Raw genomic sequence first — 72,089 nt, 5'->3', positions numbered from 1 at the left:
GAATACACCTTTTTTCTACGAATCCATTTTGGTAAATGTCCCCCTTAATGTTTTATGCATGTACCGGAGTGGAGTTTGTATATTCTCCCAGTATTGCATGGGTTTCCTCCGGGTACTCCGGTTTCCTCCCACAGTCCAATAATATACTGTTAGGTTAATTGGCTCCTAACAAAAATTAACCCTAGAATGTCTGTGTGTGCGTGTAAATGTTGTAGGGAATATAGAATGTAAGCTCCACTGGGGGCAGGGACTGATGTGAATGTTTGAATTTTCTCTGTAATTTTCTCTGTAAAGCGCTGCGTAATATGTATGCACTATATAAGAAACTGTTAATACAAATTTACAGTTAATTTACCACTTCTATGAAATAAGGCATGCATTGGTGCATTTTAGCATTTCTTAGCCTTAATAATTGTTTGGGGACAACATTTGATCTTTTGTAGTAGGGGTCTGCACCGGGCACTTTTTCGTGTTTTGGGTCTGTTTTGGATCTGGATCTGTTTCAAAACACCACACTTTTCGTGTTTCTTGTTTCGTGTTTTGGGTCTGGATTTAAGGAAAAAAAACTGCTCGTACGCTACTATTAATCTCAATAACTTTAATTTCAACTCATTTCCAGTCTATCCTGAACACCTCACAATGTTGTTTTTTAGGACAAAATATTGCACCGAGGTAGCTGGATGACTATGCTAAGCGACACAAGTGGGTGGCACAAACACGTGGCCCATCTAGGAGTGGCACTACAGCGGCAGACAGGATGACAGTTTGAAAAACTGTGCCCCAAAGAGCACATAATGCCAAAAAAAAGAAGGGGGAGGAGGAGAGCTTAGATCGTCATGTGAAGCTGAACCACTAGTCATGAAGCTTAGCCGTTCCTTGCCACTCTGTGTCATAAATGGAATATTTGCAAGCTAACGTTTCTCCTCAAACGATTAACATTTATTATTTTCTTTGTGTTACTGAACGTTGGCATTTTGGCTATTAAATGCCCTTTACGAAGACATTGGGCATCAGCCTTGGCAGACGACATTAATGGCATTTCATGTTCTATGTCATGAAAAGTGACAGTAGCTTCAGCACTAGGAGGAAGTGGTTCTTGTTCTTTCACTATTTTAGCCTCCAAATTTTGGTTCTCAATTATCTTTCTGGAGTATCACTGGACTGGACTTATATAGCACTATCACTGGACTGGAACTGCAGCAGTATCACTGGACTTTAAAGCAGTATCACTGGACTTTAACGGCAGTACCAGTGGACTTTAATGGCAGTACCACTGGACTGGACTTATGCAGCAGTATCACTGGACTAGATTTTAATTGCAGTATCACTGGACTTTAACGGCAGTATCACTGGACATTTTAACTGCAGAACCACTGGACTTTAACGGCAGTACCACTGAACTTTAACGGCAGTACCACTGGACTTTAACTGCAGTATCACTGGACTTTATGGCAGTACCAATGGACTTTAAAGGCAGTACCACTGGACTTTAACGGCAGTCCCACTGGACTGGACTTATGCAGCAGTATCACTGGACTGGCATTTATTGGCATTACTACTGGACTTTAATGGCAGTATCACTGGACTGGACTTATGCAGCAGTATCACTGGACTGGACTTTAATAGCAGTACCACTGGACTGGATGTATAAAGCACTATTACTGGACTGGAACTGCTTCAGTATCACTGGACTTAAACAGCGGTATCACTGGACTTTAACGGCAGTACCACTGGACTGGACTTATATAGCACTATCTCTGGACTGGTACTACAGGAGTATCTCTGGACTGGACTTTAACAGCAATATCACTGGAAGAGTGTTGAGGTCACTGCGTATATGGTTGCTACTGAATATGTATGTATACTAAATGATACCTTGTGTGGTTCTGATGTAGAAAAGGGGTATATTCTGCGAAAACCATATAGTTAATCAAAGCAGATACAGAGACTGAGATTTTTTGAATAAAAATAGAGTTTTTATGGTTTCTATGATTTTTAAAAATAGGATAAATGATAATACAAAAAGTGCAAAAATGCTAGTTTCGCCTGGGATGGCTTCTTCAGCATCCTACAGCATCCTGGTAAGCACCACATGTGTGGATAAAGCTATGGACTGACAACCACCTGACTCTGAAGAGTAACATTACTTAAGAGTCATTACAGACATTGATACTTCTTTGCGAAACTAGTGATCTCATATAAACTGACCCTCATTGAGATCCAAAGGGATTCCATATAAAGAAACCAAAGCACAAGAGCACACCCAAAAGGGAAATCAGGAACCCCTATACATACTATAGAATATGTTATTTGTATGTCTGTTTTGTATATCTAACCATCCCCTGTGTGTATACCGGTTTTAGCATTTTTGCACTTTTTGTATTATCATTTACCCTTGAGTTTTACCTGAATTATTTAAAAAAAATCATAGAAACAATAAAAACAATTTTTATTAAAAAAATCTCAAAGTCTCTGTATCTGCTTTGATTAACTATATGGTTTTGTGCAGAACATACCCCTTCTTTTTCTACAGCAATATCACTGGACTGGATTTATACAGCACTATTACTGGACTGGAACTGCAGCGGTATCACTGGATTTTAAAGGCAATATATCTGGACTGGACTTATGCAGCAGTATCACTGGACTGAACTCAGCAGGACATGACACCACACCACAGCTCACCCTTCCTCTCCCCTCTCCTAAACTGGATTGAGAAATGTCACCGGCCGCCCGCATATATATAGGGATCCCGCCATCGTATCTAGCGAGGTCCCGAGACCCACACTCCGAGCCTGGGTGGGAAATCCTGAACAGAAAGCGCGTTCAGATTAGGGGTGTCCAGATTCCCCTAATCTGAACTCATTCATACCTAATTTATAGTAATACAAAGCTTCCATTCAATAATTGAACATGAATATAGACTGAGTATGGCGGTTTAGATTAAGTAAATATATGATATATATGTTCTCCAAGGAAGTGACATCATAGGTACTGGTGGTTGCAGACATTGTGCCTGATTCAGGTTTCTTAGCAAAGCAAAAAAGCACATAACTGGTCTAACCCATGAAGCACTGCAGGTGGGGCTGATGTAACATGTGCAGAGAGAGTTAGATTTGGGTGGAGTGTGTTCTAACTGATTTCTAAATTGCAGTGTATAAATAAAGTAACCAGTATTTACACTGCACTAAAAATATATATAACCCAACAAAAAAGTAAATATCTAGGGTAGACATCAGCCCCCCTTGCAGTACTACATGATTTTCCCAGTTGTGTGCTTTTTTTTTTTTCTAAAAACCTGAATCAGGCCCTGAGTTTGTAACATATGTTATTTACATGATACTAAGAAAACCTGTAAAGAATTTCACAATGGACCTTATTGAGGTCCATTCATTCGGCGTCTGTGCATGTGCAGATGCTGGGTGCAAACAAACTGTTCTCTGGGCACTTTCGGGCAGGGGGCTGGCCAATTAGCATATGGGAACGCCCAGAAACAATGATGTGGGTGTTCCCCCGCATTCTGTGACTGGATGTTTATGTAAAACATCCATTCGCATGCCGTGCAAACTTACGATTCGTGCGAATGGTGGGCCGGCGTACCACCATTGGGTTCTGGTTGACTCGCAAGGATGCAAATTTGAATCCGAGCAAATCAACCAGAATAACCGCCAATGTACAAGCATATTTTCAAAATCACCAACCAAACAATTAATGAAAGAATACAGATATATGCGCCCACGCTCAGACTGCTAGCAAGTAATGTGACTTTGGTGCCATTATTAATGAGCTTATTAGTGGCAGAATTGTCTGTGGTATGATAAATGTTGCAGCCATAGGGTTAACTCTCAAGAGGGCAATTAAAAACTGCATGCTTAATGGAAACTCAGAAAGGAGAACTAAACATATGCACTACTATACGCCAACCCCTGTCTGCACAAGGTAAGAACTGTCCTAAATACCACCATCCACAATGGCAGAAAGTTTTGGTTTTAACTAGCAACAATGTAATGAATGTAATAAGTGAAACTACTTTGCAAAATTGCTTAAAGGTCTATGTATGCATCAATTGCTAGTCTGCAATCTGACACACTAAGGGCACTATCCTATTCGTTTCAATGCTTCATCGCTGCTAATAGGTTCAGCTGGAGCTATCCTATTCGCCCCGATGCCGGTATCCCTTTCGCCCGATAGCCGCTGTTATCGGACATTATGCTTTGCTAATCTCCGAAAACCAGCTGCTGGACTAGTGGGGACTTCTCCCGGATCCCATATGTTTTCGCCATTTTCGGATGCTAATTGGATACCAAAATCATGGCCATCAGTCATTAATTGTGATATCCCTTGACTTTAATCAGCTGAAAATACATCAGGGCTAATGGATAGCTGCCTATAGGACAGCTGAGAGGTATGCCGGGCCCCGGTAAAATTTTGGAGACGTGGCCTAATTGCAGGAGGTGACTGCCTCCCATGATTAGACCACACCCCCAAAAATGTCTAAGGTGGGTGAATGTCGAAAAATGTCAAAGGGGGGAGTTTTATTGCCCTCCTTCACCTCCGCAGCAGCACATACCTACAGCATGCTCAGCATGAGCTCTCACGCTGTTGTGCTGTGTACACACGGGGGAGATATATTGCTCTGCCATATATTGCTGAGCAATATATGGCTGAGCAATATATTGCTCAGTTTCTACTTTACATCAGCGACTAGAGATGGTCGCTGATGAAAAAGAAACTGCCGGGAGGAGCCCGGCAGTGGTAATCAGCTGGTCGCAGGAGCATGTTCCTGCGACCAGCGATCACCACAGGGGCAAAAACGGGAGCGCGCACCCGGCGATATATCGCCGGTGCACACTCCCATTGCGGGCAATATGGTCGCTCAGCGACCATATTTCCCGCGATTTTGCACTAAATCGCCCCCGTGTGTACGCACTTTAAGTGAGATGCTCATGCTGAGCCTGCTGTCAGCACAGCACATGCTGCTGTAGGTGTGTGCTGCTGCTGCCCGGTAGGGACAGAGGGGGAAGGTACGGCGGGGTTGGACCACGGGCCCGGGTAATTAGTACACCCCCCCCCCCTCTCGGCTGCCCTGGCTGCCTATAGTGTGACAACTGCACATTGTCTATCAGGTAGATGCGGAGTCAGAGCAAGATCACAACATAGTGTTGTACAGTGAGAGTATGGGCTCTGTAACTGACTGTCATAAAGATAGAAATCAATACTGGTGATACAGCACTCTACTAAAACTTCTCATGCAGAGGTGGCTGCAGTAGGAGGGGCTGCAACAGTCAGTGGTGCCGAGAGGGAGGGAGGGAATGAGCACTGATTTCATGGAAGTGGTATTGTGAAGGGGCCCGGGTCTGCTGCCTTTCCTTCCTCAGAGTATACCTATGGCTGGCGCCATCTTCCTGGTGATATCTCTGGGAAGATGTCATCTCTCTAGTGGCCAGTGTCATTTTCCCAAATATCAGTAGGAAGGTGGCGTTGGCCAGGGAGGAAGGACCTGCTTCCGTAACAAGTAAGGTAGGAAGAAAGTAACTCAGCCTCGTGTGTAGCATGTATGCATTTATTTTATTTTTCATTATTTTATTTTTAAATTAGTTAATATTAATGAGTGTCATAATGCCCACTTTTTTAGGTCATTTCCCCCTCTTTACTGGGGCCCGGCATGGCTCTCTACGCTCCTGCACACAATCTAATATTCAAATAGGGAAGCCACACCAACTGCAACTTCAACTGCTGCCATCACTGGCCAGGACTTGGTAGTAGTTGGTGTGGCTTCTGGTAATATGGCAGCCTGCGGCCCCACGCCCCTCTCTGCCCCCTGCCCACAAGGTTTCTTGCGTGCACCCGGTGAACAATCTGTTCGCCGTGGCCGCACGCAACAAGCGCATGCACATAGAAGAAACATTGTCCCTGTGCGAAGGAGCGCCACTTGCAAACGGACCTGAATAAGGTCCTTAGAGTAGAACTCTGAAGTATGCCTTTGATATTATACACATAGGACCAGTGGTGCATGTACCCTAGTACACAGGTTTTTAAAGTCACAGAATCAAGTGAAATAATTAGCTCCACCTGTGGAGTGCACCTGTTGGTTGAGCTGGAAAACGTGATCTGGTTGGGATCCTGAGGGCCGAGTTTAAGAACCACTGCACTAGTACAACAAGACAATAGGGAACTGAATTAATTACATGATCTATTTGATTTTACACTTAGATGTGACAGTCACTCAAAGCATCTGTGCAATGAGAACAGTGGACGTGAAAGTTAATGTTGCTGAGCCTGACTGCATGACCAAATTGCAGATCATAGCCCCCGTGGTGGAAGTGAGCCATGAGACTCAGCAATGCTGGTCGCAGTTAAAAAAGATGACAAGGTCAAAATACACGTCAGTCTAGTTCACCTCACCAAGGCAGCTTTGTAAGCCTATCAGGACCTTTGAATGAGTAAATATCGGCATGCATTTTCATAAGTGTTCGTGAACGAGAGGCGAATTGCAAGATTTTGAATGAGGAACACTTTTATGTATTTTATATGTGTTGTTTTTTAGTCATAAAACATAGCTTTTATTTCTTTAAAATTAGTTTGCTGTAAGGATAATTTCATGAATACTATTTTAAGTTTGGATCAGCAAATAGATAATTAAACAACAATCAATTTGAGGATAATTGTGGCGTTAATTAACAATGTATACAATCTGACAGGGACTCCAGCAAAGTATCTTTCCTCAGTGGGGGGTGATTGTGGTTGATTTGCTAAAGCAAACACCTCCTTTAATGACCAAAACTATGGCCTTTATTTAGATCTGATCGCAGAACAAATTTGTTTGGAAAATGGGCAAAACCATGTGCATTGCAGGTGGGGCTGATGTGCAGAGAGTTACAAGCACTAGGTTACTCTAGAGGGCGGGCGCGAATATAAGTAAGCTTATTATTCTAATTGTTCAAAAATTCAAATAATAAAAAGAAAAAAGCTGCAGGTTTCAAAGATGCGTACACACGGGGCAATATGATCGCTGGCAATATATTGCTCAGCAATCATATTGCTCAGTGTCCCGTTTTCATCTGCAACCAGAGATGGTCACAGATGAAAATGTCACATTGCCGGGAGAAGAGGCAGGGGAAGTCGCTGGTCGGAGGAGCATGCCTCCTCACCCTGCATTATGACACACTGATGCAATCCCTCAGCCTGCGCTCTATCACACTGATGCACTCCCTCACCCTGCGGCCTGCATTACTGAATGTCACACTGATGCAATCCCTCACCCTGCACTCTATCACACTGATGCACTCCCTTACTCTACAGTCTGCATTATGTCACACTGACGCAATCATAAACCTTACGAACTTTTGGGTTCTGATTCCCTTGAGGTTTTAATCGGTTTTGCCAAAACACGCCTTCCGAGTTTTGGGTTCTGATTAAAAAAAAAAAAAAAAAACAGCTAAAATCACAGAATTCGTTTTTTTTTTTTGCTCCTGCGCTATTATTAACCTCAATAACATTCCTTTCAACTATTTTTAAATTAATTCTAAAAACCTCACAATATTGTTTTTAGGCCAAAAGGTTGCACTGAGGTCGCTGAATGGCTATGCAAAGCCTCACAAGTTGGTGGCACAAACAAGTGGCCCATTTAGGAGTGACACTGCAGCGGCAGACAGGATAGTAGTTTGAAAAACTAGGCCCCAAAGAGCACATAATGCCAAAAAAAGAGGTGCAAGATGGAATTGTCCTTGGGCCCTCCCACCCACCCTTATGTTGCGTAAAAAGGACATGCACACTTTAACAAAACAGCAGACTGGTATTATTTATATGGCAGTAAATGCACCAGCAGACTGGTATTATTTATACAGCAGTAGATGTACCAGCAGAGAGGTATTTTATATACGGTAGTAGAGTAGATGCACCAGCAGACTGGTATTAGTTATACGGTAGTAAATGCACCAGCAGACAGGTATTATACATATGGCAGTAAATGCACCAGCAGACTGGTATTATTTATACGGCAGTACAGTAGATGCACCCTGCAGACAGGTATTATATATACTGCAGTAGATGCACCAGCAGACAGGTAATATATATACAACAGTAGATGCACGAGTAAACAGGTATTATAAATACGGCAGTAGATGCACCAGCAGACTGGTATTATTATACTGCAGTAGATGCACCAGCAGACTGGTATTATTATACGGCAGTAGATGCACCAGTAGACAGGTATTATATACACGCCACTAGATGCACCAGCAGACAGGTATTATATATACGGCAGTAGATGCACCAGCAGACTGGAATTATTTATACGGCAGTTCAGTAGATGCACCAGCAGACTGGTATTATATATACGGCACTAGATGCTTCAGCAGACTGGTATTATATATACGGCAGTAGATGCACCAGCAGACTGGTATTATTTATACGGCAGTAAATGCACAAGCAGAGAGGTATTATATATATATATATATATATATATATATATATATATATATATATACGGCAGTAGATGCCCCAGCAGACAGGTATTATTTATATATGGCAGTAGATGCACCAGCAGATAGGTATTAATACAGCAAAAGATGCACCAGCAGACTGGTATACAATCAGTCAGTTACATAGGGAAGTGGCCAGGTACTACTGGGCTGGCAGCCACTGGCAGTGCAGCCACCAGCATAGTGGCACTAGGCACTGGCCCCAGCAGCAAAAGAGAGACAGCTCCTTCCTAACCTAACTAACCTAACAAAGCTCCGCACACAGCACACAGTCCTAACTCCTATCCCTACTCCTAACAACTCACGGAGTGATGATGTCGCCGGATTCTCACGATTTATATAGAGATCTGGATCTTGCGAGAATCTGGCGCCGGGCAATGATGTTTTGCCCAGGAGCCCGGATCCGAGTCCAGCAGGAACAGCCGAACGCCGCTCTGATCGGGGCTCGGATCTGGGCAATCTGAGCCCGCACATCTCTAATCAATACATTACAGCAGGCATGTCTAAATTATGGCCCTCCAGCTGTTGTAAAACTACAAGTCCCAACATTCCTTGCCACAGTTTTGTTATTAGGGAATGCTAAAACTATGCAAGGCATGCTGGGATGTGTAGTTTCACAACAGCTGGAGGGCCAGAGTTTGGACATGCCTGCATTAGAGACTGTACAAACAAGCACAACTAAAATGTTGAAAGGTCTACACAATGAAACTTACAAGGAAAGATTACAATATCTTAATATGTATAGTTTGGAGCAGAGAAGGGAAAGGGAGAAAATTTTATAAATTTTCAAAGGTTTTTAACTACAAGAGGGAGAATTTCTTCAAAGGAAAATAAGTAATAGAACACAAGGACACATGCTGACAGAGGAAGGAGGTAGGATCAAAGAAAACTTGAGGAAATATGACTTTAGAGAGGGTAGTGGAATAGCCATAGACATAGAATAGAATAGTTGGTGTATGGTGATGGTAATCAGACATTTTCTGGGAGTTTCAGGGAAAACGCATTTTCGGGAAAGGCACATGATATCAGCTTCGGTCCTGATCAGCCTGTTTCTATCGCAGCTACTAAAACCTGGGCTACGTACAGAATGCCAACACTGGAAAAATCATTCAATGGAGAGTGGCTTGTGAATGGATTTGCATCTACTCATTAATCAGCTATTTTTCACAAGACCTGCTAAGCAAATCACAGACTTACACGGGCAAACTTTCACACTGGCGGTGTGGTGTATACCTGATCGCAGGACTCCAAAAATTAGTAACTCAGTGATCAGGTCTGAATTAGTTGTGATGTGAGAAATAGACAACTGGGCGCTCCCTTTTTGGACACACCCCGAGGGGAAAAAGGAAAAGCGGGGGGGGGGGGGGGGGGGGGAATGAATGACTTTCCTTCTTCTTATGCTGTTTGTTGGCCGTGTGGATTTCTCCTGTTCATAAATTATTTTCCTCCAGACGATATAGAAGAAAACAGATGTACAGCAAGTATGAGGGACAGTTTTTCTTAAAAATTACAATTTCTGTGAAGGAACGTTGTGTAAGTTTGGAATAGGACAGCGTACCAAACTCACACATTCAATATCAGCAAAACACACATAAAGGTATCTTTTGTTCGATTGCAGTTGCGTACCAGTACTCACGGTGTAATGCAGGAAAACACTCTCATCAAGGTATCTTTTCTCTGATAAAATGTATTCGAAGTGGAAGTGCAATTTAATGGGACATAACAATCTTAAAAACTGTGGGGTAGAAGAGGCAGTGGGTATACAGCGCTCCAAGTGTTTCTCATATGTGGGTTCTATCCAGATATTGCCCACCACAAGTAGACTAGATTGCCGATAGCCTTACCAACCTTTCTCCTCCTGGATCACACTAAGTCTGGATCAACATGTTTTGAGAGTGTGTCTCTCTTCCTCAGGATGCCAGACTAGTGTGATGAGGCCGGTCTTTTATTCATGCTCCTCCTTCTAGTTCCGGGTAACCTCACCCGGAAGTAGATAGCTCCCGTTCATGTTAACTTTAAAAAACCTCCTTAATTAAGTTAAAAATCCATAAGAGTACAATATGTACATAGCGTATCATATATTGCACGTGAAGGGAAAATTCTCCTGGTTTCCTCTGTCTCTGAAAATATCGCCGTTGCCGCGCTAACCGGAAGTAGAATCTCCGCTATCAGAATCACAAATGGAGCCGCAGCGGATGTTGTCACCGGAAGAGGGGTGAATGTTACTTGGCCGGATGTTGACGTTTGTAAAGGTGTACTCGTCTGTGGCTTCAACAGGGGGCGGAAGTGATCTCAATCTAAGCTGCATGGATCTACGTTGAGATGAAATAGCAGTGAATTCATATTCTATGATGGTATATCTAGAAGTGGGAGAAATATGAGAATTAGGTATGTATGATTTTCCTGGACACATAAGTTTACATCATTAATCACAGGAACCACTTTATCTTGAAATCTTGGTTTAATCCCATCGGGTTAAGGGTTTTGAGTTTGTATATTAATCTCATCTCAGCTTTAGCAAGATTTTTCTCCATATTCCGATCTTTCCAGGTGTTTGAGATTTTTTGAATGCATAAATATTTTTTTATATGGATAACTGAACAATTGTGTGTTGTTCTGAAATGATTGGAGAGGTTGTGGCTTACAAGTCCCTTTTTGACGTTCCTTAGGTGTTCTGCAATCCGAATTTTTAAAGGTCGTGAGAACCTACCTATATAGCATAGTCCACAGCTACATTCTACCATGTAAATAACATTAGATGTTTCGCATGTGATGAAATCATCAATTTTGATGGTGATTTGGTTAACTGTCAATTCAACTGTTTTGGATGCACCTCCCTTAATGTGTCTGCATCCTATGCACATCCCGCAGCGATGGAAGCCTTTGGTGCGGATGTTTGTTCTTCTCTCTTCCGGTAAGGCACTTTTGACAAGATGATCTTTGAGATTTTTGGACTTCCGGTATATGAACCTGGGTTTGGATGGAATTATGTCTTTAAGAATGGGATCTTGTTGGAGAAGATGCCAGTTTTTTTTGAAGATATGTTCCATTTTTCTGTGGTTTTCATCAAATTTAGTGAAAAATGTGAATTTGAAGTCTTTTTTGTTTTCTTTTTTTTCTTTTGTTGTCTTGTAATATGACTTCTCTACCCTTTTTATTTATTTCTTCTATGACTTGATCCAAAGTGTTTTCTTCATAACCCTTAATCATGAATTCTTCTTTCATTTTCTTTGCTTGTATCTGGTATATTTGATTGCTACTGCAGTTTCTTTTTAATCGTAAAAATTGACTCTTAGGTACGCCTTTGAGCCATTGAGTGTGATGCTGACTGTCCACAGCTATGAAGGTATTTACATCTGTTGCTTTCTGATACGTTTTAGTTTGTATGTTATTGTTATCGATGTATATGGTTAGATCCAAGAAATTGATTTCTACTTTACTGAAGCAAAAAGTGAATTTTATATGAAGATTGTTCGAGTTGAGTTGTTCTGTGAACTGTTGTAGGTCTGATTCTTGGCCTTCCCAAACAAGGAGAACGTCGTCTATATAGCGTTTCCATTTGACAAGTTTCGTGCCCCAAGTTATGCTACTGTAGATATTTTCTTCTTTTCAAAGGGACATGAATAAATTAGCATAACTTGGGGCAAATTTGGTCCCCATCGCGGTGCCTCTGATTTGCATATAATACTTCCCTTCAAAGTAAAAGAAGTTGTTGTTTAATATGAATGCAATTGCTTCCAAGAGAAATGTTTTTTTTGGCAGACGTGAAGTCAGTTTTTTCCAGATAATGCTTGACCGCTTTAAGGCCATCTTCATGTGCGATGCACGTGTAGAGCGAAGTTACATCTCCTGTTCCTAATGTTTTTAGCTCATTCCATTCTTCTCTTTGGCGTTGTCTTAATATATCACTGGTGTCCTTTATATATGATGGGTTCTTTATTACCAAGGGTTGAAGGTTGGAATCCATAAGTGCAGAAAGGTTTGATGTTAGGGAGTTACTCCCTGCTATTATGGGTCTCCCAGAGGGATTTACTCTGTCCTTGTGTAGTTTGGGTAGGATATCGATCATTGTAGTTGTATCATCTTCGATGTTTATGAACTCATATTCCGTTTTGTTTATTCCGCCATCTTTGAAATGTTTGTCTATAAGTTTTTTTAAATCTCCTTTGATTTTTAGGGTGGAGTTATGATTAAGCTTTTTGTATGTGCTTTGATCATTCAGTTGTTTATTAATTTCTGCAGTATACTGTGATTTGTTCATGATGGTAATGTCTCCGACCTTGTCGCATGGTTTAATTACGATGTCTATTTCTTTTCACAGTTTTTTCACGGCTGTCATTTCCTTTCTGCTCAAGTTCTGTTTGTTTTTCCTTTGTTTAGTGGTACTGATTTTTTCCATTTCACTAATTACAACTTTGCTAAAGGTTTCTATGAAGTTACCTTTAATGAATGTTGGATAAAACTTTGATTTCTTCTTCAGAGTGGATGGAATTGGTTCTTCTTCCGTTGTTGATTCTATATTGGGGATTTTCTTCCTGTGGTATGTTGTTGGCGTTATCAAGAGTTCCGCTATTTTCCAGTTCTTTCTTCGCAAAATTTTTTTTTAGCGTGATTTGTCTAATGAACTTGTGTATGTCGATAAATTTTTCGAAAGGGTCTGTCGTAGAAGATGGTGCATATTTTAGACCTTTAGAGAGAATATTTTCTTCAATGGTTGTAAGTGGACGGTCGCTTAAGTTAAAAACTGTTGATTGTACTGTAGGAGCAGTAGTTCTCATTAGATTCCTTTTGAGCATCCTTTTCTTCTTGGTGTAGGTCTTTTTTGCCACTTTACCCCCTCTTTCCCCCCCCCGAGTTGTGGGGTGTCTTGTTTTGTTTTTTGTTACGATTAAAAAGAAACTGCAGTAGCAATCAAATATACCAGATACAAGCAAAGAAAATGAAAGAAGAATTCATGATTAAGGGTTATGAAGAAAACACTTTGGATCAAGTCATAGAAGAAATAAATAAAAAGGATAGAGAAGTCATATAACAAGACAACAAAAGAAAAAAAGAAAACAAAAAAGACTTCAAATTCGCATTTTTCACTAAATTTGATGAAAACCACAGAAAAATGGAACATATCTTCAAAAAAAACTGGCATCTTCTCCAACAAGATCCCATTCTTAGAGACATAATTCCATCCAAACCCAGGTTCATATACCGGAAGTCCAAAAATCTTAAAGATCATCTTGTCAAAAGTGCCTTACCGGAAGAGAGAAGAACAAACATCCGCACCAAAGGCTTCCATCGCTGCGGGATGTGCATAGGATGCAGACACATTAAGGGAGGTGCATCCAAAACAGTTGAATTGACAGTTAACCAAATCACCATCAAAATTGATGATTTCATCACATGCGAAACATCTAATGTTATTTACATGGTAGAATGTAGCTGTGGACTATGCTATATAGGTAGGACCTCACGACCTTTAAAAATTCGGATTGCAGAACACCTAAGGAACGTCAAAAAGGGACTTGTAAGCCACAACCTCTCCAATCATTTCAGAACAACACACAATTGTTCAGTTAACCATATAAAAAAATATTTAGGCATTCAAAAAATCTCAAACACCTGGAAAGATCGGAATATGGAGAAAAATCTTGCTAAAGCTGAGATGAGATTAATATATAAACTCAAAACCCTTAACCCAACGGGATTAAACCAAGATTTCGAGATAAAGTGGTTCCTGTGATTAATGATGTAAACTTATGTGTCCAGGAAAATCATACATACCTAATTCTCATATTTCTCCCACTTCTAGATATACCATCATAGAATATGAATTCACCGCTATTTCATCTCAACGTAGATCCATGCATCTTAGATTGAGATCACTTCCGCCCCCTGTTGAAGCCACAGACGAGTACACCTTTACAAACGTCAACATCCGGCCAAGTAACATTCACCCCTCTTCCGGTGACAACATTCGCTGCGGCTCCATTTGTGATTCTGATAGCGGAGATTCTACTTCCGGTTAGCGCGGCAACGGCGATATTTTCAGAGACAGAGGAAACCAGGAGACTTTTCCCTTCACGTGGAATATATGATACGCTATGTACATATTGTACTCTTATGGATTTTTAACTTAATTAAGGAGGTTTTTTAAAGTTAACACAAACGGGAGCTATCTACTTCCGGGTGAGGTTACCCGGAACTAGAAGGAGGAGCATGAATAAAAGACCGGCCTCATCACACTAGTCTGGCATCCTGAGGAAGAGAGACACACTCTCGAAACATGTTGATCCAGACTTAGGCCCTTATTCTGATCGGTGCGTACTTTCCCGAATTCCTACGGAGCGGTCCGCACGCCACGCTGTGCGGACATCGTCCGTAGAAACGCCCACCGGTCCTCCGCATGCTGACGGACTAACTCTTTAAGAACAGGGCGTGTTCACGGACGACATACAAACCATGCGTGTGCGGGGGAAACAATCAGATTTTGCACGGTCTTACAGCGTATGCATGGTCTGACCGCGTATACACGGCCTTACCACGTCAGAACGGATGGGAACCTGCCAGTACGCACCGATGCGGTGTATTTACGCACAAATCACCACGACTCTTATCTGAATTCCCAAATGGATCACATGACACACTTAGGCAATTAGCAAACCTCATTGAAAAGGGATTGTTTATCCTGGTCATCTATTATTTATCTAATTGATCATTAAACACTTACAACCACTTTACATTAACCCTAACATTCCCTATGCAATAAAAACAGCTATCTACCCTTTTGCAGCTTCTATTTTCCTTAGATTTATACTTATACTGTAAAATACTAAAATAACACACAGACAACTTCGTACTTAAACGTTAACATTTATTTACATTACATAGAAAAAAAAAAAAGTCAATCAAGCAGGAGGTCGCAGAGGTCCTGCACATGGCCAGCCATTCTCATGAGGTCCTCCCGCAGCCTCATTAGGGCCCCTCTCACACCCTGGGCTTCTTCCGGGTCATCTGTGGGCATGAGAAAGGGGGTTCAACATTAATTATGCTACTCAGGTACACCTTGTACAGTCAATCCTAAGTGATTCACCATGAGAAATCATACATACAAACAATTACTTAGCCAATCCTGTTTCTAATGGCAGCAAATATATGATCATGATGCTGCCACCACACACAAACACACACACACACACACACACACACACAAACACACACACATACAACTGACCTCATGTAATCTTATTATTCAATAATGTGAAAATGATAACATTCACTGGGCTGGATGCACTAAGCTTCAAAAGTGATACAATGCAGAGTGATAAACAGGCAGCCAATCAGCTCATACCTGCCATGTCACAGACTGTATTTGAAAAATGTCAGGTAGGAGCTGATTGGCTGGCTGTTTATCACTCTCCATTTTATCACTTTATGAAGCTTGATACATCTGGCCCTTAATGTTAATGATGAATAAATTGCGAAAAAACGTACAGCGTTCAATTCTGCGTCTGAGCTGCTGTAGCAGCTCTGGCTGCCGCCTCCTTAGGTCGGACCATCGCCGCTCTAATTGGGCGACGGTCCTCCGCACATTGGTGCGGGCGAATATCTTGCGCCGGGCAGCAAGGTACGCCCGGCGCTTATCACGATTGGTGATGAAGGGGCCTGCCCGCCCCAGCCTCCTCTCCATCACAGCCACAAGTGACAGCAGCTCCGCGGTGCTGAAAGGCTGTGCTCTCTGGTAAGCTGCCATTTTATCAATGGCGCATGAGAAATTATCATGTCCTGTGATTGGTTGGTAAGGTCACTATTTGGTATTAACTTTATTATCCATATTGACATGAACATTGTGTATGCGCCCAACCATCGGCGATAACATCGCACCGCCAAGCAACGCGTGCTATAGCTTGGCATCGCTTAGCTGTACTTCGCATTACTTACTGTATGCATTTATGTGTATGCGTACATTTATGAGAAAAAACACATACACATACTAGCACTTCTCCTGATTAAACCATTATATTGGACACCTGCCTGCCTGCCTACCTCCTACTGCTTATATATTTTGAACTAAACCCCCCAAATAAACATATATATATATATATATATATATATATATGTGATCCTAAAAATTACATCTCCAAATAAAATAATCACACCCACATCCCACACATACATGGTGAAAAAAGTAAGAAAATCAATGTACTCACCAGACACGGATGATAAGCTCAGCTAAAAAAATGAATACATAAAATATGTTTTCAAATCTATGGACAATACGTGCAATATTGTCCTTAAACCAATACACCTCAAAACGAATACGTAGTGCTATTGCTATTGCCATTAAGAGGCCATGCTGCCTAATGTTTAATTAGGAGGACACTAAATTTAAATCATTGTCAACCTTGATGTGGATAATAGATCGGAATGAGGTTTGGTCTGGACAACATTCAGAAATGTACCTGAAGTATCTCATGGCCACAGAGTCCCGCAGCTGGTATCCACGTCTGCTTTCAGGGGAGCGGGATGGGCGCATAGGCGGGTCTTGCGGCTCAGATGGAACCTCCCACTCATCAAAGGGTATCTCACGCCGCACAGCTATGTTGTGAAAGCAAACACACAGGCCCACAATCCTCTACACCATTTCAGGCGCATACTGTAAGTCACCACCAGTGCAGTGGAGCACTCTAAATCGACCCTTCAACAGGCCAATTGAGCGCTCCACCACTTGCCTGGTGGCAACATGCGCCCTATTGTATGCCTCCTGTGGGCCTGGTTCTGGGGAGCTGTACGGCGTAAGTAGCCAGGGCGTACATGGGTAACCGGAGTCACCCAGAACCCACGCATCACGGCCTTCAAGCTCTTGGAGTCTTTGCCAAATCCCGGTTTGTTGGATAACATGAGAGTCATGGGCACTTCCGGGAAACTTCGAGTTGAAGGCGAGAATTTCCATGGATGGGCCACATACCACCATCACGTTCAGTGAGTGGAACAATTTTCGGTTCCTATAGATCTTCTCACTTCTTGATGGAGGCACAAATGGTACATGGGTGCCATCCACAGCCCCTATCACATTAGGGAAGCCAGCAATTTGATGGAATGCCTGCTGGCTTTGGTGAAGGGTCTCTTGTGCAAAAGACATGGCCATGAAGTGCCCCTTGCGCCTAAACATGGCTGACGTCACACGCCTCAGGATTCGACTGAAAGCCGGCTGAGATATTCCAGCAAGTACTGCCACTTCTTGTCGGAAGGATCCCGAGGCGCAGAAATGCAACACCGCCAGCAGCTGAGTGTGAGGCGGAATTGCTGTCGTGAGCCCATGAAGAGGTTCTAGATCACTCTCAATTAAAGAGAGTATATCTAGAATGACATGTGTGGGTAACCTGTACCTAGTAAGTACCTCATCATCGGGCATCCCAAAGAGTGTCACCCGTGTGCGGAAGATTCTAGCACGTCCTGGCCTCCTTGGCCGACGAGTGGGGTGAGCCGCAAGTGCCCTTAGCCTATCACCCATATACTGCATCACTGCTTCAGCAACCTACAACAAAAGGTTTATAAATAAGGAGACACCTATGCAAAGATTGGTCATGGTCAAAAATTTGTCACATTTGATGCAACTATACGTACAATAGAGGGGCGCCCAGTGTAGTCCCACAGATCCATAGTAATCTATAATGAAGTTACAATAATATTACCTCACCACACACCTTCTTAAAGACAAATGTATTTCAAACATGTAACAACTAAACACTAAGTAAGTATTACAGGTGCGATCAACTGATCAATAACTAAAATGAAACTTTTCAAAAAATGCTGGGACATGTAGTTCACCATTATATGGTGCCACACCGGTTTAACATCTGTCAGTTAAATGGTTGGCAGGTAACATGTTTCTGTAATGCTAACAAGACTTTGCTGTACCAACAATCTGGACCATGCGAGTGCTTACCTTAGAACCGGGCCCAATACAGCTCTGGAGACAAATGCACCTAGCAGCAAAGCACTATTTATAGGCCTAGCACATGTGTTGTGCATGACAGCAGTGATCACTATTGCATGACTTCTAGGCCGGATTTGACAATGGATTGGGTTACTTACTTTTTTTGGACAATCTCAACAATAGCACAGTACTACTGAACATTTACAGATAGCATTTAGGATTGCATAACGTTACAGGTGTCCATTCCAACAAATCTTTAAACAGGTCACCTAAATTATAGTTTGATGTTACGCCAGGTTTTGCACAAGCGAGTTGCCGCTACTATGGGCGTGGCCTATGCACCGCACACACACCACGGCGTACGCTGCCGTACGTGACGCTGCCGCACGGAACGCAGGTTGTAGCTGATTTACGCCAATTAAATAGTATTTAAAGTTGTGCTACAAAGGCAAAAAGTTGGTGGAAACATGGCTGGCTCAGAATCAGAGGAAGAACAGGTGTGACAGAACCTCTTTGCCCGCATGGACTCCAACACCACCTATGTCCGCCTCAACCCAGAGCAGCCAGTGGGAGAAGAGCAGGCAGCTGGCCCATCTACATCAAGCCAATCGGCAGCTGGGCCATCTTCAGCCTCAGCAGAATCTTTTGGATCACAACAGGTGGCTTCCCAACAGAGTAGCTTGCCCAGCACTTCGAGTACAGCGACAGGTGGCCGTGGCCGAAAGAGGCCAACAGAGGAACATGGCATTCGAAGCGCAGGAGCTTGCCATCCTGGTGCCCCGGGCACGGGATTGGATCGAGTGTCCACAGGACAGGTTGACACACACAAGGAGATGGAAGATCTGGGAGGACATAACGGCGGAGATTAATACGGTGGCTCCACAAGTTCGTGAGACGGAGCACGTTAAGAAGAGCCAAGTTCATGTGTGTTACATTTGAGCAGTACAAGACCAGTAATGTTTACATTAGATGTTAGATGGAGTTGGTCAATGGCCGGTCACGTTGCTTGGAGGCACAGACATGTTTTCCATGTCATTTAATTGATAGTTATTGTAGGGTGAGTGTGAGTGTATCTTCTAAGGGTTGGTTTTCAAATTTAATATAATGTAAGTTTAGTGTCATGAGGCACATGTTGTAATCTGTTGCAGATTACAATGGGTGCTACAGCAAACATGAGGAGTGACATGTATTAATATGTAAACTTTGATTGCAGGTGGCACGACTTCAAAACCAACCTCAAGAAGAAATTGACCCAGCGATGGGAACACAGCCACACCTCTGGGACTGGCCCCATGCCATCAAAGCTGAAGCACCATGGACAGCGAGGCCCCAGCGGAAGTCATGGCTTCTTTGCTTGAAGGTAATTATTTGCCATGCCATAAGTAGCTGGTTCTAATTTTGCATGGAATGTGTGGTAATTGTAATGTTCTCTTTCACCAGCATCCCCACCGCTTGGTCAAGAATCTCTTGAGGAGGTTGAGGAGTCTGTGCCACCTGCTACCAGTACCAGGCCCGTGCAGCAGCAGCCACTGACCGCGGCTGAATTTAGCAGCTAGGGGCAGGTACTTGGCCATATTCAGCAGCAGGGAGAGTCGGCATCAGAGCGGGTGCGTAGGACCGAGGAGGTCTTGCAGGGTTTGGTCAGCAGCCACCAGAGTATTGCTGCTAGCCTGCAGGTGCTGGCTGATCAAGCCCTGCGGCAAAATGACCTCCTCCTCCACCATAATGAGCTTATGGTGGAGCTAGTTGCCAGCAATAGGGTCCTATTGTCATCCGTTTCTGGTGCATTCCCACCATCAGCACTCCCTGCTGCCAGAGGGGGAAGACCACCCCCCCCCCTCCCCAGCATCTGCTCCACCTGGCCCACCATCTGACCGTGGCCGAAGAGCTGCTGCACGTGGCAAGGAGCCTGCCAGGGCCAAACGTGCCCGCAAATGAACTTGTGTCCGCATTAATCTCCACCCTTATGTCTTCCCAAATCTTTCATTGAGCTGTGTGTGTCAGCTTCCTGTGTCCAATTCCGTGCCGAGGGTACCCACATTTGACCTTGTTTCGAATGTCATGTTTGGTTCCCCTGTTGGCCTCTTTCGGCTAGCATTACTGTCTGCTGTGCTTGAAGTGTTGGTGCTATACTTTTGTTGTGAAGCCACCTGATGTGTTCCTAATGATTCTGCTGTATGGGCAAAAATCATGTGTTCATTATATATTATTTAATTTTATTCCTGCCATGGTACATTTTATTTTTTTGCCGGTTTCCATGTTATTTTATAATTTCTGGCAATAAAAAAAAAATTTCCCCCCACAAATGTGTGGTTCAATTGATACATGTCGAAGTGACATATGTATTTCTCTTATTAATATTAAGTTGTGTCCACTATTTGCAATGTAAAAGTGTGTGAAAAGTGCAGCATATATGTGTGTGTTTAGTAATGGTCCATTTAAGCTGCAATGGTTCCAATTGAAGCAGTGACAAGCGTGTAATTAACAAGTAATGAGTGAAGGAGGTGATTGTATTGTGTTCAGCTGACATTGGTTGAGGTGCGGCCGTCCTGACTATGCGTTCCGATTGCCTAGCGCATGAACGAGTGGTGTCCGCAAAGCAATACTTGCTTATAGACACCACATATTTCTTGCCTTTTTGTTCGCGTGCATTCGGTGTGCTGTCCGAATGCACGCCTACCAAAAAAGTGCACTCCCCCGTGTCCGCCCATGTTTCCGCCCAGTTTAGCCCACTTTGAAAGTACGCCCCTGTGTATTTCCGAATGACGCCCATAATACGCCCATATTTCCCGAGTGATTGCGGTGCACATTTCTGAACGGTATTAGTACAAGTACGGAGACCATGCGTGGCACATGCGCATAGCGCTCCCCACGCATGCGCAGTCGGCTAAAAACCGCCATCCGAAAGTACTCGGAAATATACGCACCAACCAGAATAATGCCCTTAGTGTGATCCAGGAGGAGAAAGGTTGGTGAGGCTATCGGCAATCTAGTCTACTTGTGGTGGGCAATATCCGGATAGAACCCACATATGAGAAACACTTGGAGCGCTGTATACCCACCGCCTCTTCTACCCCACAGTTTTTAAGATTGTTATGTCCCATTAAATTGCACTTCCACTTCGAATAAATTTTATCAGAGAAAAGATACCTTGATGAGAGTGTTTTCCTGCATTACACCGTGAGTACTGGTACGCAACTGCAATCGAACAAAAGATACCTTTATGTGTGTTTTGCTGATATTGAATGTGTGAGTTTGGTACGCTGTCCTATTCCAAACTTACACAATGTTCCTTCACAGAAATTGTCATTTTTAAGAAAAACTGTCCCTCATTTTTTTTTGGGGATATCCCATGAAATAGACCAGGCAGATCCCAAGTAATAAGCGCCCAGCGACTCAAACCACAAACCATATACAATTATACCAGGTCTGAATTAGGCCCATGGTCCAAACATCTGCGACCACACCAAGCTGTCCTTTATATGACCTGGTTGCAAACAATGTGCCCAGCCAAAAGTTATTTTGCTTCAGCCGGGACCTTCCGGCCCCTTTGCTTCCTTGCACCCTTCCATGATATTTGCCATGATTCTGGTTACTTCCGATTGGTCAGCATGGCAAGACTCCCGACAATGCAGCTGTAGAGAGGAGCAGCCACTCAGGAATTGTAAATTACATATCCCCCCCTCAGCCCCCTATTATGTACCTGGCAACAGCTGAGATAGGTAGTTGGTGATGGTGATGATGGTCCCGATGTTACTATTGTAATGTTCCAAATGTTTGGGAAAAATAATATTTTACAAATGTACCTTGTTTTTTTTGTAATATATTTTATTGCAAATAAAGCAGAATGCCAATAAAACAATTAATAGACAATGTTAAGTTTAGGCATGGACAGCACATCGTTATACAGAACAATCCACTCTAGTACATAAACAATTAGTAGCAAAATAGTTTGAAATAATGCACATAGGCCCTTATTCAGATCTGATCTCAGTACAAATTTGTTCTCAAAATGGGCAAACCCATGTGCACTGCAGGAGCCACATGTAAGAGAGAACTAGATTTGGGTGGGGTGTGTTGAAACTGAAATCTAAATTGCAGTGTAAAAATAATGCAGTCAGTATATGCCCTGCACAGAAACAAAATATCTTACATAAATCTGACTCTCTCTGCACATGTTACATCTCCCCCCCCCCTGCAGTGCACATGGTTTTGCCCATTTTGAGAACAAATTTGTACTGCGATCAGATCTGAATAAGGGCCATAGTAAGGTTAGGCTACGTATCCAAATAGCGAAAGTATGAGCCATAAAAGTGTTTGACAACAGAAGGGGGTTTACTTGTTTTTAGAGAGTAAAATAAGCAGTGTTCAGGGGCAAACGCAGGATTTTCAGAAGGGGGTTTCCAGAGGGGCGGAGCAAAGCATGGAGATGGACACTTAGGTGACCCAGTATATGCCTGGTCAGTTAAAGTATTATAGATAGACCAAATACATACAAATATACTGTCCTGATGACGGGCGATGCCCGAAACGCCGTTGACGTGATGCAGTAAAGTTTTTTGTTCTCACTAAAGTCCCGGAGTGACGCTGTCTTCATTGCCATATATATATATATATATATATATATATCGCAAAGCAGAATCTCCAATATGCGCTAATACAATAAAATAAATTAAATGGTCGCTGTAGACACTTAGTTCCCCACTAGTAGGAACTAACTTTACACAAACACACCAACAATAGTGTCTTCAGCGCCCTTACACTGTGTGATGTCATACACAATAATAAATGGATAAAACCAATAAATGAAATTAAGAACAGAGAACACTTGTAGCTTCTTGTTTCTTGTGGAATAATTTTCTTTTTATTTTCACAGAGCTTTAATACAGAACCCGACACGTTTCGTCTCACTTGGAGACTTCATCAGGGGTTTTTTCTCTATAAAATACATAGTATACAATTTTTTAGACATCACAGAGTATATAGAAAAAACAATTAAAAAATTTAAATATACAAAGTAATTTACACCCAATTCATATGCAATTCATGGGGTTTTCTTTTTTCAATTTTCAAAGGGGATAGGGGGAACAGATGATATACAATATGGAATTCAAAAAATGGAATTCAAAAAATGGGATGTTCAGTACATACCTTCTAAAAATTAAACACCCAATTAGGCTCTGAGAGATAGTTGTTTCTACTGGACGAGGAAGCGACTAAATTTAATCCTTTAGTGCTATTGTATGCCTATTAGGATCATAAAAAGAATATTGGTATTCCTTAATACAACACTGATCTTATAATATTTTTTATTAATTTAAGGGGTGGAACATTCATAGATGTATAGACACACATACCTTGGTTTATAATAATAGGACGAGAACCGTCTTTGGGTGCTGCTGCACCTATATACTGAAGGATCTATATGCTGTAAGGCTGTTCCAGTACCTAATTATAGAGGATTTTGATTTTAATTCACTGGAATAAGGCCTTAATTCACATTAGAAACATAGGGTGAGATTTAATAGGATGAGAGACCCAGAAAGCGAGAGACTCGGCAAGAAATCTCCAGTTCTCCCAAAGCAGCAGTCACCCACACTGCAAAACCAGTTTGATCTTGCAGTGTAAATGACCGCCGCTTCAAAAAAACTGGAGACCTCCTACCAAATCTCCAACCCTCCGAATCTCTCATCCCATTAAACCTCACCCATAGTAGTGTGTAATTTGAATTTATTATAAATAATATTATAAATAATATAATATATAAAGAGCACTTACTCAGAAATATTTATAGTCCCAAATAGGCACTCTGTTGATTTCCAACCAAATTCTTAGTAAATAAACTCAGCAAAAGCAGACAGAATTTAGGAGATATTCCTAATAGTCAAAAATTACAAAGTCACGTTTTTAGCCCAAGTCAACCTCAATAACCTCCACAAAGCAGTCATATTAAAAAATAATGACTTACCCAATTGTAATCCTGGATGTGTGTGCTCTCTGAGGTCCAGCCAGCAAGTGAAAGAGTCTGGTGGCTGATCTCTATATATAGGGAGGTAGGTGTGATCAGGGCAGGCGACAGGGGGGGTCAAAGGGGACACTCGTACCGGGCCCCAAGCTTGTGAAGGGCCCCAAGGCTCTGAGGGGCTCAGGGGATGTAAACATGGCTGCGGCAGTGCAGCCCTAGCAATAGTTTATTAAGGTGCTGCCTGCCCACCTGGCTTCCTGGAAGGAAATTTACATGGACCCCAATCCAGTAACCCCCCTCAGTCCGGTCACCTGTCTGGCTACCAGTGACATCACACAACACAGCTAATCATAGGACGAACCAATGCTGCACCCTCCCATCTGCCCTGCACAATTATATTGCATAGTGAATATTAATTATAATTTTTTTACTAATAATAAAAACACATTAAATTTTATTAAAATCTGGGTGTGTCGTTGGGGGGGCCCCAGAGATATCAGTGTACCGGGCCCCAAGATTTCTGTTGCCGGCCCTGGGTGTGATGTCATATCCTGTTCAATGTTAATTCCCAATTCCCAATTAAAGTGACAGTGTATTCACCATAGAGGAATTACCAATCAATATAAAGTGAATACAATTTACATATAAATAAATAAATAAATAAATGAATAAATAAATGAATAAATAATAATTAAAGTGAATAATTAATTAATTAGTTAATGTGGGACACTATTAAATGATATAATTTTATATTTTTATATTTTTATATTCAAATATTCCCTACTTTTAATACAGTTTAATTAATGTGTCATATGTAATAAGTGTGATTTATAAATATTAAATTTAACCGTGCGGTTGCAGAGATAGACTTGAACTTCACAATCAATTTTCACATATATAATTACATACCTACAATTAGACCAAAACCTCTTACATATATAAACAAACAATATGTCCCTGACAATTGATTCTATGTCTTATCTTGACAAAGTTGCCTCTATGGGTCAATTAAAATAGTCCCTAAATAGCAACTCTAATTCAAAGCTGATGGGGAAGTATCATTTAAGTATCTTGATGATAAAGACTAGTTTTAAACCTTTCCTCATTAGAGTGGGATCCACAAAGTAACCCTTTTTTCTTGAAATATCTTTCAGATGGAGCTTGATTAAAAGGATTCAGGAATATAGATCTAATATCCCTATAAGAAAGCTGTAATCTCGATGCTTTCGTTCAGACCTTTAGGGGTTAGTGAATCTAATGTGTATATCCAAAATGATTCACGCATTGTCAGTGTGCGATCTCTATCGCCACCCCTAGGATCCTCCTTAATGTGTTCCAGTACCGAGAATTTAAGTGTATCAATATCAGAACCATGAACAGTCTCAAAATGTCTGGGGATACTATGAGTTTGAATTTTCTTTTTTATATTTCTTAAATGCTCTTGAATACGATATAATATATATATATATATACAGGGGCGTCTACAGCAGTGTAGACCCCTGGGCATAGCAATGTATTGGGGCCCCTACCGATCCTCCAGCGGTAGGGGTGGGGGGTGCTTTGAGCGGAAGCTTTGATGTCCCGCGGGTAGTAGGGGGTATTATATCAACCGCTCAGCATGGAGGGCCTGGATCAGTAATTTCCACTAATTACCCCTTTACTGCACAGATGGTGGGAGATGAGGTGGGAGAAGGGGGCATTGGGTTGAATGAAGGGGCCCTGATACATAACTTCTAGGGTGGTAGAGGATGTTTAATATTCAGAGGAGGGGTGTATAGTGGAGTCGGCTTATTATTCATAATTTTCTGGTGGGAGGACAGCTTGCTTGACTGCAGATATCTCCAGTTCCCGGAAATAGATTTCTTAGATTTTAATGGAATTAAAAACTAGAGAATCCCACCTACCAAATGATATTGGGGACTAGGGGATCAAAGTTTAGGAGGCAGAGCAATCTGCCAACAAGAATATAAAACTACATACCAGGTGTGTGGAGCTGGAGCAGTAACCAGCTTCGGAAGGCTGATATCTGGTTCTGGGAGCAGTAGAGACAAGCAACTAATGTCCATCCAAGGGGAAGAGTCCCAGCTTTTGGAATATACCCTCAGAAAAACTCTAAGTCAGACAGAACCTGAAATATCTGGGAAGAGCAAGTAACATGCTTGGATGGGGACCACTGCTTTGAAGTCAGATATCTCCGGTTCCCAAGGGCCGACTTTTAAAATTCTTGTACCCATGGAAAGAGGGGACCCTCAACTTTCAGCCTAGACTCCTGGGGGGGGGGGGGTTCTTGATACTCAGAAACCCCCCTGCGTGTGCTACTAGTATTCACTATCAGGTCTTCTCAGAAGAGTAGTGTAGCCATGTTGTACCATGTAGATAAGCGAACTATACCACGGATGTGTTCTTTTTCACTATTAGATTAAAAAAAAAGACCCTACCTTAGTCCAGTCTTATAGATCTATTCAGGGCCATTTCTAGACAATTTAGCTCCGACGGCAAAGAAATAAAAATGCGCCCCCCCTCCCCCCCAAATTCATAACATGACATAGAAGAAATTGCGTGGACCGAAATAGGGTGTGTGGTTTGTTTTAAAAGCTTAATATAAGGGCCGTGGTCTAGCAGAAAAACAATTACCTTACATCTCACTTTTGCAACCTGCATGCCCCCACAGTGCCACACATATATGCCCCCACAGTGCCACACATATATGCCCCCACAGTGCCAAATATGCCCCCACAGTGCCACAGATATGCCCCCACAGTGCCACAGATATGCCCCCACAGTACCACATATATGCCCCTACAGTGCCACATATATGCCCCCACAGTGCAACACATATGCCCCCACAGTGCCACACATATGCCCCCACAGTGCCACACATATGCCCCCACAGTGCCACAGATATGCCCCTACAGTGCCACATATATGCCCCCACAGTGCCACACATATGCCCCCACAGTGCCACATATGCCCCCACAGTGCCACACAAATGCCACATATGCCCCCACAGTGCCACACATATGCCACCACAGCGCCACATATGCCCCCAAAGTGCCACACATATGCCCCCACAGTGTCACACATATGCCCCAAAGTGCTAAAAGCAGCACAACTCACTGTCTGGGTCTCCCCCTCCAGTCCCCCGCCGCTGCCATCATTGTTGCTGCTGCTTTCCTTGGGAGGGGAGCGGAGCGCATCGCGCACCTCTCCTTCACTGTGTGTACCTGAGCTGTCAGCCATTCATACCTCGCAGGCTGGCTCCTAATTAGCTGCTGGCCCGCAAGCTCTGATTGGCTGACAGCCCAGTGAGTGAGGGGAAGGAGAGACGCGCAATGCGCGCCGCTCCCCTCCCATCCCCTGGGAAATCAGCTGGGTGCTTAAGCCTGTGGCGGCCGGGGAAAGGGGGAAGAAGGGAGGCGCCGGCGTTGCGGGGAGCTGACGGGCGCCCCGGCTGTTAACAGAGGCGGACAAGCCGTGCAGCGCACCCCAGCTGCTGCACGGCTTGTCCGCCTCTAGAAATGGCCCTGGACATATTTCCCTATTAAAACAGGTCCAAAAATTATTCACCAAATTATTGGCACAATGTCTGCAGTGTATACTACCTAGGATCCTACATCTTGCTCAGAACGGTTTGCTAATAGCGGCTTTACATAGGCTTCAACAACAGGGCAATAAGGAAGCCATAATAGTCAGTTGTGATGCAGATAAAGTATTCAACTGTGTTTTCTGGTCACATATTTTACGAGTACTACATACCCAGCAATTTGGTTCAGGTTTCATCAAAGTATTTGAAATACTGTATTCATGTCCTTTGGCACGTTTAACGGTTAATGGTCTTAATTCATTGCCCTTTGTATTATCTAGAGGAACTCATCAGGGTTGCCCTCTTTCTCCCCTCTTGTTCAATTTGGCACTAGATCCGCTGATTCGCACGTTTATTAAAGACACAGTATGGGAAGGTATAGCGCTTGGTAATCAGGAAATAAAAGTATCCGCTTTTGCGGACGATTTACTTCTGTATTTTAGCAATCCTAAACAAGCCCTCTCTGGTTTGCAGACTACTCTACACATTTTCCATGCAATCTCTGGCTTTTAGTTAATTTTGATCAAATAGAAGCTTTGGCAGTATACGCCACTGCTAAATTAGGATGGGAATCTACGTTCCCTTTTCGCTCAGCACAGAACCATTTAGTGTACTTAGGACTACGGTTTCTCAACGTCATCCAGGACCTGTAAATTTATTTTTAAATAAAATAGTCATTTTAAATACAAAATATAAGTAGTACAGCGAGGATGTAATTTAGGAGCGGAAACCATACTGTACATGAAAGGATAAGGTACCGCAGGTCTTTTCTACCTGCTGCAATCAGAATGTACAACTGTCATGGTCTGTAGAGACCTACATGTTCTTAGATTCTAGATTTATATTGTTTGGACTTCTTATCTTATTTGCTATTTTCACCCATATCTGTACTTGAACCTTGCTGTAACAATTGTAAATTTCTCCATTGTGAGACGAATAAAGGAATTCTATCTATCTATCTATCTATCTATCTATCTATCTATCTATCTATCTATCTATCTATCTATCTATCTATCTATCTATCTATCTATCTGAATTGTATAAAAGAGAAGAGAGAAGGGAAACAACTATATACATTGGGGAGGGGACAGACCCAGCCCTAGGCATAGGCAAACTAGGCAAATGCCTAGGGCGTTTGGAATGCCTAGGACACCAGCAGCTTCTGCTGATTAAAATGATATGCAGCATGCCTATATTCTGTGTGTGAGTGAGGTTGTATCTGCATATGCATATAGTTTATTCATGGAAATCACTGTAACATAGCATTCCGTATGCAGGTACAGCCCAGGGCCAATGCAAGGCACCGGAGCACCCCAGGCGGGTGGGGGGGCGCCCCTGTGCTCACCCGCTCATGGGGGGGTGATTCAGCCACCGCCGCTACGCTCCATCGGTGGTGGTGGAGGGGGGATTGGTGGAGGGAGATGCGTCCGCAGTGTCTCGCTCCACGGGGGGGTTAGAGATGCGGCGATGGCTGCAGCGCCAGGCGGACTCCAGGGGGGGGTCAGTGCAAGCACTATCCATGGGCGGGCTCTAGGGGCGGGGGTATGGCTCACTCACCTGCTCCCAGCTGCATTCTTCCTGCTCTCCTCGGCGCTGGTGGGAGCTTTGCTGCTTCTGCTGCTCAGTTGCGCCTTCCAGTGGCCGGCACCCTAGGCAAATGCCTGAAGCTGCCTAGTGGTGGCGCTGGCCCTGGTACAGCCACAGTCCCACACAGAATCTAGGCATGCCACATATCATTTTAATCATCGGAAAGCTCCTTGTGTGTCCTGGCAATGCAAATAAGACAAATTTTCAGCAAAAAAGGCACCCAACACAGTGTTAGCGGCTGTGCGAGTGCTGTCTGCGGGTGGGTTGGTTGTGCAATAGTGTTCAGCATATGTGTAACAGGCATTATGTGTGTCATGTGTATAAGGGCATTAATAATGTGCAACATATGTGTAATGGGCATTATGTGTGTCATGTGTATAAGGGCATTAATAATGTGCAACATATGTGTAAGGAGCATTATGTCATTATGTGTATGAAGGGCATTAATAAAGGTTGGCATAATGTGTAAGGGGCATTATGTTTATAAGGACATTAATAATGTGTGTCATGTGCAAGGGGCATTACTGTATGGTATTATCAGGGGTGCCGAGAGAAAGGGGTAGGGGGTACAAATTACCCAAGCCAAAGTCTGATGGAAGGGCCCAGTGGGGGCCCCGGGCTCCTTTCCCTTAAGTGACAGCAGCAGCTGCAGCTCTTCTCCTCTGCCCAGCACACACACTGCTTTGGGCTGGGTTACAGTGTGGCCATGGAGGTGCTTAAAATTCAATATTTTCTCAGGATTTTTTTCTAAGGGTATAATGTAAATAATGTGAGGAGTAATGTATGTAAGGTAAAGTGGTACTACTGTGTGATGTAAAGTCAATAAGGGAAACCATCGCATGATATAATGTGAATAAAGTTGCACTACTGTGTGGCATAATTTGAATTGGGGGTACTATTGTATGGTCATGCCCCTTTCCAGCAAGAACACAACCCTGTTTGGGCTGAGCACCGAATGTGTGCACTGTTTCTATTTAAAATATTGTGGGTAGGAGTCCCAAAATGATGACTGCTATGATGAGGGTTGATGGTGCTGGTAAAGGGGAGCAGGGACAGAGGCAGAACTAGTGGCGGTGCTAGGCGGCACCAGCCAAAATCTTGCCTAGGGTGTCATTTAGGCTAGGGCCGGCTCTGGGAGGGGAGGTGTTCATGGGGGAGGTGGGGGGGGGGGGGGAATGATGTTGAATGTATATATATGAATGTAATGCAATAAGAAAAAGGTTCTGTCATATGGTATATGTATGTAATAATACATGTAAAAGTGAAAATTGGTTCTTTTTTTTATATGAACAAAATAAAAAGACGACTGTATTAAAAAATAAAAAATTCTTTGGATATGGTTTAAATAGATGTTCTTGCCCTAATTCAATCTACAACTTCTGAGCAGTTTTTGGGCAAAAATGTGCCAGTTAATTTATACAGTATACTCAAATCATCTCTTCAGTATTCCATCCCTTAAAGATTTTTTTACGGATTTATTGCTGCTATTATATCAAATGTTTTTTTAGAAACTGATAATCCGTAAGTCCTCTCGTTAATCACGTTTGACAATGCAGAATTTACATGAGAGGTGCTTCTCAGGATTTACTTTCCACAAAAAAGGACTATTGCTTTTGATAATCATGATAAAAACAGATTACGTTTAAGTTATCTTGCCGTACATAGCATTTTATCACATCCAGTAATGATCCATGAAGTGGGATAGTGATAAAGAAATTTACACTCTTGCTGTTAGAACCCCTTGATTAAAAACAATGCACTGAATTTTCTGCTTCTCAGTGTTAAAATTGCATGTTTTCTCACATTTCATGGAACTTCATCCTCAGCATTGACACTGATAGCTTGGCAAATGTGTTATTGTTAAAATATAAGTCTTACCGAATTTACTGTCTGTGAAAGAAAATAGAAATTATGGTACACTCTGTAACCATAGCAAAAAACTTGAATTTCAGCATGACTGGCTATATCCTGCCTCACTCGTTTAGCAATGTTCTCCTCTTACATAAGGAACTTGATACTGAAAGTAACAAATAGACTTAAAAATAGAAAAATCCATATTTCCAATTAAGGCATAAACTGATGTCAATTCATAGGACATATTTCCCATATTCTTCAATTGATGCAACATAGCAAAGTTTAATTTAAGCTTTGCAATTACTTTTTATTTTCCATTAGGCACAATCAATTTGGTTGGGGAAAACAACACTAGTGTTCTATCTATCTATCTATCTATCTATCTATCTATCTATCTATCTATCTATCTATCTATCTATCTATCTATCTATCTATCTAGAGAGAGAGATATTAGGGTTTTGAAAAGGTTGGGACAGGCAGGATCTGTGTGCCCCCCTCAATACAAATGGAGTACATGTGTACCTCCGACATTGGTAGCCCGGGTCTCTCTTGCTCCCTCTCCCCGATGCCAGGTCCCCTGCTCACCAACGCTGGGTCTCTTGCTCCGGTACTTATTTCCTAGCACGGCGCCCATCGCATAAGATTGTATGCCTTAATTAAGGCATACAATCTATACAATTGAACAGATTTTTAATTGTATGTACAATATCGCATCTTATGGATCTCATCTTATGGATCTCATGGATCTTATGCATCCATAAGATCCATAAGAAGCCATAAGATAAAAGATCCATCAACACCAACCCAAAGCGTGGCAAGCGCAGCATCCCCCGACCTTTTCATACCCCCACTATCTACGTCGGCGTGGAGTTGATATTATATAGTGTGGCGAGCGCAGCGAGCCACCGAGCCCGAAGCATGGCGAGCGGACACGTAATACCTGTGAAGTAATGCACGTCCCATCGCGGGGCTCGCTGCGCTCGCCACACTATATAAAATCAACTGGATAGTGAGGGTATAAAAAGGTCAAAGGACGCGTACCACCACCCCTCGCGGGCTCGCTGCGCTCGCCACGCTTCAGGTTGGCGTCAATAGTGGGGTGGCGTTAACAATGAGGGGGGCATTTCACCCATGAGGGGGGGGTATCAATTACAATTGGGGTTTTGGGGGCTTTTTACATTGGAATCAATGTAAAATTGGGTCTCAGGGACCATTTCACATTGATTCCAATGTAAAAATCTTGTTGATTGCGTCGATCGCATCGCATGCATCTTATGCCGCACAAACACATAAGATGCATACCCTTGCTCTAGCATTCCATTGGACAGCCATCCAGCTCCAACACAGCTCCACTTTCACTCCTTGCAATTGCAGAGGACACCATACCCGGACCAGTTTTGCTTCCTTTATCACTTTGGATCCCCTGGAACCCGCAGCCATTTCTTCTTGGTACTAGCCGTACCTTAAGGACTGCCACATCACCACCTCCATTGTGAGAGGTACAGGAATCCACCACTGGGAAATATCCAGGACTTTGAACATCCATTCCCTACAAGGCCATCTACCACGTATGGTAATTATACACCCTGGTGCTGACTCATCCAATATTGAATGCTAGTGGCAAAACCCTTTTAATAATATTTTTTATCAGTTTTTTTATTTTTAATCTTTGAGAATTCTCATATGCAATGTATTGTTTATAATCATGTTTTAATATTGTTATAAATTCAGAATAACCCGAGCGCTGTATCATATTCTATATCATTTACTTTTGTACCTTTTGGGAGTCTTACACCCTCCCGATACAGCAGCTATAGTTACACTGGTGGTTACCCTTTTCTCGTATCTAAGATGCATGCAATGCTTGCGATATCGGCCCGACACATACAATCTAGATCGTGGGAGCCGTGCTAGGAAACAAGTACCCTTGCTCCCTCTCCCTGGCGCTGGGTCCCCTGCTTACATCCTCCATTGCTTGGTTCCCTGCACACCAGCGCCAGTTCCCTCTACCTGGTGTCGGGTCATCTGCTCACTGGCACTGGATCTCAGTCTTGCTCCCTCTTCCTGGTGTTGGCTCCCTTGGTCCCTCTACCCGGTGCCGGGTCATATGATTGAGTAAGTGAGCAAGGGACCTGGCACTGGGGAGATGGAGCAAGAGATCCTGCACCTGGAAGAGGGAGTAAGAGAACGGTGCCGGTGAGCAGATGACCTGGTACTGGGTAGAGGGAGCAAGAGACCTGGCACGGGTGAGCAGAGCACCCATTGCCAAGGAGAGGGAGCAAGAAACCTGGTGCCATGGAGAGGGAGCAGGACTGTGACCTGGCACCGGTGAGCAGATGATCCATGCCATGGAGAGTGAGCAATAGACCCGGACCCAGTGAGCAGTGGAGAGGGAACTGGACTAATAGCCTGTGCAGGAGAGAATATGACCTGGCACCAGGTAGAGGGACTTGGTGGGCCCCCCTGGACTGGTGTGGCTGTTTGGGAGCAACACAAATTAACACTTATTTTCATATTCACTTTCATCCCTATTGTGTGTTTTATTTCAATGTAATAAATTTCTTACCTTTACCTCTCTACTTCACCTCTCACTACTCTATCTCTCCTTTTGTTACCTCTCACTGACTTACCCCTGCTATTTTTAGCAGCTTCTCTCACTAACCTAACCTCACTTTGTTTCACTATATATTTCTTTCAGTCTTGCGTTGCCCTGGGGTCACTCGGCTGCATCGTTTTGGGGTGCCCTGTGCCCTAGATTTGTACCCCCCCAAAATGTTAGGGAGGTCACCTGGACGCGGTGGGCAAGCCGTTACTTATGGCCATAAAAAAAGCGAAGAACCTCGCTAAAAATGCTAAATTTTATTTCAATATTCATTAAATTGGGAGTTTGATTTGTGCACCTGCAACTTTGACTTTGTATGCAGTTCTACTGAAAGGTCTCCGCATGGTCGCACCTCTCAATTGGTGTGCACCTCAGGACCCCGTATACCAGGTAGAGGGAGCAAGAGACCCAGCACCAGTGTGCAGGGCATCCAGCGAAGCAGAAGAAGTGAGGAGGGGACCTGGCACTGGGGAGAGGGAGCAAGAGACCCTGTGCTGGTGAGCAGTGTCTGGTAGAGGGAGCAGGACTGAGATCCAGCACCAGTGAGCAAGGCTCCCCTCTTCTCCTCCCTCTCTTATCTCCCCTCCTCCCCTAACGCCAGGTAATCCGCTCACCAGAACCAGGTGCCAGTCCTTCTCCATCTCTGTGTCGTGGGTCCCCTGATCACCAGGTCTCTTGCTCTCTCTCTTTTGGCATTGGGTCCCTGCTCACCGAAGCCAGGTCTCTTGCTTCCTGTGCCCTGCACCAGGTCATTTGCCAATGACCGCATGAACAGGAAGACAGCTTACACCAATGTCATCTTAATCACTCCTGGCCAACATGTTTCAATGGCTGCTGCCGTCCTTCTCAAGGCTGTGGAGTGACTGAGAGTGGGGAGGTATATATATAAAGACCGTACATATAACCAGTAATACCCCCGAGACATCTAGTGAATTAGTTACGAAAATCTTCAACTTAAGTGACCATGTGTTGACTCCTGATGAGACATCGGTCTTACAAAAAGGCCTTAAGTTTTTTAGGTACTCTTTACTTATCACGGCGCCCACGATTCTGATCGTGGTCATCGCGGGTAAAAAATCGCGGGCATCGCATGCACTAAAAAAACGGGTGCGACGTGACTGCCGCGATGCCCGCGATTTCCCATAGGGAACAATGTTAAAAGTCTCAATTGACCCGTTTTTACTGTTCAATGCCTCAATGGTCGCGATTTTTCCATAGGAAACAATGTTAAATGGGCCACAGAGCCCAAATAGGCCCCCTGAAGTGTGAAATGGCCCCCACAATTGTTAACGTCACCCCACGATCAACGTGAACCCGAAGCGTGGCGAGCGCAGCGAGCCCCCGAGGGGCGGCGGTACGCGTCTTCCGACCTTTTCATACCCCCACTATCCACGTCGGCATGGAGTTGAGAATAGAATAGTGTTGCGAGCGCAGCGAGCCACCGAGCCCGAAGCGTGGCGAGGGGACGTGGGTACCTGTGAAGCCCGCGAAGGGACGCGTTTACCTGTGAAGGTATCCGCGTCCCCTCGCGGGGCTCGCTGCGCTCGCCACGCTTCGGGCTTGGTGGCTTGCTGTGCTCGCCACACTATTCTATTCTCAACTCCACGCCGACGTGGATAGTGGGGGTATGAAAAAGTCGGAGGACGCGTACCGCTGCGCTCGCCGTTCGGGTTCACGTTGATCGTGGGGTGGCGTTAACAATTGTGGGGGCCATTTCACACTTCAGGGGGCCTATTTGGGCTCTGTGGCCCATTTAACATTGTTTCCTATGGAAAAATCGGGTCCATTGAGGCATTGAACAGGAAAATCGGGTCAATTGAGACATTTAACATTGTTCCCTATGGGAAATCGCGGGCATCGCGTCGGTCGCGTCCCACCCGATTTTTTAGTGCATTCAATGCCCGCGCTGGCCGCCGTGCTAAGTAAAGAGTACCGTTTTCTCCCAGCAATCAGATTAATTTCTTTGATATTTTTATTGATGTTAACAAATTCAATAGAAAAATATCCCTAAAAAAGCTTGCATCAAAGGAACAGTCCAGTACAGAATCAGAGATTAATCCTTTTAAAAATGCTTTGTCTTTCAACCCACAACATATGAAAGGATGCTTTGTTGAGTCCTTCCAGAAAATTATCAATAACAAACTCAACATTCTTAAACATAATCTTCCCACATTAAAACATAATTTAACCAATGGAGAAAGAGAAGCAGTAGATGCTCTGACAACCTGATAATTAAACCAGTCGATAAAGGTGGGGGGGTTGAACTTGTTATCCTCAATAAAGCTATGTATGTTACTGAGGCCCTCCGTCACTTTAGGGATGGAAATACAGTACCTATAAAAAACTTAAAACAGACCCTTCAAATAGGATTCTCATTAAACTCAAAGAATTAATCAATAAATATGCAATCCTTGAGACTATATCAAGTGAAACTGCTGAATTCCTGATTAAGGAAGACTTTTCTGTTCTGTACTCTACCTGTTACCCAAAGAAACTGCTATGTGCTTGATCTAACCTCCCACTAGAGTGAGTATGGTACGCACCCTTTATCAAGTACGTTGCCTGGCTTTGGGATCTATATAGCACATAGTGATATTGAGGATTTATCACCAAAAGATACCTTTATAAGTTTATCATCCCTCACCTTCATGTGAAATGGGTACGGATCCCCCTATTTTAATCACTGGGGCATATCTCTATAACCAGAGGCGTAACTAGTACTCTGTGGGCCCCATAGCAAAATCTTGAAAGCCCCTCCCCCCCATTGTCACTTCAATGTGGGGGTTGTAGAGGGGTAAAGGGGGTGTTGAGTAAGAAAGTGAGTGTATAGAAGGTGAGAGGGGGGTTAGAGTGGGGGGGTAGAGCAGGAGAGGGGTGTTGTAGAGGAGCGGAGAGGGGATGTAGAGGAGAGGGTGGGTGGTAGAGGAAGAGAGGGGGTTGTAGGAGAGGAGGGGGTTAAAGGAGGGGGATTGTAGAGGAGGAGAGTAGGGGCTTGAAAATTTAGTGACAGCCATTAATCCCCCCTCCCCCCTCAGTCATAGTGCGTGTACCTCAGGGTGCTCTCCTTCTGTGCTGGGCCTGAGTAGGAGGGGGGTGTAGAGCAGGAGAGGAGGGTTATATAGTTGGAAAGAGGAGGGTTGTAGAAGAGGAGATGGGGTGTAGAAGAGAGGGTGGGGGTAGAGAAAGAGAGGGGGGTTGTAGGAGAGGAGAGGGGTTGGAGGAGGGGGGATGTAGTGGAGGGAGAGTAGGGGCTTGAAAATTTAGTGACAGCCATTAATCCCCCCTCAGTCATAGTGCGTGTACCTCAGGTTGCCCTCCTTCTGTGCTGGGCCTCCTACTTGGTCCGGTCCCCGCGATCCACAGCACCAGGTTTTCAATACATAGCACCTGGCCTCCTCCTTCCCGCGATCCCCGGAGCATGGTCTCCTCCTCCCCACGATCCCCGGAGCATGGTCTCCTCCTCCCTGCGATCCTAGGAGCATGGCCTTCTACTCCCACGATCCCCGGCGCGGTGCTTCTGCTTCCTTCTCTCTGCGATCCCCGCGGACACTGCCTTGGCTGCGTCAGTTCCTGCAGCTGTATTGAGTGCGAGCATGAGAGGAGACCCAGCACCAGAGAGATGCAGCCCTGTGCTGCCAGCGCCGGGTCTTGCGCTCAGAGCTGCGCTAACTAACGGAGCCAAGACAGCAGCCACTGCCACACAACTTTAGTTTTAAAAAAAAGAACAACTTCAGGAGGGTGCAGGGGAATGCACACTGGGCCCTCGGGCCCCCCCAAGCTGCGGGGCCCCGTAGCAGCTGCACCCCCTGCACCCTCTGTAGTTATGCCACTGTCTATAACCCTTACAGTTAGACTTTTCTCTGACACATTGCATTTAAATTTATTTTGCATATACATTGAACCCTGACTGAGGAATCTCTGTCAATCAACTGTGACAACAAATCCAGCACCGGCAAGCTTGTTTCTCTTCTATTAGGTCGACAGTGTCAAGGTCGACAGTCAAAAGGTTGAAATGGGGTTTTACACAGTTTTTTTTACCCAAATGTCGACACAGTTGACATGGACACAGTTTCCACTGCACCACATCCCCTCGCATCGCTTGCTTTGCTCGCAATGCTTTGGGCGCGGTGCCTCGCTGCGCTTGGCACACTATTTTATTCTCCCACCAAGCCCTAGTGGATGGTAGGGCAGGAAATACCGCCTGTCGGCACGTGTCGGCTCAAAAAACAGTGAAAAACCCCATGTCGACTTGTTGACTGTCGAGCTAAACACCGTCAACTTAATGCTTGTGTCGACCTAATGACCTCTCGACCTAAACCCATGTCGACCTTGACCCATGTCGACCTTGACCTATGTCGACCTATCCCCATGTCGACCTAACGGTATTGACCCAATGCTTGTCGACCAACTTGCTGTAGACCCAATGACCGTATCTCGATTGGATGTTGCTGCCTTTAGGTGTCATGGCTAAACTTCAGCCACTGTCATATCACTTACAATAGCTATAACTGTTGTTAAGATTCACCAAAAACAAAAATGCAAGGCACGTGCTGCAGTTTTCTTTCCTTTTCATGTGATGATATGACATAGCTAGTAATGGAATAAAATATAATTTAATTTACAGTAAAAGAAAATGTAAGTCAGGGAATTTCTAAAACCTGCACTCGATTTATTGCTGAATTACATCTGGGTAAAGTGTATTATTTATATAAATGGTCCCTGTCAGTCTACATCATTGCACAAATGCTAACAATTTCTCTTCTCTTCACAGGTGACAGGAGTGCAGAAATAATAAGTAGACTGTCATATTAACATCACCTTTTGTGTTTTCCGAATGTTATTTCATTATAATAACAAATGCTTCATATTCTAAACAAACACATTTCTGTATTCCCATAAGATTAGCACAATTATAGTGCACATACCAGTCAGGAGAGTGACAATCATATCATCAGAATGCGTCATTAATTGTGTGATTTGTGAGAAATTAATTTACAGATGGAGCGTGCTTCATTCAGCGGGTCCTGGCGGTCAGATCGCCAACTACCAGCTCTCGCCAGCCGCCAGAAGGGGATGCATGCGCACGAGACACACGTGCTTCCCATTGATGTGCGGTGAGGTAAATGGCTCAAGAGTCCTGGCAAGTACCAGAGACAGATTTGCCCACACTATATGAGCCATGGAGTACATACCAGCATTATACACATGTGCAGCAGTATACATTTCTGGAGATTCGCTGAGTTTTGATAAGAGATGTGCAGAAAAGGTAGCCTGCCATAGACTTTTTACTCCAAAGTTTTGACTATAAATATTATTAGCAGGTACTTGTTTCCTATCTGGGCGCCCACTAAGTTAATTGCGCACCATGCTATTCTCCGTAGAGAAATCTGATCGCATCGCATCGTACACATACACGATATTGAACGATGCGATGCGATGCGATCCGATTCGATTTCCCATAGGAAACAATGTGAAATGGCTCAATTTAGCCAAATTATCATAGGAACAATAGTAAATGGGCCAAAAACACCCCTGAACATTGAAATGTCCCCCCAAAAGTAGTTGACGCCACCCCGCCATCAACGTGAACCCGAAGCGTGGCGAGCGCAGCGAGCCCGCGAGGGGCGGCGGTACGCGTCCTCCGACCTTTTCATGCCCTACTATCCACTAGGGCAGGGGTGGCCAACCGGTCAGAGGTAAAGAGCCGAAAAATATCGGTAGTCAAGCTAAAGAGCCGATATCATGCGCGCGCCGAAGGCGCATGCGCCAAAAAAGGGGCGTAGTCTATTTTGACCCCTTTGGCTCTGATTGGCAGACTGCCCAGTCACAAGAATGCACAGTAAGGGGTAGGAGAGATGCGCGATGCGCGCTCTCCTCCCCTCAGAAGGAGAAGGGATTCAGGGAACCGGCAGCAGGGGGGACTGGGACAGACGGTGGACGGCGGGCAGCAGTGGGAGCAGGAGCCGCACTTTACAAGGGGGAGAGCCGCATGAGGCTCAAGAGCCACAGGTTGGCCACCACTGCACTAGGGCGTGGAGTGAGAATAGAATAGTGTGGCGAGCGCAGCGAGCCACCGAGCCCGAAGCGTGGCGAGCGCAGCGAGCCCCGCGAGGGGACGCGGATACCTTCACAGGTAAATGCGTCCCTTCGCGGGCTTCCCAGGTGTCCGCGTCGCCATGGACACCTGGGAAGCCCGCGAGGGGACGCATATAACTGTGAAGGTATCCGCGTCCCCTCGCGGGGCTCGCTGCGCTCGCCACGCTTCGGGCTCGGTGGCTCGCTGCGCTCGCCACACTATTCTATTCTCACTCCACGCCCTAGTGGATAGTAGGGCATGAAAAGGTCGGAGGACGCGTACCGCCGCCCCTCGCGGGCTCGCTGCGCTCGCCACGCTTCGGGTTCACGTTGATGGTGGGGTGGCGTCAACTACTTTTGGGGGGACATTTCAATGTTCAGGGGTGTTTTTGGCCCATTTACTATTGTTTCTATGATAATTTGGCTAAATTGAGCCATTTCACATTGTTTCCTATGGGAAATCGAATCGGATCGCATCGCATCGCATCGTTCAATATCGTGTATGTGTACGATGCGATGCGATCCGATTTCATTACGGTGCCGTACGTAGAAAACCTGGGCGCCCAGATAGGAAACAAGTACCTATTAGCATAACAAAAATAAGATTCTTTTTATATATTATTTCTATTTTTGACATACTTTATAAAATTATACCGCCGGCATATACGCTAGTATGACAGGAAAGGCTGTGCCTCACCCCACCGCACGCCACTGGTGCATCCCCTTCTAACAGAGCTCCCCGCCACCTCGCCGCCGGTCCCCGACGTGGTCCCCCACCTCGCCACCCCCCCTAACCCTGCCCATCTCCCTGAAGCGGAGACAGGCAGGGTTCGCGTCCCCCGCCACACGGTAACTGGGACGCACGTGCGTGTGGGATGCTCACGTGTCCCAGTCCAGTCAGATGGAGCACCATCTCGCCAGCGGGAGCAATCTGGCGAGTCCTGATGCTGGCTGAGAGGCGCTCCATCTGTATATGTACAGTATATGTAATATGTGTTTGTGTTGCATGTAAAGAAAAAATCAGTACATTGCTACAAATATAAAAATATATATTGTAGGTATGGAGCATTTAAACCAGATTTAAGATTTACTAATGTGCAAACATACATAACTAACTTTTAAATGTCTCCTCCAGGAGATTCTGGGGAGATTCTCTAAAACGTTCCGCCCCCCTTCGCCGCCCATCGCAATTCTAATTATTGCATATGTTCTAACATATGCGATAATTATAGCAAAGGACAGCTCTTGCGTTAAGAGCTGTCCTTTGCGGTGAGAGGCGCCGGGTCCCAGCAGGTCCCGGCGGCTCCCCCCCTCACACACCCGGCGCTGCTGCGTCGGGCTCTCCTCCTCCCTGCACCCGGAAGATGATCAGTGCAGGGAGGAGGTCACAGGTCCGGGCAGCACAGCTCTGTGCTGCCCGGACACAGGTGAGGGTGGAGGGGGCGATGTGGGGCGGCGGGGGTCCGTGCGGGGCGGCGGGAGTCCGTGCAGGGCGATGGTGGGCTCGCGTTAGAAGCCCATTGGCTTCTATGGGGCATTGCCAGATTTTTCTAGCGATGCCCCCCCCCCGATAACGGGGTTTTTACCGCATTTTCACCTTAGAGAATCTCCCCCTCTGAAGGGTTTATACAGGCGTGTGCTGCAGTGGGAATGGGTGTCACAAATCATATCATTGCGGACCGCACCACAGTGATGTAATCCAATACAAATGTTGTCATCAAGCCTGCCAGTAGACAGCTCACCTCACTGGGATGTGGGATGAACACAAGAGGTGTTTCTCTAGTAGGAATTCAGGAAGGTTGCAGAAAATTCAGGAGTCTGATACTCTCAGTTTTGCAAGAAAGAAAATTGTGAGGAAAGGCAGACATACTGAAGGCAGAGCACAGAGTGAATAGATGGGTAATGAGAGAAAATGCACCTTTTGGTTATAGTCGATGTAGGTAAGTAAGCAGTGTCGTTAATCAGTGGCAAAATTCGAAAGGATACATATTTGTCCCAAAAGTGCGTCCCAAAAGTGGAACCATATGCAGTAGCAAAACATCACTCAAACCTGTCAACCTTGGTATTGCATGTGACCCAGAAACTGGGACAATATATTTATAACAAGAGAAGATGGCAGTATTGTTAAAAATAAAGTTAAAAGAAGTCAGTTAAGCTTTGAAGGGATTTAAGGGCGATATGTACTAAACCTTAAAAAAGTGATAAAGTGGAGAGTGACAAATGACCAACCAATCAACTCCTAGTCATTTTTTAAGCACAGTCTATGACATGGCAGATAGGAACTGATTGGGGAGCACTTTATCACTCTCCATTTTATCATTTTTCAAGCTTAGAATATCTAAGACTACACTTTTTGTGTATTCTCTACAGAGAGGGTGATTGATCCATGGAAAAGTCTACAATCAGATGTGCTGTGTATAATTCAAGGAATATATGAATAATAATGATATATTTTATTATTTTATTATATATTATTATTATCTATTAATATATAACTATATATTACGCCTCATATTATTTCACGCACACAGATAAATTTTTGCTGTAAACCAATTCATTTATCAGTGTGTCTTTGGAGTGGGGGTGGAAATCGGAGCACCCAAAAAATCCCACACTTAAGGCCCCCATACACTATGCGATACTGGCCCAATTTCATCCGATTCTGACAAATCAGCCTGATATATCGGATGACTCTGGCAAAATCGTATGTGTTTGCCATCAGATCGGATCCGATGCGCGTTCCCATATGCATCGGATCAGAGCCCGATATCCTACTTGCAACACATAGGATAATTATCAGCGGCACATCGCATCCAATTTCCCTAAATCTCCCCCGGCAGCTCCCCAGGAGTTCTTTTCCATGGGATAAATCGCATGCAAAAAATTACGCATCAAGGGCCAAATCGTATGGAAGCCCTCCCGAGGTGCTGACATGGAAGTTCAAGCCCTCCCAGGGAGTTGCCAGGGGAATTCAAGGGAAAACAGGTCCAACTTGTGCCTGTGACAAGTCGGACCAGTGTATGGGCACCTTAACACAAGGATAACATAATAACTCTGCACAACATACTCAAAATCAAAGCCATAACTTATTGCTCTTACTAAAACATAGGAAAAGTGAAATAAATATATAGCAACAAAAAAATTAAACAAATGTACAAAAAGCATACGATCAGCCTGTAAGCTCTTTTCTGATTTAATTCTGTTTCTGTTTTCTATGATGACATAAAAGTTCTGCTATGGTATAAAAATGTACTACTGTGGGTCATGATGCATTCAGCGAAACCTACGCTCCAGCTGAGAAAGATAATAAAACAGTCCTGCAACACAGAGTTCAATAGCAAAAGCTGTGTTTCCAATTTGGAAATGTAATACAATGCGTACTGTATTGCCTGTGTAGTTAACTGCATCGCTATCTTTCCTGAGTTTGGCCATTAAACCTTCTTTATCTCCACTCTTCTTCAACATAGATATGCAGTTGAGCACAATTCTCTGTGTATTAAGTCCAATATTTATTTTCATATAACTGTGAGTAGTTGTTGTAATTGGTATCTTGCAGCACAGTATATTTCTACTATATCGCAGCCCGTGCTCCCCCCACTTGCGCTCGTCACTCGCCAGCCGAAGCTTTAGCGTTGCCTGTCGCCAATGTCTATAAGTATAGTATAGTGATGTAGTAATCCGGCCTGCTGTTATGCTGGCTCTGCCCATTGCTGATTTGGTGCCGCTCACATGAGGCCACTTCCAGAAATTTTCCAGGGCCACTTTTAGTCCCCAATCCGCCTCTGCATTTGGGTGAGTTAGTTTTAATAAGGCTCAGATACAATCATGAAAACTATTCCTCCAGCAAATAGTACCTAATGCAGCTAGGCACTTCCCAAAAGGGTGGGGTGAAATATTATTATTATTATTATTATTATTATTATTATTACATAGCGCTCTTCCTGTAAATAGACAGCAGATTTTAAGAACATAATACAGAGGTTTACATTTTCAAAACAGTATAGAAACTATAAGCATCCTAAGGAAATTAGAAGCGACCCTGGAGATCAAATAAAGGTGTTTCAGTAATGTTGGGTTATCGGTTGCAGGATCACTCATCGTGCAATTGATGACACAAATAGCTGCAGTTGCACAAAACATGCACTGAAATCTCTATTTATGGGTACGCCCAGCGTTTCCTTGGTGTACCCACAAAAATGGTGGGTGCACCCATGAAAACGCTGCGTGTCCTTATGCAAATGCAGGCGGGCAGCTGGCTGACGGGGTGGGTGGCTGACATCACAGGACCCAGACACCGCAAATATAGGTCAGTCAAGACTGACTTCTATTTGTGAGCAGAGGAAAAATCATTCAATAGACAGTGATCATCAAATTATTTCGCCCTCATACGTTCCAATGCGAATGTATGTTTTTGCAAAACATCCATTCGAAATGCGAAGGGGAAATTTGCAGGTGAGCGGCATTCGCTAGCCTGGCAAGCGGCGTTAGTTGTGATCTTACACTGTTTAGCGAGTCAACCAGAATCAGGCCGAAAATGTTCATGAACAATTAGGTCTGAATAAGAAATAAAAGCTTTGGAGGAGCACATTTGTTTATGGTCAGATTACAAAATTCTTTTTTAATCAAGAATGGTATCGATTGACTTGATTATAACCTTATCAGAATAATGTCATGTTTCAGAAGAGCATTGTAATATATTTTTCTACTTCTCGGACATAGGACCAATAAAATGGCTATAAAACCTATTAGTATACAGCACACTTCTACAGCACACTTCTTATGAACAAACCATTTAAGTAATGGATTTGGACAATATTTTTTTTTAAATGATCTTTATTATTATTTACAAAAAGGTCGGTTTTTGGGGATCAGTCCTCTATTAATGTTCATGCCTTCTATCTTCCTTTGGCTGCAGGGTGAAGAATATGTAAGTGCGCAATTACAATTGCTTTATTTTATTTGTCTTTTACTTTAAGCAAACTGTTTTGCATTTATATTTCTGCATGTCAGTTTGCTAGCACGATTTATATTTTGTAAGCTGTGTCACTGTTGTCATACTAAATCACATTTAACAAATGTTCTCTCTTTGTGAGTATAAATAATTTATAAGTTAGATAGGCTTGGGTTTTATTTAGAATGTTACACATGGAATTGTTTGGTTTACAGTAACTCTGATTAAAAGCCAGATGTATCAAGCATCAAAAAGTGATAAAATTTAGAGTGATAAACCACCAACCAATCAGATCCTACCTGTCAATTTTCAAACAGCCCGTGACATGGCAGTTATGAACTGATTGGCTAGTGATTCATCACTCTCCATTTTATCACTTTTCAAGTTTATTACATCTGGCCCTAAATAAAGCTGTGATTACAGTTTAAGTTACAGTAAGTATGGTAGTAAATTAAGATTTACTAACAGTGTTAGTAACTTAGGGTCCGATTCAGTCCTGTTCACAATTGTCCGAGGGTCGTGAAAATGTGCATGGGCAAACCCAGGGAGCGAACGGTTTCACACTAACTCCAGGAAGGAAGGGAACGCCCTCTGTTTTATGGGCGTTCCAATAAAAACACTGGCTGTTCCCAGGGCCGCCGAGAGGCAGGGGGGGCGGGTACATTTTACCTGGGCCCGGGCCTGTCAGGGGGGCCCGGGCCAGGGGACACACAGACACACTTAAAAAAAAAAATTGTGGCAGCGGTGTAACAGCAGCGTGGGCGGGGGCACCCGCCCGGGGAGGAAGGGGGGTGGCGGCTGGCCGGTGAGAGCGGGTCAGCAGCGGCAGCCTGTGTCACTTACTTTCACTTACTCTGCGGAGTGCTGCAGTCTGCAGACAGTGACAGAGGCCCCATCCACTGCTGCGGAGCGTCTGCAGAGAAACTCTGTGTGACTGTCTGCTCTGCAGCTGCTTGCACAACACTTGATGTGAAAGGGGAAGGTCGGAAGGTCAAGTGCACGAAGCGCGGCATGTGAGAGGGGAGGTTGGAGCCGGAGGAGCTCCTGAATCAGTTTTACACTGTAAGTAAAACATTTTCTGCCCTGTCTGTCTTTGGATCATCAATATATATATATATATATATATATATATATATATATATATATATATATATAGACATATACATATATATACATGTCTATATATATATATATATATATATATATCTCCATATCTATATATCTATCTATATATCTATATCTATAGCTATATCTATATATAGATATCTATATATCTATATATATATATATTGATAATAATTGATAATCAAATGAAGAAAGCACACTAGCAATTATGCAGAAATTACTGTATTAGCATCTAGCACTTGCAGGGTCTCCCCCATCCTCAGGGCGATACAGCATAAATATACACTCAAAAAGACATTCACTTTCCCATATAAATACCCCCACTGTAGTCCCCGCTGGGTGCCCGGGTCCATCCTACTAAAGGTGCTCGGTCGGCACCCTACACTCGCATTCATTCCACTGCTCATGACAGCCGGATCCACGGCACCCAGCTGTAACAGAAGAGGCGATTTTAGACCTAAGTGAATGAGTGCCGTGGATCTGCCTTTATGATGTAGCTTGGTACTGCCGGCCCGTGGAACGCGGAGGGGGATCAGTGTAACGCACGTAAGTGTGCCCTTACTTCCTACCGGAAACACGGTGCAAAACACTTCCGGTAGGTCAGACCCGGGCGCCTGGCGGGGATGGAGAGATGGGACTACAGTATATATATATATACTTCCAAAATGGCAATAAGGCGTCACTGATTTATTCCTTTTTTGCAACTGAAGAAAACCCTGAGTGACGCCTTATTGCCATTTTGGAAGTCTATGCAGACCTGAAAAGGTCTTGGGAAGGCACCGGGGTAAGGAAATCGCTTGAGAGCACAAAAGCCAGAGTGCCGGAGTCCTGCTTTGTATATATATATATACTTATGACCCAGCTGCTGGGAGGCATGCCATGCTTCCCAGCCGTGGTCACACCCCCCCCCCTATCATGGGGGCCTCTGGAAGTTGATGTACCGGGGCCCAGGATTTCTCTTGGCAGCCCTGGCTGTTCCTCTGCAGACACAGGTGTGGTGATGGAGACTAGTACTCCCCTGTTTTTATGGTACCTCCTGATGCGTCTCCTCAATTTGCTTACTCCACAACAGTTATGAAATGACAAAAAGGGAGATAGAGGACAAATCTCCTTGTGTAATACAGTTCAAGCAATGGATTATTTAGCATGATTTTTAATAGACATATTTTCAAGCTATGGTATAATTATATTTTGGGGTGTTGTCCCCCTTTAAGACACACTCACAAAATGTGTAAATCAAATGAGCATATAACACCCTCAATGGTGTACCTGGAATCACAACTGATGAAGATGTGGTGGGATAGAGACCCCTAATCAAATTACTCACACAGATCTATGTAATAATAGCATATCAGGTGGGTCTTTCTCCTCCCGTATCCAGGGCCGGCTCTACCATTAGGCAGCTTTAGGCAACTGCCTAGGGCGCTGGGATCTGAGGGGGCCACCAAGTCTGCAAATCAAAAAATCAAGGATGAGGATCCTTGTTGTACTTAATGCAGGTGGCAGCTGTGGAACTTCTAAGACTTCACCTCCATATTTTCTCTTGAGAAACTACATTGCTGCCCCCTCCTCCTTGTACTCTGTTGCGTGTTGCAAAGGGGAGGGTGCAGAGGGCCTCCAGGGAAAGAAGGGGGCTTGCCCACCTTTCCAGGGGGGCTGGGAAAACCACATGATTTTTTTGGGGGGAGGGGAGTAGGTTGAAGTTTTGCCTAACGTGCTGAGAAGCCTTACACCGGACCTGCCCGTATCTTCCTCAGATTTTAATGTGATGCAGGATTTGAATACCCATATGAGATGACAAAATTAAATAGAGATACCAGAGGCGCTGGAACGTTTTTAGGTTGGGGGGGGGGCAAGATATAATCTCATTTTGGCGCCCCCTAAATTGCTGTATGTTACCCCCGGGCACTATACACACTGGCAGCGGCATATATGCATGGGCATTATACACAGGGCAGCGGCATATATGCGTGGGCATTATACACAAGGCAGCGGCATTTACGTATGGGCATTATACACAGGGCAGCGGCATATACACGTGGGCATTATACACCAGGCAGCGGCATATACATGTGGCCAGAGACACCAGGATTTACATTAATCCAGGGGTTGTCATTTACTCGTAAAAAGTGGAAAAAGTGGCAGTGTCACCCCCAAACAGATTTATGTGATTATGTCTGATTATGATAATCAGACATAATTACATAAACCTGTTTGGGTGTGAATCCAGGGGTAAATGACAACCCCTGGATCTGTCAGTCACTGGGGAAGGGAGGGTGAGAGAAGCAGCATTGGCGGGCGCACATCTTCCCTGCCACCCGCCCGGCTATATTACTGATTAATCAGCTGCCCACCCGCCCGCCAGGCTATATAACTGATTTATTATCAGCCGCCCGCCCGCCCCTATATTACTTATGTATTATCCAGTGGTGCAGCTAGGTGCCATGGTGCCCGGAGCAAGGGCATGTTTTGCGTCCCACCAATTTGTCGTAGACGGGGCATGGCTTAACATTATACCACACACCCAGGGGCAAACGCAGGATTTCTAAAGAGGGGTTTCTCTATGTATAACCCTGACTCATATAAAAATACATACACATTTAATGAAATCTCCCCTTCAACTACTCACACACAACACCCCTCTCAACCCACTCACTGTCCACCTTACAGCACTTTCCCACCCCATTCAAATAACCCCCCCCCCCCCCAAAAAAAAAAAGCACTCTCCCTGGCCCTCCAATATTCACCCACAGCATACACAAAAGTACCTTTTCCCTAATGTAGCTCCTGGAGGACTTCTTGCTCAGCCTCCGAGTCCCAGCAGCGACACACAGCAGGCAGCCTGTCAATGAGGGGAGCCTAGGGTGGCTGCTCGGACAGACAGGCCGGGCAGACAGGCTCCCCTGTGCCCATCTCCTTCCTGCCTCCAGCAGCCAGCTGCGAACAGTGTGGCCAGGGAGATGAACGTGCGGGGGGCTGAATAAAGGGCTGAGCGGGGGAGGTGATCGGCTGGGCAGCTAAACTGGTGAGTCTGCCGTTGCCTGGGACGGCTGTCCCCTGTAACCCTCTCCCGTGCCGCTGGTATTATCATCCGCCCGCCCTCCTTTATTACATACCAGGCGCTGGGGATGGCTGCTGCTGCTGCCGCCGGGGAGATGTGTAGAAGACGCGCCCGCCAATCACAGTGTATGTGGAGGGGATGCGCCGGCAGTGATTGGCTGGCGCGTCTTATGCACATCTCCCCGGCGGCAGCAGCAGCAGCCATCCCCGGCGCCTGGTATGAAATATAGGCGGCCGGGCGGATGATACTACTTTAATATAGGCGGGCGGGCGGCTGTAATATAGGCGGGCGGGCCGGACATACTGGCGCCTCAGTAATTTTGGGGGGGGGCAAGCTGCCCCCTCGCCCCCCCGTTCCGGCGCCACTGAGAGATACTGTAATGTGCTAAAAACAGATATCCTTTATTTAAAAAAAAAAACAATAAAAAACATATAATGGAGCCACTTAACTGGAGGCAACTGGTCAGGACTGGAGTAGATGGTGGTAGGGTTGGGATCATTTGGTCTACAGCATGATGGTCGACAGTCATTATGTCGACACTATTAGGTCGACATGGGAAAAGGTCAACATGGGAAAATGTCGACATGGTTCTAGGTCGAAAGGTCATTAGTTCGACAGGTCATTAGTTCAACAATGTCTAGGTCGACAGTCAAAAGGTCGACATGGGGTTTTTCACTGTTTTTTTTACCTGAATGTAAATACAGTCGACATGAACACAGTTTAAAGTGCTGCGCTCGCGATGCGTCGGGCACGGTGCCTCGCTACGCTCGGCACACTATTTTATTCTCCCACCACGCCCATGTGGATGGTAGGGCATGAAATACCGCCTGTTGGCACATGTCGGCTCAAAAAAACTGTGAAAAACCCCATGTGTACCTTATGACTGTTGACCTAGACACTGTCGAACTAATGACCCGTCGAACTAACGACTTGTCGAACTAATGACCTTTCGACCTAGAACAATGTCACCTTGTCCCATGTCGGCCTAGACCTATGTCGACCTAGACCCATGTTGACATTTTCCCATGTCGACCTAATGACTGTCGACCATCATGCTGTAGACTAAGTGACCGCATCCCATGGTAGTAAACCAGGAAAACAAACTGGGGCCCCATTTATAGTCCAGGTTACATCCAAATTCTTCCCGTTCTCCTAGTGTTTGGTCTCCACTATTCTGCAGAGAGAGTCCCCACCAATGCGTTTTGATCCTTTGTGGATGTTTCTCAAGGTGTAACTACTCTCTGGTGTACGGTTTATAAGGCTTACTAATCGTCCTTCCTTAATTCAGGTGTTTCCCCCAATTGCCGCCTTACTCAATAGTGTATAGATTATCATGTCCTATAGTCTGTATCCAGTGAATTATGGGTTATACATATTACCGCCGGCCTTGGCCTCAACTTCCGTCCGCCTGCTCCATGCCGCGTCATTTTCGGCCGCATCACTATCCCCGGCCGCTTGCTCCTTGCCATGTCACTGCCTGCCCCGAATTCTGAGAACTTCGGCCGCTAGAAAAGTCAGTCCAGGCTGACTTTTCTTAGCAAAGGCAGGAGAAATCATGCAATGGTGGGCGACCATGATCTCTAATCCTTGCAGCTGCATGGGAGTTAGAGTACACATCCACTCGCATGCAAATGCCGGGATTCGCTCAGCGGGAGGGGGATGGGCAGCTGCTCAGATGGCTTTCACCTGTTCGCTAGGCTGTGAACATACGTGAGCCTAGCAAACAGGCCTGAATCAGGAACTTAATAACAAAATAAGATTATTGATCAAATCTGGTTCCCTTTCTTATTTACAGTATAATAATACAGTTCCCATTTCATCCAGCGTAAAGGCCCCCATACACTATGCGATTTTGGGACGATTTCATCCGATTTCGGCACTTTGTGCCGATAATCGGATGAAATCGGCCCAAAATCGTAGGTATGTGACATTTGATCCGATCCGATGCACGGTCCCGTGCGCATCGGACCGGATCAGGGAGGTCGGACGGTCTGTACATACGATCACGTCCGACCTCCCTGTATGCATATGCCTCCCACCTGACAGGCATATGCATACAGACACCGGGGGAGTAGTGGGGGCGGCCAGCGGCAGCGGTGGTGGGGGCGGGCAGCGGCGGTGGGGACGGGCAATCAGAGAGCGGCCGGTCATTTGACAAGTATTTTAAAAATATAATAGCCGCCACTGCGCGTCCCGTCCCCGCCGCTGCTGCTATGTGTAAGTACACTGCGCTCACCGCAAACGCCGCCCGCTGCCGCTGACCGCCCCCCCCACCGCCGCTGCCCGCCCCCACTACCGCCGCTGGCCGCCCCCACCACCGCTGCCCGTCCCCACTACTGCCGCTGCCCGCCCCCACTACTGCTCACCGCCCTGCAGCTCCCCAGGATTTCTTTTACATGGGATAAATCGCATGCGATTTATCCCATGTAAAAATGGCACGTCAAGTGCCAAATTGTATGTGAGCCTCCCGGGGAGCTGCCGGGCGGCTCGCAGGTAAATTGGGTCCGACTTGTCCCTAGGACAAGTCGGCCTAATGTATGGGGGCCTTAAGTATGAACTACTGTACGTCCATAGTGATCCTGGAAACTAATGACAGTTTCGTTTACTTAGTTTTAACAATATAATGAGCCCTTTTTATATAACTCACAGCAAAAGTCTTGCCAAGGGCAAAGAACAGCAGAATAAGTTTCTCCATGATATGATAGAAATTGGGTTGTCTAAAGAATCACTGCTGGTAGATAAGAGATGAAAGAGGATACCATACATCAAAGACTTGAGGCCACTTGCTAAAATTATTTAGTGTCAATGTAAAAGTCAAGCTGTTCTTCAACAAAACCCACTGTCTAATCAAATTCCACATTATGCTTTTAATGATGTGGGTGACTCAATCCAATTAATTTGAAATCATTTTATTAGATATGGCTAATTTAATTATACAAAGTCTATCCCCATGGGTACTGCTGCATTCATGCTTGGTCTGCAGAGATTAGTATTTCAGTGTCACCTCTATGGTCAGTATCACTGAATGTAATGGGGACGGTATTTGTTAGAAGTGAACAAAGGGTAACTTTTCAAAGTCTGGCTGAAAGATTGATACACTCTATTTAGGTTTTCTTTCCAGTGTTTTTGATAATCTGTAGTTTAAGTAAACTGCATATCGGTGATCAGAATGCCAGCGTCCAGTATACTGAAGCCGGCATCCCGACTGCTGTCAGAACACCGGTGCCGTAACTTTGCAGCGGTCAGGATGCCAATGCCAGAATACTGCCAGCTGCCATCCCGATCGGTGAGTTTGCGGGTGGGCTATGATGCTGTCAGGGAAGGGGGTTAGGTTTAGGCACTAGTGGAGGACTTTTGGTTAGGCTTTGTAGGGGAGGTTAGAGTTAGGCTATGGGAAGTGAGGGTTAGGTTAGGTTTAAGTGGCAGGGTGGGGAGGTTAGGTTTAGGTAGCTGGGTGCGGGGATTAGGCACCAGTGGGGAGGGTTAGGGTCATGCTGCGGGGTGGGGTGGGTTAGGGTTAGGCTACTCGAAGGAAGGGTGGGGGGGGGGGGGCATTCAAAGGGCAAGTATACTTACCTGACCCCTGGCCGGATTCCCTCCTTTGGGATGCCGGCATCAGTATTTTCACTGCTGGTCATTCATATTTATTCTCTAAAAACATATTTTTATGAAACTACAAGCATTGGCCAGGTATACTTGCGAATTCAATTCCTAGTATACGCAAGTATACCTGGCCAATAAAGCTGATTCTGATTTGTATAGCCTGTTTCCAGTGCTAGTTTCTATAACAAAAACTATGGTATAATTACTGTAATTTGTAGGTTGCATTACCTGCGCCCTAAGGCACCATTAGTTAAAGGCACTTTGCACTCTGTGCCTCAACAAGACACACTGGGGGAAATTTACTAAGATGAGTATTCTACTTTACATGTGGTATTGCTATGTGCAACCAATCAGAATCTACTTCTTATTTATTTAGCACCTTCTAGAAGATAGTAGACAGGATCTGATTGGTTGCCCATAGCAACATCACAAGTGAAGTAGAATACACAGCTTAGTAAATTTCTCCCACTGAGGTTTCAGCGCGAGGCGGCGGGGGTCCGTTCGGGGCGGCGTGGGTCGCGTTAAGAAGCCCATAGGCTTCTATGGGGTATCGCCATCTTTTGTCGACACCAATTCATGGCAAAGGTCCCTTCAGATACAAAACAAGAGTGAAGTTATAACTACTCTGAGCCACTCAATGGATGCTGACCACAGCATCCAATGGTGAAACAGCATAAAGGAAGCTACCCGAACACTCTAAATCATCCAGAACAATGTTGGACTTCCTGAAGTCACAGCTCTGTACTGCATACAGACTGACTCCAGTTTGGTTGCCAAGCCAGTTCCGTTCCAGTAAAATAAAGTCTTCACTACACCTGCCAGATCACACCTTCAAGCTAGCCTCTGCTAGAACAACAATGTAATAGTTATAAAGCTTAAATTCAACAACCCAATAACTTTCATTGCTCCAAATCTTTATTAAAGTAAAAGGTGGAATAAGCCTCACTGATTTTTTCATACTATGCCAGTACCTGCACCAGCGCAGTTAATTAAGGACAGTAAACTTAAGGACATAGAGTTCTGAAATGTTCAACAATATTCAGGTAGATTTAACTAGGGATGTGCACCGGCCACTTTTCAGGTTTTGGGTTCTGATTACCTTGAGGTTTTGGGTTGTAATGGGTTTTGCCAAAACACCTCCTAAATGTTTTGTGTTTGGATATTTGGGGTTTTGGGTTCTGATTTTTTTTGTTAAAAAAGCATAAAAACTGCTAAAATCGCAATTTCCAGTCTACTCTGAACACCTCACAATATTGTTTTTAGGGCAAAAGGTTGCACCGAGGTAGCTGGATAACTATGCTAAGCCACACAAGTGTGCGGCACAAACACGTGGCTTATGTAGGAGTGGCACTGCAGCGGTAGATAAGGCAGTACTAGGCACCAGACAGGTAGATAAGCAAGTACTAGGCACAAGACAGGTAGATACGTCAGCAATATTAGTATATGTGCACCAGCAGAATTTATAATAATTAATTTTATTATTAGGTACTGCTTGGCACTCAGTGGCACACGTCAGTGCACCAGCAGCATGGAATTATTTTTTACAGTCCCACGCAGCACAAGTATTATTTTTTTATTAAATTATATATAGCAGCCTAGTATGTACTAGGTAGGTACACTTAGGCAGTAGCACTGCCAGTGGCAACAGTGGACTGAGTAACTAAATAATACTGGCAGATTCAGTGCAGGCAGCACCAGTGGACTATATATATATAATTAATTATTAATATAATATATAATATATTACAGCACAGCACCAGAGGTAGGCCCCAGCACAGAGGAGATAGTAATACTACAAGTACACCGTTAGACTGTCCTCCTTGCTAGGGTGATCCCACTCTAAGCAGAGAGGAGAACAGAGTACACAGCAGAAAATGTGAGGTGATATATCACAATTCGGCGCTACCTTTGTTGGGACACCAAAGTGACGAAAAAATATATAAAAATAGAAAAAATGAAAATAAGTAAATACTTCCCCTTCTCTGAGTTCAAGTATGCTTCTTATTTTTGATAGGATGATTCTGTCTGGTGTACTCCAAATGTGTTATCCAGATGTATATATGGAAATGGAGAGAAGACAAAGAAAAAAGCCTCCTTGTCTTCTTTGGCTTTTTTCTTTGTCTTCTCTCCATTTCCATATATACATCTGGATAACACATTTGGAGTACACCAGACAGAATCATCCTATCAAAAATAAGAAGCATACTTGAACTCAGAGAAGGGGAAGTATTTACTTATTTTCATTTTTTCTATTTTTATATATTTTTTCGTCACTTTGGTGTCCCAACAAAGGTAGCGCCGAATTGGGATATATCACCTCACATTTTCTTCCAAGTTCATAATTTGGGCCTCAAGGTTGGACCCAACCGATACATCACCGGCTGCAACTTTCAGGAGCGCCTGAGATAGAAACCCCGAAACACAAAAATCCTAGAGTACACAGCAGCACTGAGAGACAGCCCCAGCGAATAAAAAATATTGCGTTCAAGGTCAAGCTCAAGATTAAGCCCAGCAGCAGCACCAACACACCCTCTACCAACCCACTACTAGAGTGGAGTGAAGATGGCGGGCGCAGCAGCTGCTATTTAAAGCCTCGCGAAATCCGGGGCCGGGCGATGATGTTCTGACCACGCGGAGGGACCTGAGTCAGGCAGGAATCTACAAGCTGAACCGGGCTCGGAATGATGACGTCCGTGGGGGCTCGGATCTCTGGAATCCGAGTCTGCACATCTCTAGATTTAACACAACAATGCAGTTTATTACTATTATTCTTTATTAAGCTTTGATATATCTTACTCACACCATGTGGCCACCCATGAGCACCTATTCTAGCCCCATTTATACTGCCATAGTTGTTGATATTGCATAAGCTCAGCCACGGACATGCAACTCTGCCACGTAATATGTAACAACAAATTGTTTTTGAAACTACAGAGTGAGTTTCAATTATCAGCTGCTTTATTCTACGGCCCTTATGGGTTACCTGCATTTCCGGTTATAACAGGGATATTTTGCAAATACTGTGTGCCTAATAACCACAAAACAGGATCCCATTAATGCAAAGTGCTATTATTCAGCCGCAGTGTCAGAAGAAAGGATAAACCACACACTACTGTGTATTCACCAAAGTATCCATAAATTTATTAATTATGTTTATTGATTTTATGTAAAAGGCAGCAAGAAAATACTGTAAAGTGCTTAAAAAGTTTTCCCACTCAACATCTTACATCATTTACTGAACATTATTTTAAAACTGCAATCAGAAGTTTATCAAAATTCAATAAAAAAAATGTCGGATAGCAAGAACCGATTTTAAAATGTTTAAGAAAAACTAATTATTGCAATCTTTTACTTCTAAATATAGAAGCAATACAGCCAATGGTCCACCTTAAGGTTTTGAGTCAGGTGCCATTCCTTATATGGCTGCAGATAGCAGTACTTAGCAAAATGTATGCATTTTCACATACGTCCAGGTGATTCTGGACCTCTCCTTGTGGGAACTTGGTGTTTTTTTAGTGCAACTTGGTGGCAAAATAGCAGGTGCTCCAAAAGATTCCACTCATGGAGTGTCCAGGGAGTATCATAGATGTGTGTTAACCAAAGTGTAGCCCATTTGTTATCATCTGCAACAAGCATGGGTCAGGCCACAGGGACCAGGAACAAGCTGCACCCTCAGGATGTATGTGATTACTTTCCAAGTTGCATAGTTCTATGTTCTAGGCACCCAGAAAACCATGTACAGGTTCCTTAAGCCATATGCAGTGGCACTGCTCCCGCAACCCTAAGTATGATTCTGACAGACTGTGCTTCTTTCTATTAACACTTCTTGAGGTGTTGACTACTTGCTGCCATTAGCGTCTTATGATCTGTTGATTTTTCTGCATATTGGAATGCAGAGGTCCTGCTTAAAAAGAGCATAGGTACAATTATCCGTTTTTAGGGGAATATGTATCAACAGGTTTGTTTGTTTCTTTAAAAAAAAAAAAATTGTGTAAATCCTGACACAGAGGAAATATCACCAATATCTCTTACCTGTATCATAACATTGACAATCTATCATATAATGAGACTATTTCTGGTATGGTTGTTCTAGCTGCCACCGTTGCTATCTTTTGCCATATACATTTGTGTGTATATGCTAATATGGGCCGAAGTGAACCTGTGCATCATTTTTGTCCAGCAGCAAATATTTAATATTTACTGATATAGGAGAACTCACAGGGTTTTTTAGCTTTTTTTTTTTTTTTTATTCTGTTTTTGATCCATAAGTTATAATGGGTTCATGAACAGAGTCTAATTTATCTTGGTTATTGCTATATGTAGTTGAATCGCGCTTGTCCGAAGGAAATATCTTAAACAAGGAGTTTATAAATACTGTAAACTAACTGTTCTTTTCTGTTGCTGAGAGTCACACAAATTATATTAAAACAAAACAATCTTGTGGAAAGGTGGAAAGGTGCATACACAATACGATTTTAGACCAATATCGTTAATTTTGGTCCTTCTGAACGATATTGGTGAAAATATCAGCCAATGTGTATGCTACGAACGACGATGCTCGGTCCTGTTGCTCGTTCATCAAGGTTGTTTGTCGACTGTGCAAGCAGGGCAATTTTGGATGTCTTTCACTAAAAACTACAAAGTCTATCAAGAGTGTTTGTCGTTTGTCATTTCATGTGTATGCACAACACCGGGAAGTTCAAGTGAAATTGGTCACCAATGTCTTTCATTTCCTATCGTAGAGTGTGTATGCACCTTTAGAATCCATTTCTATGGTGTAGTTTATAAATCCCAATGTAAGACAACTTTCTGTCTGGGATACAAGTCTAAAGATAACATGTCTCCTGGGGACAGGGAAACCACAACGAACTGTACCTGTTGACTATGCGAAGTGAATATATTGTGATAGGACACAGAAACAGGACCCTCATTTTGTAAAGTGAGGGTTCCCTCATTAATGTAAGAAATCTCACTTATTCAAACAGAACAAAAAAATTATGGAACTGAATAGAACCACCGCGTGTAGCTGAATGGAGCCAAATTTATTTTGTTTTCCATAGTACCTCGCATTGGTATATACACACTTTAGAGGTTATGCCAGTCTGAAAGAGTCCTAGTAGACAAGGTAGATGTTTCTAGCCAATCCAATATGAATGTTCTTGCGGTGCTGGGATACAGTAGCAGCTAGAAGGCATTGAGAAGTCTGGTGTAGCAAGTGCGCGCTACGCCGGGATGCTGGGTAGTACCAGGATGTGTCCTGGTTCCACATGTGTCTCCTGTACAGGGAGCCGTCATGTTGGAGACCAGGATTGCCCAACTGCTGCTCAGGGCAGTTCTCCAGCCAATCCGGTGCAGTCACCCCTTGCTAGTGCTTCAGGTTACTTTGTGTAGTAACAATCTCTGACTCTGTGCTCCTGGTAAACTCTTGCCAGTTCTAGTTCCTGTTCCTTCCTGGTATTCTGCTTCAGCTCTGCGTGTGCTCTGTTCCATGAGTTGTCTAGGAGAGACCTGCTGAACCCATGGCGGGGTATTAACCTGGATCTGGCAGTTCTTCACCTCTGGGGGCCTACAGTCTTCATAGCCACAGTCATTATTATTATTATTGTTATTATTATTATAATTTTATTTATAAGGCGCCATAAGTGTTTCGCAGCGCCGTACAAAGGAACAGTACAGGGAGACAAAACTTGGCATAACATTGAATAAATAACAAAAATAGAGTACAAATAAAGAGCGCCACAGTTCAATACACATTACAGCTTAAATATAAGTAGTGAGGACATACTATAAGAGACCAGTGATGGAGATGAGTATGCGGACGAAGATGGTCACTGAGTGTAGGATAGCTGTGAGTGTGTAAATAGAGAAGAGGGCTTTGACAACAGGAGGGAAGAGGGCCCTGCTCGGAGGAGCTTACAATCTAGTAAGAAGCGGAGACAGACAGATTAAAAGAGGTGCAAGCAAGTGGGTGGTGGCTAGATAGCAGGATGTAAAACAGGCAAGGGGTCAGAGAACCAGCTAGTTTATGCAGTGGAAGGGTACGCTTTGATGAATAGGTGAGTTTTCAGTGCCCGTTTGAAGCTTTGCAAGGTCGGGGAGAGTCTATTGGAGCGAGGGAGTGCATTCCACTGAAGGGGTGCAGCACAGGCAAAGTCTTGTACTCTAGCGGTCCCTGAACCCATTGCCTCAAAGTTGCAGGCCTGTTGCTACAGCCTTCAAACCACAGTTTTTACTACAGTCTTCTTGCCACAGTTCCTGAGTCTACAGCCACAGTGTATTCTTCTACAGTTAATGTCACAGTGTGTTCTTCTACAGTTAAAGCTGCACTATTCTTCTACAGTTACAGTTGCATTATTCTTCTACAGCTAAAGCCACAGTTCTACGTTTATATTCTTCCACTACAGTCTTCCACAGTTAATCAGTCAACTTCCGTGTCTTCAGTTTATTCTGTAATTCACAGTTTGGGACTTCATCTTATATTTTAAAATCTTTGCAGTTACCAAGTGACTATGTTTATTTCTTATATCATATGTGCTTGCAATCGTATTGCATTCCTTGATTGAACTGCAACGCTAAATCTGAACTGTTTATTTAGTGTCCTCCAGCTTCTTCCAAGTGGTACTTCGGTTGGGATATCTTCCCTACTACAGCATAAGAAAGCATTATATATGGCCACCTAGTTTTCAGCCTAGTTTGGCTACTGCTCCCTCAGCTACACACCTTCTGCCAGTTCCCAAATCCAAGCCTAGCGTGACACCCGTGTGCATCAGACTGGTGTCGGAGACACGCTGCAGTTCCGACCTCCGTATGCAATCTCGGGAAACAGGATTGCATGCGATACATCACATGCAGAAGGACCACATGTGATGTATCGAATGCAATCCTTCTGCCTAAAAAGGTCTCAGGCAGCTCAAGGGGGACTGAATGCGACTTCTGAGAAGTTGCATAGTGTATGGGGGCTTTTATAATGCCATGTTTATTTGTTTACTAGATTTTTGTCTGAAGATTATATCCAGCCTTTACTGTAACTGTATAAGAACACTCATATATTTATTGATGGTAAAACCACCACATTCACTTTTCAAGTAAGTTACAGTAAAGTATTTATGCTAATAACCATGAATGTTTAATTTTGTGTGCTGAGCTGGAAAACATAACACGGAAACAATTCCTGTTCTCCTTTACCCTCTCACATGCCGACATGCCATTTGCTAAGCCTAACAAGCACTGTTCCTTTGAGAATCCCTCTGAATCTTTGTCACCGAACCGAGGAAATAAATGGTACATCATTGAAATGGCCTCTATTCTGGCTAGATTTAATTTCCCTTATTATGTTCTATGTGTATGACAGATCCTAAATAAATTAATAGAGAAAGTAAATTATAGCTTGGAAGTGTCATGGGACATCTCTCTCTCTCTCTCTGCTGATAAGAAAGCACTAGTAATTGGAGCATCATCCATAACAAGCACTGAGATTGTAATGTGAATAATATAATGAGTACGATGCAGATACCTTCCTTGACATGGTCTCATGGGGCCATTTACTACTGGCTGTAGATGAGCAGAGATTCTCGTGTTTGTATTAATATGCAGGATCGCGTCATTTTTGGTCTAATTTTCTCTTTTTTGTATATAGATACTCACAATACTGGTGAATTATTTAAATCTTTTCTTTATTAGAGAGTTTATATTATAGGTGACATTTATCACTTACCTTCTAGAAAATATGCAAAATAGAGAAAAGTGTTCATAACTGTTTTAATAATGGTTCATTTCATGATTTGTTCTTTAGTGTTGATTATGTTGGCTAGTGTGTTTGTGTGTGGGTGTGTGTGTGCGTGTTTGTCTATCTGTCTATCTATCTCGCTTCTATTTATTTACTTGTTATGGCCAGAACATCTTTTTGTTTTCATTATTCATATCCTGCATTCTCATGGGTCTCAATTTTAAAGCAGAATTACTTGGAAAGAACATCATGTAGAGCAGTGGTTCTCAAACTGTGGGTCCTGACCCCAAAGTGGGTCCCGACCTTCTCAGCATGGGGTTGCGACTCCATGTTGCTGACCATCAGGCTGATGGCTTTTCTAATCTCAGTCAGTGATTCAAGGAGTCTGATAAATCTGTTGAATTGTCTGTTATGTTAGACTCCTCCCATCATTTTGTGCCTCCACAATGCTGCCATGTATGTACTGTGTGCTGGCCACACATGTGATGTGATGACCTTCAGCAGTAACTTGCTGGGGTCCTGTCATTATTTTTATTGTCTAATGGGGTCCCAGAGCAAAATAGTTTGAGGGCCCCTGCTGTAGAGTGTACAAACATTATAGCAGAGGCATGTCACCATATACATAGATAGATAGATAGATAGATAGACACATACAGACATACATACATACATACATACACATAAAAGTAGCAGCATGTCACCATATACACACATTCTAGAAGCAGCTTGCCACAATATTGTATATGAATATATATATATATATATATATATATGTATAGTAGAAGACGGTCCGGCACTCCTGATTAATTAACAGCTGCTCCTGTGCCCTCAATGCAGAGATGAATACGGGCAACAAATAAGGACACTGTGTATTTTATGATATATAGATGTACAGAAAACCCTTTCAATGTGCTGGTATATATAGGAGCAGCAACTCTAGGTATCCCACCTGTTAATGAGGAAAAGAGGAATAGATAGAACAAGAGATAGAGTGCTCTAGACTTTCAAACCTCCACCACCAAATTCTCGTTACTGTAATAATTACAAGCTGTATGATTTTAGACAAATTTAACATAAAAGTACAATAAAAAGTACAATAAAATATTTTTTTCTCATTCATTTGTCATGATTGGAGTACAGCAGAAGGAAAACAAACATCCAACGCGTTTCGTCATAATGACTTCCTCAGGGGTAATGTTCAAAAAACTGCAGATAAACATAGGCAATTCTGGAAGGAGACTACAATATCTTTGTCTCTCACAAGTAGAACCTCTCAGAGAGTGTATCTAGCATGGATCCTTCTCAGGCTGCATACATATATATATATATATATATATATATAATATAGGCAGAACACCCAAAATGTGCAATTCCATCAGACAACGTTTCAAGACCTATTGTGGTCTTTTCATCAGGTCCAATACATAGCAGTTACATATGTGCAAGATCAAAAAAACAGTTTCTTACCTCCTCTAGAGACTTAAATGTGAATGGTGAACAACGTGCAGCATCGGTATATCAAAAACAACTGACCAAAATATTTTCCTTCTAAAATCTAGTTGTCGTCTGCCGGCTCTAAAACCGGGATTACCGAGGTCTCAAATATTGCGTGCGGCATGCATTTCCAGTAATAAAGAATGTTTATCACGGACTCTGGATAAAATTAGTATATCCCGTGGATATGACTACAGAGGACTGTTAACCACCAAAGCAGAAGTACCTCAGTACTGCAGATTCCCCAGACAGAACTATTAACCAGCGCCCGTCAAAAGTCCACTGAACACAAAATTTTGTTTGTAACTAGGTATACCCCTAGATGTGCATGGTTATCCACAGCCACTAAACAACTGTGCCCAATAGTAGCATCGGATCCTGAGCTCCCATGTTTTAAAAATAAACAATTAATGCCAGCTTATCGACGTGGAAGAAGCATCCGGGACATCCTTGTAAAAACTACATTAATCCCCACCAAATAAACGTTCCTAACATCGAAGATCTGAGGTAGTGTGAAGTGTCCAGCCTGTACCACATGTAGTTTTATGGAACCGGGTCCCTATATAAAAAATCCACATACTGGATACCGCGATTAAATAAAGTATACGCTGACGTTCACCACCACTTACATAATTTATGTCATCATATGCCCATGTGGACTGATGTATGTGGGCCAAACAATATGAGATCTGAGAACGAGGATGGCCCTACACAGATCAGTGATAAGAGCTGCATTAAAAAACAAGGAATCCAAGGGTATGGAACAACCAGTGGCAAAGCACTTCAAACAGCATTATCACACATTATCGAGTTTACGGTGTAAAAAAATTGATCATATATAACACACATTATCGAGTTTACGGTGTAAAAAAATTGATCATGTTCCTACACCACAAAGGGGAGGAGACCGGCAAAATAAATGATCCCAGTGTTAATCAAAGTGGATTCACATTTTGAACACTTACCGTATATACTCGAGTATAAGCCGAGTTTTTCAGCCTTCTTTTTAGCTGAAAAAGCCCCCACTCGGCTTATACTCGAGTCAGTGGCTTCTTTCCTGCGTCCAGCCATCCACTTCGCTGCCCGGCTGCACTTTAAACATAGGCGCGGCTACGGCAACATGGCCGCCGGCCTCCTGCACTATACATGTCCTCAGTGCAGGAGGCCGGCGGCCATGTTGCCGTAGCCGCGCCTTTTTTTTAAAGTGGAGCCGGGCAGCGAAGTGGACGGCAGGGCAGTGGCGGCGGCCGCGTACCCCCCCCCCCCCCCCCCCGTGGAGCCTGTCAGCGGCGCACCCTAAACACCCTGGAGTCGGATGATGGAGGAGGTAAGCGGTGACTGCTCCCTCCCCCCTCCGTGTGTGGTGTCCCTTGCATGCGCTTTCCTCCTACTTCCCGCTAGTGCTGCAGCCTCTGTGTCTGGCGTTGAGATCAGGAAATAGCGTCTGTACAGGGGCTGTGGTCTGTGGTGTCCTGTTTGTATGCAGGAGTAGCAGCCTGTGATGTCCTGCTATTAGGCAGGGGGAGCCCCCTGTGGTGTCCTGCTATGAGGCAGGGGGAGCCCCCTGTGGTGTCCTGCTATTAGGCAGGGGGAGCAGCCTGTGGTGTCCTGCTATAAGGCAGGGGGAGCAGCCTGTGGTGTCCTGCTATTAGGCAGGGGGAGCCGCCTGTGGTGTCCTGTTATTAGGCAGGGGGAGCCCCCTGTGGTGTCCTGCTATGAGGCAGGGGGAGCCCCCTGTGGTGTCCTGCTATTAGGCAGGGGGAGCAGCCTGTGGTGTCCTGCTATTAGGCAGGGGGAGCAGCCTGTGGTGTCCTGCTATTAGGCAGGGGGAGCCGCCTGTGGTGTCCTGCTATTAGGCAGGGGGAGCCGCCTGTGGTGTCCTGCTATTTTTATACAGGGAAATATACCAGTAGCTGCTGCATTTCCCACCCTAGGCTTATACTCGGGTCAATAAGTTTTCCCAGTTTTTTGTGGTAAAATTAGGTGCCTCGGCTTATATTCGGGTCGACTTATACTCGAGTATATACGTTATGTATTACTCCTAATGGACTAAATGAAAAATTCACGGGGAATATTTTTTTGTAGTTCTTTCATTTACCTATATCTGCATGTTTACTGTTAGCTTTTATATATAATTTTTTTCCCTTACAGCATCATGTAGCTACAGGTACTGCTAACCATTTACCTGTGGTTATAAGCACGTTTAACCTTTCATTTTTATTACAGTATCATGTGGTTACATTTATAGATTGGGTCATTGTATGCATATAGTAGATAGCAAAGTGTCGTCTATAGCTTTATATAATCTAATATGAATATAAATATGATTATTGAAGTATGATGTTGATGAGGTTGACACAACGGGACACATAATACTTAAATAAGTATTCCGCTTTGAGATATGGAATACATCACGTCATATGAGATATATACATAGGCGTGCGCAGCACATTTTATTAGGGGGTGCACTGTCAAAGCGGTGTGCCTAGCACCACCTATTGGGCATGTCTAACACCGCCATTAGGTCTATCTAACACCGCCAATCAGGCGTGCACTCACTACAATATAAAACGTCTCTCAGCCACACCATTATAGCCTGCCTATTTCAGTTTTAATCTTCTAATTACTCTGTGTAACAGTACATGCAAATAAAGTCAAGATCATATCTGGATGACGCAGGTATGTAGTGATATGACAATGGTGTAATACAATTAATAATGCAAAACACACATAATTGATTGATTGGCGCTTATTTTAATGGAATACAGGTCTAAAAAACAAAAGTCTTTGGTAAAAGGTATTGCTGGTATTACTAGCAGCAATAAGTGTGGGGGTGGGGCACAGCATTAGGGGGTGCCTGTGCACCCTTAACACTCAATGTGCGCACGCCTAAGGATATATAACACCACACATAACATTATATAATATTATTTTTAATTGATACAATTTTCTATATTGCTTTTTACATAACATTTATGTTCCATTTTTATTGCTTTTAATTTTATTCACCACTATATATACCCACTTGCACGCATATAGTACTTGTTATACGACGATCACTAGTCAATCATCCACTCCTAAGTAATATGTCACACTTATTCATTCACTCATATGTTTAGACTCTTCATTTTAATTAATCTTTATACGGGTGACCTCCATGTCGTAACACTTTTTTACACAATGGGCAGAGTGAGGGGGACAGATGCTGGGCATGGAGAGGGGTGGTACAGATGTGGGGAGAGGGGGTAGATAGCGAGGAGAAGGAGATAGATGCTGGGGAGATGGGGGACATGCTGGACAGATAGGGATGGGGGGACAGATGCTGGGCATGGATAGGGGAAGAGATTATGGGCAGGGGAGGGGGGACAGTTTGGTAACAATAGCCCCGCAGCCCCCGTTGGAGCGGGGAGGTGCTGTGTAGGTGCACCGGGGGGGGGGGGGGGGGCTGCAGGGCTATTGTAACGCCGCCGCTGCTACAGACCCGCAGATTTAGTTGTCACTGCGGTCCCAGCTCCTCTCCTGGCTTCATTTGGTGCTAATGAGACGGACCACACCGCAGACAAGATCTACAGGTGCCTTCTGCTGGACACGGCACCTGCAGATCTTGTCTATCTATTTTTCTATAATTTATTCACTCCCAGACCCAGAGTTCCTGGACCCATATTTCCAGAAAAATAGTACTGCCTGTGAGCGATAACGATGCATGGATCCGCGCATCGCCATCTTTGGAGGGCATACACAAGGAGCAATCCGCTCTCTAGCAATCTAGTCAGATCACTTAGGAATGGGGCTGAAATCATCCCGGGTGTATGCCCCTTTCTGCGCCACTGTTTGGGGGTATCCGGACTGATCATAGAATGACTCTAGGTCCACAGTCATAAGGTCATAAGGTCGACCACTATTGGTCGACAGTCAAAAGGTCGACAGGATCTAAAGTTTGACATTCAAAAGGTTGATGTGGTCCTAAGGTCGACATTCCAAAGGTCGACAAGGTTTAAAGGTCGACAGGGTCAATTGGTCGACAGCAAAAAGGTCAATATGGTCAAAAGGTCGACAAAGAAAAGGTTGACATGAAAAATGTTGACATGCCTATGTCGACATAGACACCATAAAAACATTAAGAACCCATGTCAACCTTTTTCCATCTTCACCTTTCCAATGTCGACCTTTTAAACATGTCAATCTTTTTTATGTCGATCTTTTCACCCTGTCCACCTTTTGACTGTCGACCTTTGAACCCTGTCGACCTTTGAACCCTGTCGACCTTTGGACTGTCGACATTTGGACTCTGTTGACCTTTTTAATGTTGACCTTTAGACCATGTTGACCATTTAACCCTGTTTGTCTTGTGACTGTCGACCATTAGTGGTCGACCATATGTTTGTAGACCTAGAGACTGTAGATGTTTTGTACCATAACCCTGTTTCGGTCCCTTTAACCTCCACTACTAACTCTTTTCAATTCAGTTCAGGAGCAAGTGCTACAACAGACCAGCCAGCAGTATTTCATCTTCCTAATACTACTTCTGCTGGGACTCCTTTTAGAGCCACAAAAACCAGCCCCTTGACAGACACTCTGGGTTCTTTAAGCAGACAACACTATACACTGCACATTTATTTTGAAAACAGATTGGTTTAAGTGTATGGATCTGAATAATAATCATTTTGTCTAAAAGACAGTTAAAAATGTTCTGGAATATTTGGTTTGGTTATTAAATTAAACCTGTCTGATACATTATACCGTCATTCAGCCAACGCCATGTCATGGCTGGAGATGACTTTCATACCTTGTGCAGAATATGGAGGTGCAACAATTATTATCTCATCGCGTCTCCTCTTCTCTGTGTCAAATGGTCAGCTGCACTATTGTGCAATCTATATGTGATATAACCAGATCACGTGTAGGTGTATGTGACCGGTACCTGAGACTCTGGACTCCTCTTCTGGCACTGCTCTGCGGTGTCTTGCCGGCTTCGCTCGCCTGCAGTTCGGAGGGTGGAGGGACAAGGTTCCCAGGGAAGACGGTACCTCAAGACAACCCCACAAACCGGTCAGCACACGTTAGGGCGGTGATCAGTATACTTTATTTAAACTGCGTCAAAGTGCAAGGTCACCGCTATAACCAAAATGATTAATCAGTGACAATAAAACCGGTAATCAATAACAGATACATAGTCTGAACAATAAATTTGACAGATATTACTAGGATAATAGAAGATGTCCTATAATAACAATATTGTGCGCAATGGGGCCAGCTGTAATACCCGTAGGCCGCAACTCACACAATATTCCGCTTCAATAATACCGCTACCAATCTGTTCACAGTAGAAAGGAAGGGTCACACATTTAAAAGGGCTTATGAATGACTTTCTAGATAACTGCAACACTTTACACTTAGCATAAATAATAACAAAGGTCCATAGATCAATTGACACTGTGAGTCCCTGAACTGCGCAGCTCACTTCTAATGATAAGGTACCTGTTTGGCCTAGGTGCACCGTATCTTGGGAGGGACACTAAAGAAAAGTAACTGGTCCTCCAAGGCAAAAGCGTCCCTGAATTTTGGCACGGAGCCAACAAGCACAATTGTCACGCCTGTAGTCACTGGCCCAACGTGGCGGTGAACTGGTGAACACCACCCAATCACTTGGAGGGAATTAGGCAACAAGGCAAAGGCAGGGTATTCCTCAAAAGTTCCCCAATAGGGAGGAAGTAGGCAATAAGGTAAAAGGCAGGGTATTCCTCAATTGTTCCCCAATAGGGAGGGATTAGGCCACCTGTTCTGGTCTGTGAGGCCTGTGGAAAACTGGGTGTGGGGAAGTAGGAGTCTTTTGGCTGGGTGGCAGTGGTCCAGGAGGGCCTGGAAGGGCCGTGGGGAGAGGGTAGGACCAGGGTACCTTAGGGTCTGCTGCAGTTGCCAGTTCCTGCCAGTCACGGTCTCTCTGTTGCGGCTGGAGTCTTCAGGGGGTCATGCGCTCCTGCGCGCCGTTTCTCTCCTCTTCCCCGGTCAGCTGGGGTCAGCGGGGGTCACTCGCTTCAAGACGCCGTTCTTCTCTCCCCCTTCTCCGGTTGGCTGGGGTCGGCGGGGGTCACGCGCTGCTATGCGCTGCGTCTGGCTCCCGGCGTGGTTCAGGAGGTCAGCGGGGGTCGCGTGCTCCAGTGCGCCGCGTCCCTGCTGCTGACGTGAGTCGCGGGGTCAGCGGGGATCACCCAGACGTCGCCGCCCTCGCTCCGGTCTCCTGCTGGATGCTGCGGGCGTTCTCCTTCGCGCCCCTCGTCTCTCGCCTCGTGCTGCGGTCCCGCTGCTGCTCGCCCAGTTCCTGCTTCCTCCGTCACCGCTGCTACTTCACTCTCCTCACGCCCCTCTCCTCCCCTTTCCTGTCCCCCGCCACTTGTTACTCCTTCTTCTGCCTGGTAACAGGCTAAGACGACCCCCTCCTGCTGGCGCCCTGCTGGACCACCAATCAGAGCGGGCCCTTCCTGGCTTGAACTGTAGGTGAATGCTGAGTCCCTGGCCACCATTTTGGAAAAGGGCATGCTGCCCATCCATGTCGACCCGGGGCATAAGGTACCCCAATTCTGGAGTGCCACATATAACCAGGTTTTTGTTACCTAGTTATATGTATAATGTGTAATACACAACATGTCTGCATGATGTCAAAATCAAGCTACAAAAAAGAGCTGCCCTTTGCAATGCCCTCTGGGCTATGGACGTCTTGGTTTGTGACTCAGGCAGGCCCACCATCAGGGGGGAAGGGGGGGGGGGCTGTAGTGTCAGATTTCCAAGGCCCTGACAGAGAAGGGGGCCCGGACCTGGACCTACAACTAATAACAAAACTACCTCCTTATCAGGCTCTTCAGGTACTCTCTGAGTCTGAGCTCCTGCTGTCTGTCCCCGTTGTGTGTGCTGCCAGTAACTTTGAAAAAAAATATACATGATCAAGCAGATCCTGCTGTCAGAGACAAGGCAAGACCAGACTAAGCGATGCCTGCAGCTGTTCTCTGTAAGCATTCAGTATTAAATCCCGACCTCCGAAATCCCGACAAGGGGAGGGGGACGTGGATCGCCCCCCCCCCCCCCTTGCGGGCTTGCTGCGCTCGTGGACACCCACGGAGGGAGAAAGTGTCGGGATTCCGGCGTCGGGATTTTGAACGCCGGGTTCCTGACCGCCGGGATTTACACTGCATCCCCTCTGTAAGAGAAGCTGCTCGGGAGCCAGAACATTGGGAATGCTGCTGCTGCATGACGATAATGTGAGGAGGAGGGGAGGAGAAGCACCCAGAGCTGCCTGCGAGGAGGAGGGGAGGAGAATGACCCTGCAAGATACACATATCCAAAGAATGTCCTACAGCAAGGACCTCCCTGTCAGACCCCCACCAAGGTGAGAACTTCTCTTCTGCATGCTAGTTAGGTGCTCCCTCTTTTTCTCTGTTCCTTCACCCTCTCTCCCAAACTCTCCCCTCTCTCTCTCTCTCTCCTCCTCTATTCTTTCTCATTCATTCTCTCTTACTTTCCCCCTCCCTCTTCCATTTCCACCTATTCCTTCTCTTTCTCTCTCTCACACACACAAACACACCCCACACCCTCCCCCCCCCCCCCCCATCAGGGCCGGCAACAGAAATTTTGGGGCCTGGTACATAGACATCTCTGGGGCCCCTCCCAAACAATAAACCTTCTAGACATCCTTCCACTGCATTATTTCTTCACACATTATATACACGTGCCAGGGACTCACCACAACCAGGGTTAAAGGGATGGATTGGGACGCCGGGTTATTTCCCGGAGGGCTGGGTCCCACTCCCCTCTCAGTTGTAGATCTGCTCCTTCTTAAGCCAGGCGGCAGAGTGCCACTAACCCCCTGGCTGGTACATTATTGCTGTTAAAAGGGTCGCAGGCTGTAAGTACAGCAGCTGCTGCAAGCTGCGGCCACTCTCACTGTCGTGGCTGGGACCGGGTAGCTCTGTCTCCTTGAGCTCTTCAGCTGCTCAAGGAGGCGGAGCTTATGAGCTGTGACAGTGAGAGCGGCCGCAGCTTGCAGAGTTCCAATCCTGCTGAACTGCCACTGCTGAGGGGATGCTGTGTGGGTTTGACCGGGGTGGGCAAGGGAGCAGCTTGCCTCCCCCCCAAAGTATGAGAGAGGCGCCAACACCAGAGCACTGGGGAGTGGCAAATCAGCAACCCACTGCCCCGTGTACTGACCTTTTCTTTTCACCGTCCGTTTCGGCAGGGCTGCCGAGGGGCCATGGACTTACGGTTGCAGGAGGAGGGGAGGTACCGGGGCTGCTAGGCAGTGAAGAGGGCAGCACAAAATCGCTGGCTTCTGGGTGAGTGAAAAGATGGCGCACATCTCTAGCATCTGGGGGATGGGAGAAGGCGGCGCAGGGCGCACATCACCGGCATCTGGGGGTGAGGGGTGCCGCTGCCCTTTTCTACTGTGCAGTATGCAAAGTCTCATAGAGGCAGTGATCATGGGGCCCCTCCGACCCTTGGGGCCCGGGTCAGATGTCCCCTTTGCCCCCTCCCTGTCGCCGGGCCTTCCCACCATTCATTCTCTTTCCTGCCTATTCCTTCTGCTTCTACCATTTCTCTCTATTACGTCTATGCCCACTCCTTTATGACAGGGGGATCCTGCCTGTTTGCAAGTCCAAGGCCCCATCATCAGGGCCGGCAACAGAAATCTTGGGGCCCTGTAGAATAATATTTCTGGGGCCCCCCACCTAATCCCAAATCCACACAACGCTCTTCTGCATGAGCCTTAACCTTTCGCTGCTCCAGATCCTGCATTCAGGTGCGGACTTCTATCGTTCTCAGTCCTGCTGGCTTGTCACTTTCACAAAATAATTCTGAGCACTATGAGCAGACAGGGCAGGTCTTTCGCAGAGTGCGGTACAGACGACCCGCGCAGTAAAAGTACAGGAGCCAGAGACTGAGGCCACTGCACCAGCGGTGGGTATGGCTGTGCGCCTGCGGCACCAGGCCGTGCGCACACACAGAGTAGATGGCTCTGAGCACCAAGTGGCAGGGTGCACACACAGTAGACGGCAGTGCCAAACAGTGAGTCAGTCAGACTCAGCCAAAAACAGATGGTGCACAGTAGACATCATGTGCAGAGTAATGCGGGTGGCCGTGGGCATGCTGAGAGGAATCCTGCAGCTTGATGCAAAAAGAAGCATATAGGCTTCTATAGGTTAATGCCAGCTGTCAGAGCTTTAGTACATTTGAAATGCAGAGTTTTTTTTTATTGCATTTCTCCGTATAGCTTTGTCTACCACTGTTTGCAGAGGCGGAACTACCATTGGTGCAGCAGGTGCATTGCACCGGGGCCCCTGAAGACTAAGGGGCCCACTTCTGCCACCCACTGCTGTGTGGCATATTGTGAACTTGGGTTGGAATGGAAAAGAAGGGCCCAAAAATGTAGTTTTGCACCTGGGCCAACGACTCGTCAGTTCCGACACTGACTGTTTGCATACCCAAGCTTATTGCCATTACAAAAGCTTTTTATATAATGTAAGTGAATGAAGCCCATATAATCTTAGCATACATTTGTATCTAAAAGAGCAAAAATATATGTCTGTTAATGCTTTTTTAATGGCATTCATTCTTTAGGTATTAGTGACTAATCCTGATCTGTATTTCCAGTCAGGACTGCTGTGAAGCTACATGCTTTTCCAAGAATCTGTACTGGTTTATGGCTGCTTCTCAAGGGTGACTTGGAAATACTGTAAACTGAATTTATTTAAACGTCTAATTCTGTCAAAGAAAATTGATCAACATATGAAATTAGATATTAAACATGGACCTATTGTTATATATGATCATTTCGTTTTCAACACCATTATCAAAAACACTTCTTATATTCTACCAGGTTATGAAATAATTAGAATTATTATACCCAATACAATAAAAGTAACATTTATGACCATTAATAACCATGAATATTGGAGTATTCAGTATATTGGATTATTATTTTTAATGTTTTAAAATTAGGATGCTGGTTGTAAATAATATTTCTCCATTAATGAAATAAAATAAATGGCAACATCCATTTT

Source organism: Crinia signifera, chromosome 5 (assembly GCF_055691185.1).
Source record: "Crinia signifera chromosome 5, ASM5569118v1, whole genome shotgun sequence".
NCBI classification, from domain to species: domain Eukaryota; kingdom Metazoa; phylum Chordata; class Amphibia; order Anura; family Myobatrachidae; genus Crinia; species Crinia signifera.
Note: the sequence above shows the minus strand (reverse complement) of the source record.